Source organism: Hordeum vulgare, chromosome 5H (genome assembly GCF_904849725.1).
Source record: "Hordeum vulgare subsp. vulgare chromosome 5H, MorexV3_pseudomolecules_assembly, whole genome shotgun sequence".
In the NCBI taxonomy this organism is placed as follows: domain Eukaryota; kingdom Viridiplantae; phylum Streptophyta; class Magnoliopsida; order Poales; family Poaceae; genus Hordeum; species Hordeum vulgare.
The window spans coordinates 559,473,619-559,545,707 of NC_058522.1; the positions used below are offsets into that span (position 1 = coordinate 559,473,619).

Consider the following 72,089-nt stretch of genomic DNA (forward strand, 5'->3'; position numbering starts at 1 on the left):
TTCATGATCCTTATCATTAACTTCCTCTTCAGTTGGTGCATGCGCCACATGAACAATTTCTCGCGATGTGCTACTTTCCTGTTCGAGAGGGGGTGTAATTACCTCATCAAGTTCTATCTTCCTCCCACTTACTTATTTGGAGAGAAACTCTTTCTCTAGAAAGGATCCGTTCTTGGCAACAAAGGTTTTACCTTCGGATCTAAGATAGAAGGTATACCTAATAGTTTCCTTAGGGTATCCTATGAATACGCATTTCTCCGCTTTGGGTTCGAACTTTTCTGGTTGAAGTTTCTTCACATAAGCATGGCAGCCCCAAACTTTAAGAAACGACAACTTAGGTTTCTTGCCAAACCATAGTTCATACGGTGTCGTCTCAACGGATTTAGATGGTGTCCTATTTAAAGTGAATGCTGCAGTTTCTAATGCGTATCCCCAAAATGATAGCGGTAAGTCGGTAAGAGACATCATAGATCATACCATATCTAATAAAGTGCGATTACGACGTTCAGACACTCCGTTACGTTGTGGTGTGCGAGGCGGCGTCAGTTGTGAAATGATTCCACACTTCCTTAGGAGTGTGCCAAACTCGTGACTCAAATATTCTCCTCCACGGTCAGATCGTAGACACTTAATTTTTCTGTCACGTTGATTCTCGACCTCACTCTGAAATTCTTTGAACTTTTCAAACGTCTCAGATTTGTGCTTCATTAAGTAGATATACCCATACCTACTCAAATCATCGGTGAGAGTGAGAACATAACGATAGACACCGCGAGCTTCAACGTTCATTGGACCACACACATCAGTTTGTATTATTTTCAATAAGTCGGTTGCTCTCTCCATTATTCCTGAGAATGGAGTCTTAGTCATCTTGCCCATGAGGCACGGTTCACATGTGTCAAATTATTCAAAGTCAAGAGACTCTAATAGTCCATCAGTATGGAGCTTCTTCATGCGCTTAACACCGATATGACCAAGGCGGCAGTGCCAAAAGTATGTGGGACTATCATTATCAAGTTTACATCTTTTGGTACTCACACTATGAATATGTGTAACATCATGACCAAGATTCATCAAGAATAAACCATTCACCAACGGAGCATGACCATAAAACATATCACTCATATAAATAGAACAACCATTATTCTCTGACTTAAATGAGTAGCCGTCTCGCATTAAGCAAGACCCTGATACAATATTCATGCTCAAAGCTGGTACTAAATAGCAATTATTAAGGTTTAAAACTAATCCCGACGGTAGATGTAGAGGTAGCGTGCCGACGGCGATCACATCGACCTTGGAGCCATTCCCGACGCGCATCGTCACCTCGTCCTTGGCCAGTCTCCGCTTATTCCGCAGTTCCTGCTTTGAGTTGCAAATGTGAGCAACATCACCGGTATCAAATACCCATGAGCTACTACGAGCGCTAGTAAGGTACACATCAATAACATGTATATCACATATACCTTTAACGTTGTCGGCCTTCTTGTCCGCTAAGTATTTGGGACAGTTCCGCTTCCAGTGACCTTTTCCCTTGCAATAGAAGCACTCAGTCTCAGGCTTGGGTCCATTCTTTTTCTCTTCCCGGCATCTGGTTTACCGAGTGCGGCAACGGCTTTGCCGTCTTTCTTGAAGTTCTTCTTACCCTTGCCCTTCTTGAAACTAGTGGTCTTGTTGACCATCAACACTTGATGCTCTTTCTTGATTTCTACTTCTGCAGACTTGAGCATTGAGTACAACTCGGGAATGGTCTTCTCCATCCCTTGCATGTTGTAGTTCAGCACAAAATCTTTGTAGCTTGGTGGGAGAGACTGGAGGATTCTGTCAATTATAGCATCATCCGGAAGTTCGACTCCAAGTGAAGTCAGACGACCGTGTAACCCAGACATTTTGAGTATGTGCTCACTGACAGAACTGTTCTCCTCCATCTTACAGCTAAAGAACTTGTCGGAGACTTCATATCTCTCGACACGAGCATGAGCTTGAAAAACTAGCTTCAGCTCTTGGAACATCTCATATGCATCGTGTTGCTCAAAACGCCTTTGGAGCCCCGTTTCTAAACTGTATAACATGCCACACCTAACCAGAGAGTAGTCATCACTCCGCGTTTGCCAGACGTTCTGAATGTCCTGGGCTGCTGCGGGAGCGGGAGGGTCACCTAGCGGCGCATCAAGGACATAAGCCTTTTTAGATGCTTCAAGGATGAGCTTCAAGTTGCGAACCCAGTCCGCATAGTTGCTACCATCATCTTTCAGCTTGTTTTTCTCTAGGAATGCGTTGAAATTGAGGTTGATGTTGGCCATCTACAATATTTATAAAGACAACTTTTAGACTAAGTTCATGACAATTAAGTTCATTTAATCAAATTAAGTATGAACTCCCACTTAAATCGACATCCCTCTAGTCATCTAAGTGATACATGATCCATGTTGACTAACCCGTGTCCGATCATCACGTGAGACGGACTAGTCACCATGGTGAGCAACTTCATGCTGATCGTATTCAACCATACGACTCATGTTCGACCTTTCGGTCTCTTGTATTCGAGGTCATGTATGTACATGCTAAGCTCGTCGAGTCAACCTAGGTGTTTCGCGTGTGTAAATCTGGCTTACACCCGTTGTATGCGAACATTAGAATCTATCACACCCGATCATCACGTGGTGCTTCGAGACAACGATCCTTCGCAACGGTGCACACTTAGGGGAATACGTTCTCGAAATTTCAAGAGGGATCATCTTATTATCTACCGTCGTTCTAAGCAATAAGATGAAAAACATGATAAACATCACAATGCAATCATATAGTGACATGATATGGCCATTATCATCTTTGCTCTTTCGATCTCCATCTTCAGGCATCGCATGATCACCATTGTCACCGGCGTGACACCATGATCTCCCTCATCATGATCTCCATCATCGTGTCTCCGTGAAGTCGTCACGCCAACTACTACTATAGCTAACCGTTAGCAATGAAGTAAAAGTAGTAAGCACATGGCGTTGCATCTCATACAATAAATTAAGACAACTCCTATGGCTCCTGCCGGTTGTCATACTCATCGACATGCAAGTCGTGAAACCTATTACAATAACATGATCATCTCATACATCATACATGCAACATCGCAACTTTGGCCATATCACATCACATGTCAAACCCTGCAAAAACAAGTTAGACGTCCTCTAATTGTTGTTGCAAGTTTTACGTGGCTGATTTGGGTTTCTAGCAAGAACGCCTTCTTACCTACGTGACAGCCACAACGATGATATGCCAAATCTATTTACCCTTCATAAGGACCCTTTTCATCAAATCCAATCCGACTAGAGTGGGAGAGACAGACACCCGCTAGCCACCTTTATGCACGGTGTGCATGTCTGTCGGTGGAACCAGTATCACGTGAGCGTACGTGTAAGGTCGGTCTGGGCCGCTTTATCCCACAATACCGCCGGAAAAGAATAAGACTAGTAGCGGCAAGCAATTGACAAATCATCGCCCACAACCTTTTGTGTTCTACTCGTGCATAGAATCTACGCATAGAAAACCTGGCTCGGATGCCACTGTAGGGTAACGTAGCATAAATTCAAAATTTTCCTACGCCATATTCAGATCTTCCTATGGAGAGACCAGCAAGGAGAGAGGGGTGAGTGCATCTTCATACCTTTGAAGATCGCTAAGCGGAAGCGTTGCTAGAACGCGGTTGATGGAGTCGTACTCGCGGCGATTCAGATCGCGGTGTGATTCCGATCTAGTGCCGAACCACGGCACCTCCGCGTTCAACACACGTGCAGCCCGGTGACATCTCCCGCACCTTGATCCAGCAAGGAGGAGGGAGAGGTTGGGGAAGATCTCCGGCAGCACGACGGCGTGGTGTCGATGGAGAGACGAGGTCTCCCGGCAAGGCTTCGCCAAGCACCGTGGGAGAGGAGGAAGAAGGGGGGCAGGGCTGCACCGAGGGAGATGGAAAACTGTGTGTCAAACAGCCACGAAACCCCCACTATATATAGAAGGAGGGGAGGGGGTGCGCCACCCCTAGGGTTCCCACCCTAGGTGGTGCGGCAGCCCAGATGGGAGAGGGGGGGCGGCGGCCAGGGCAGGGAAAGGGGGGCGGCACCCTCGGTGGGCCTTGGGCCTACCCTACGCCTAGGGTTTCCCCTCCCTCCCTCTGTGGTGCGCATGGGCTGGGTGTGGGGGGCGCACCAGCCCACCTAGGGGCTGGTTTCCTCCCGCACTTGGCCCATGTAGCCCTCCGGGGCTTCTGGCCCCTCCCGGTGGGCCTCCGGAACCCTTCCGGTGATCCCGACACTTTGCCGGTGGTGCCCGAAACATTTTCGGCGTCCAAACCCATCCATCCTATATATCAATCTTTACCTCCGGACCATTCCGGAGCTCCTCGTGACGTCCGGGATCTCATCCGGGACTCCGAACATCCTTCGGTAACCTCGTATAACAATTCCCTATAACCCTAGCGTCATCGAACCTTAAGTGTGTAGACCCTACGGGCTCGGGAGACACACAGACATGACCGAGACACCTCTCCAGCCAATAACCATCAGCGGGGTCTGGATACCCATGGTGGCTCCCACTTGCTCCACGATGATCTCATCGGATGAACCACGATGTCAAGGATTAAATCAATCCCGTATACAATTCCCTTTGTCTGTCGGTATAGAACTTGCCCGAGATTCGATCATCGGTATACATATACCTTGTACAGTCTCGTTACCGGTAAGTTTATTTACTCGTTCTGTAGCACGTCATCGTGTGACTAACTCCTTAGTCACATTGAGCTCATGATGATGTTCTACCGAGTGGGCCCAGAGATACCTCTCTGTCACGCGGAGTGACAAATCCCGATCTCGATTCGTACCAACCCAACAGACACTTTCGGAGGTACCCGTAGTGCACCTTTATAGTCACCCAGTTATGTTGTGACGTTTGATACACCCAAAGCACTCCTACGGTATCCGGGAGTTGCACAATCTCACAGTCGAAGGAAAAGACACTTGACATTAGAAAAGCTTTAGCATACGAACAATACGATCCAGTGCTATGCTTAGGATTGGGTCTTGTCCATCACATCATTCTCCCAATGATGTGATCCCGTTATCAATGACATCTAATGCCCATGATCAGGAAACCATGATCATCTATTGACTAACGAGCTAGCCAACTAGAGGCTTGCTAGGGACACATTGGGATCTATTTATTCACACAGGTATTACTGTTTCCTGTTAATACGATTATAGCATGAACAATAGACGATTATCATGAAAAAGGGAATATGATAATAACCATTTTATTATTGCCTCTAGGGCATATTTCCAACATGGGGCTCTTCTGGCTTGGCTCCCAAGTCCTCCGATCTTCTTCTGTTCTAGAAAATATCTTTTCGGGGATTTTCTTTCGTTTGGACTCCATTTCAAAATCTCCTCTGAAAGGGGTCAAAAACATGGAAAAAACACGAACTCGCACTTGGCACTGGATTAATAAGTTTGTCCCAAAAAATAAATAAAAGGCATGCAAAACATCCAAAGTTTGACAAGATAATAGCATGAAACCATCAAAAATTATAGATACGTTGGAGACGTATCATTAGTCACCGGATCTTGTATTACGGAACGAGTAAAGAGACTTGCTGGTAACGAGATTGAACTAGGTATGGAGATACCGACGATCGAATCTCGGGCAAGTAACATACCGATGGACAAAGGGAACAGTATACGAGATTCATTGAATCCTTGACATCGTGGTTCGACCAATAAAAATCTTCGTAGAATATGTAGGAGCCAACATGGGCATCTAGGTCCCGCTAATGGTTATTGACCGAAGAGTTATCGGTCATGTCTGCATAGTTCTCGAACCCGCAGGGTTTACACACTTAAGGTTCGGTGACGATATAAGCATAGTTGAGTCATTGTGTTGGTGGACGAAGGTTGTTCGGAGTGGAGAATGAGATCCCGGACATGACGAGGAACTCCGGAATGGTCTGGAGGTGAATATTGATATATAGGATGAAAGTCATCGGATTCCGGAAGTGTTCCGGGGCGCGCCGAGGGAATGACGGAATACCGAAAGGGGTTTCGGGAGGCCTCGGTAATTGTTGGGGGCTCATGGGCCAAGGAGAGGGTGCACTGCAGCCCATCAGAGGGTTGGGCGCATCCCCTCACCCCTGTCCACTTTGGCCAATGGGGAGGAGGCTTCCTCCTAGGGCGCATCCGGCCCAACTTTGGGTGGCAAGGCACCCAAGTGGGAGGGGCCACCCTACCCTAGCCGTCGCCCCCCTCTTGTACGCCGGCCCCTAGGGGAAACCCTAGGGCGCCCTCCCCTCTCCCTTTCCCCATATATATAGATAGGTAGAGAGAGGGGCAGCCACACGACAACTTGTCGCGGTGCTGCTCCTCCTCTCTCTCGTAGTTCTTCTCCTCTAAATACCGTGCGGGGAAGACCTGCTGAGCTGTCACCACCATCACCTCACCATGTCGTCGTGCTGTCTGAGGACTCGGGCTGCTACTTCACCATCGCTTACTGGATCGAGGAGGTGAAGGCGTCACCAAGTTGTACGTGTGTTGAACATGGAGGTGCCGTCCGTTCGGCACTTGATCGGGAGTTCGTGGGATGGATCGTGATTGGGTCATGAAGACGTACCACTACATCGACCGCGTTCTTGAACGCTTCCGCTTAGTGATCTACAAGGGTATGTAGATTCAATCTCTCCTCTCGTAGATGTGCATCTCCTAGATTGATTTTGGTAAGCGTACGCAATTTTTTGTTTCTCATGCAACGTTTTCCATCATATTTATTTATGTATTTTTTTAGAATTTTTATTATTTTTATGAAATTTGAATTTTAAATTTGAAGGCCTCCGTGGAGCTCAACCTCCAAGAGAAATTTCCACAGCAGACACATATAACCCTCATGAACATTCTGTCTGGCAGCATAGGTTGCCTCATGGTAAAAGACATGTGTATCCGTACATCAAAACTTACTTGTGCATATATGGCAGCACTTATTACCAGGTAATTTATATCTTGGTTGCATTCGTGCATACACGTGAAATAGATCTTAGTTGCAGGGCATATTTTCTTTCTAATACAACCGTCTCAAATGTTTCAGACTTGTCAAGTGACCCTGGAGTCTTACCACCAGGAAGCATCTAGTCGAAATGGTAGAGAAGATTCGCAAATGTGATTTTCATGGTCGATGTGGCGAATGAAAAGCCGGGGCACTATCTCCGTCGTGTCCCAAAGGGGATGAATTCAAAGGATGTCCCGTTGTAATCAATTTTGTTGTTCTCAAACCTCTTCGGATAAACATCACATCAAGATAGCAAGGGAAAACACCATATGATTCAACTATATTAACAAAGACCATGATACATCAAGATCATGACATCTCAAGAACACGAGAGAGAACAAATAGCTACTAGTACATACCCTCAACCTCGAGGGTAAACTACTCCCTCCTCATCATGGAGACCATCAGGATAATGAAGATGGCCACCGTAGATGATTGCCCCCTCCACCAGGGTGCCAAAACATTGCTCCGGATAACTTTTATTTGATGCATAGGCTTACAGCAACGGAGCAGAAGTTCTAGGTTAACTTTTGGGGGTTTCCCAATATATAGGACTTTCGAGCGTTGGAATAACGTCAAACGTAGCCATGAGGTGGTCACAAGTCATCAGGGCACGCATGGGGGTTGTCGCGCTGTGTTGGCTTGGGGGCACCCTACGGCCCCCGTCCGGTGGTTCTTCGCTCCAGTATTTATTATATGTTGCAGAAAAATCGTCAAAAAGTTTCGGAAGATTTCAAGAACTTTTATTTTCTGCACAAAAAACAACACCACAGTACCACACTAATTCTGCTGAAAACAACGTTAGTTCCAATTTTATCATATAAAGTGCATCAAAACCATATAAAAGTATCGTAAACATAGGTGAATATGACATGAATACTTCATATATTATCGATACGGTTGAGACGTATCAGCTACTCACTCGAGAGCCCCCCTTGACAGTACGACAATCAATCCTATAACCCGGTCTCCCAAGTCACATCATGAGACTAGTAAAATAGAAAGCCTATCAAGGTCAAATCTTTGTCTTGCACATAGTCCACTTGAGTTAGATGATGACGATCTTGACCTCCTCAAGTTGAACCACCTTTCTTGATTGTGCTGGCTCAGTGAAGACTGTGAATTGCTCCCCCATACTCCACTATGGTCGAGCCTCTTTTAGGCACACCTGCACATGTATATTATCACGAGAATGGACGACAAGCTTCAAGCATGATCTCTTTGTGATGCTCCACTTGAACTTGCATACCGCAATCTTGATAATGATCATCACTTGATGTCATGCTCCATGGGTTATGTGAGATCTTCCTTTTGATGCAATCCAAGGAAAGATACCTAACCCCAAAAAAACCTCACATAGAGCATGGGTTAATATACAAGTGTAATGGACAATACTTACCATACCATGGGATCACTTGATCCCACTCGATACATCTTCTAAGCTTTGTCTGTTGATCAACTTGAATCACTTTTTGACTTAATCTTGATCGACATTGTATCTTATCTTCTCTCTTCGTAAACATGATGTCTTGAAGGTAAACATGAATGTTCACATAATTTTGTTCTTCAAGACATGCTTATAATAGGCTCGGCTCTCACATGACCAATCTTTGGATAACTCCTTGAATAACACCTTGGTCAACACATAATCTCCTTATAACCTTGAAACCAACAAATGGTCTTCAAGCAATGTCGATGAACAAACCCTTCAAATATAACTAAAGGCAGTCGTTAGTCCATAGGGATTGCCATCAATTACCAAAACAAAACATGGGGTACCTTGCTCTTTCACTAGGCGTCGGTGTCCCCCATGAGAATTGTGGATTACCGTTGAGCTTGTTAAGGTTGGAGGTAACTTGAAGGCTAGGGTCGGTTTGTTTGTTTGTGAGCATTATAGTTGGGGTGAGAGTATTAAAGCCCACTCATTGTTCAGAGAGAATGAAAGTTTAAGTGAGAAGGGGAATTAGAGTCGAGGGAGCCAACTCCCACCGATTAGTGTTGATGGTGGGCCTTGTTAGTTTGTGGTTGGGCTCCATCCCGAACTAACTTCTTTCATAGCTTCCTAAGGCAATGAACTTTGAGATACATCATCCCTCGTGCCAACTTTGGTTACTTTTCCCATTTGTTATTATTTTTATAACTAATTTAGCTTGCTAAATTGCTTATCATATACTCGGTCCATTCCTTTATTTCCTTTATATAAGGGTGTATTTATGTTCTGATAAAATTTTATAATGTAAAGTGCATTCCTTCTAATCCCTCGTAACTTTGTTTTTAACCCTTCAGAAAAAGAGAAGTATCATCTTAAGCTGCATGTATCTCTCCTTGCATTAAAAAGAGGAGAGTTTATCTCTCCCAATTACGTGTATCTCTTCCTTTCTTGACCTAATTGGTTCACTTGCTGCTAACCATCGATTCAGCCTAGGGTTATTTCATCCTAAATTCTCTATAATTGTGCAACTTGGTCACCGAGCTAAAAATAGCACACCTTACATAAAAGAATGGAGAGAGTATGATCATGAGTTACATTTGTAGAGAACATATAATTCTACAAATATCTTAAAATCAACCGAGATAAGATTACCATTCATACTCGCCTAATCAACCCCCCTCTCTACCTAGTTGACATCTCCGACCTTTCATAGATATAAGAGTGGTGCTTGTTTGAAATTATAACCCTAATAAAGAACCGGACATCTGTCGTGGCAGTAAACTGTATTAGCACATATATACATCATAAAAAAGCTCAGCTGAACTTTGGGGAAAATAAACCTAGCTAACAAATAAGCTAGACAAGGGGAGAGGCTGCACACGAAGAAGGAACACATATCAAAAATTCTTATTCATATTGAGTGGTTTGGATAAATCGACACAAATCACGACAGATCGTATTACAGGATTCTAACGAAGGGCGGTCAAACACTTAAGATATCATCGAAATTAGATCTCCTTGAATGCAGCAAAGAGGTCCCCGCTGATGTAGTCATTGTCCACAAGGCTGACCAGGCAATAGGTCTTCTGCACCTGCAAGTGAAGAGCAAGAAAGATGTCAGCGAAACCCCTAGAGATATATTATCTGATTGCTGTTGTATCGACGTTATCTTTGCAGCATTTCAGAAATAGCAATATATCAGAGTATCAGTGGAACTTATGTACTCCCTCCATTCTTAAATATAAGTCTTTTAAGAGATTACACTACGAACTACTCCCTCCGTTTCTAAATATAAGTAGTTTTAGATATTTCATTAGAAGACTACATACGGATGTATATAGACATATATTTTATAATGTAGATTCAGTCATTTTGCTTCGTATGTAATCCACTAGTACAATCTCTAAAAAGACCTATATTTAAGAACGGAGGGAGTACATACGGATCTATATAGACATACTTTAGAGTGTAGATTCACTCATTTTGCTTCATATGTAGTCCGTGGTGGAATCTCTTAAAAGACTTATATTTAGGAACGGAGGGAGTATATGTGTTATATTATGGACGCCAGGTGGAAATGTTAGATTATGGTTCAGAGAGCATGTGGTACCAAAACAATTGTCACATCTCTTAGTCTCAGCTGATTGTCTGAAAGGTGTTTCTCTATTCTGAAGACAATTTTTTAGCAAAAGTTGGGAGATATCAAGACTTGTACTGTTAGCTAAATGATGAAAAGCATTTATCTGCACAAAAAGATTCTTTGAGCCTGTTACTAGCGCAAGAAAGAGCGATGGGTGATCTGAAGGTACCTGCTCTAGCAACTCCCTGGATGAGTCACCCTCCGGGAACAGGCAGGCCCATCCCCTGGACCAGATCTCAAACGCTTCATCTTTCCAAACCATGAAGCTCGCCGAGTCAACGACGGTAGGCTGGATGATCTCCTTGCCGGGGAACACGCCCCAAGTGACAGCGTTCACGGCGTTCGCAGGGATGTTTGAGATCGATTCCCCTTCCTTGTTCACCGCGATGTATGTGAGGGAAGGGAATGCCTTGCTCTTCTCGATGAGTTGGTCCAGCTTCTCCTTAGCGCAGAAGAATTCGACGTAGGCCTTTTGGTAAACATAGCCTCCTGGACCGCCCCATCCTGCAGAACAAAACAGAAATAAAGCAGATTTGGTAAGGCACGCACCATACAGAGCAGCAGAAAAACTAATGACCCAAGGATGTAAAGAAAACATTACTAAAACAACGATTGGAGGGTACAGCATAACTATGTCTGAGAAAACATTACTATCTCTTAGTAAGGAAAACATTACTATGACTGAGAATATCATCTCTACCTAAACCTTGCTCCCAGCAGTACCAGAAGAAGACCAAGCATACAGCAAAGCAGATTTGACGTACCAACACTAGGAGACTCAGATTTCTCTGCATTTACAGCAGGTTGGCTGTTGATGGTAAGGAAACCCTTTGAGTTCATCTTCACCAGCTGATCATCAATTATCGTTGTCTCGGGTTGAAGACCATCTAACTCAGACCATGGGCTGCTTTTAAGTTTTCCTTCACAGAAGTTTACGAACCGCTGTAGGTGAGAAAGGTGGGTTAGCAAAAACATTGACACCTTGAAATTGTTTGTATGGTGCAATAGTATACTATCATGTAGTTCAAGAGTTACCTCATTAATGTCTTGCACAGATTTCAGTGGAACAGCCCATTCCTCTTGGAGCTTCTTACCACGCCCACGTGGCCGTGTGAACTGTGAAAGAGTGGATATGTTATCACATACAACTATAACTTTATGAAATTTAAATTACAAAAAAGCAGGTCCACTACTATAGGTAATCTTTGCAACAGTGAATAGCCAATGCCCAACAACTGAATTATGTTGCATGGGCAGATGGTTTAATTGGTACTAAGAAACAGATAAATGTTTCTTTTCGTAGAAAACTAATAGACAGAAGAGTGTTGGGCATACAATATTTTCTGCTGAACCAATATTTCTGGATCTTATGTAAATGCTCACTTTCAACTATAGTACTTTCTGGAAGACAGAGTCTACAAGTTATGAAGATGTTGCATGCAGTGTCTGTGCAAAACTGTTTATGAATACAATAATTGTAGATTCAAACAACAAGACAATGAAATTACCTGGTGGTCATTAAGGGCTCCGTATGATGGGTTCCTGGAATCACCCCACCGCCCCTGTGGGTATTGATCCCAACCAGTGGTCCTTGAAATGTAACTCTTTGGTCTGTTGGCCCTGCTCAGTTATATCAAAGACAAGATTGAATGAGTATATGTGTGGTACTAATAGTCAATCAGCTTTCACAAAGAAAAAATCAGAAAAAAAAAATACCAGAATATAGGGCGAACATCCTCTTTGACACGGAAAACATTAGTTGGTGGCCTCCAAGGTAATGTTCTTGAAAGCTTGGATTCCTCTATTAATCCAAGATTCTGGAGAAACAAAAGTTAGCTGTTAGAAACTCGTCAGAGCAAAAAATTAAACCAAGCAAGACAAGGAAATCACCATCAGAATTGCTAAAGCGGTCTTTTCCATGTTTAGTGTGTAAAGGTGCAAAGTCTTGATCCCACTAGCCAAAATTTTCTTGCACATCTCAGTACCAAGGTGGATTCCATATGCTTTCACAGCCTCCTCATTGTCTTTAATAGGATCCAAGGCAGCAGTAATCTCAGCTGGTATCTGTTTTTACATTTAAAATGGCATTCTGTTAGTAGCACACTCCGAAATTCAGTAAACGAATAAAATATCAAATTGTACATAGTATATATGTTCAATGTTTGTTGGATTATCTCCATGAAAAAGGTGTATCAGAAGCAATCCACCCCTTCAGGTGCTCCCATGCATCCCTCTTCAAAATATGGTGCAAATGGCCATGGAAAACTCCAAAGAAATCAAGAGCAAGCATGCTATACTGATACAAAGTCAATATAGCACAAAAGGGAGATAATGAAGGTACTATCCACTGAAACATGTCTTTTTTCTCTCCTGTAATTTTATTACGGATGATTATATAGTGACCAAATAAACCATTTGCCTTGTGTTTTGAGGGAAGATGTGAATCTAAAGGGGGGGGACAGACCAGAGACACCTTTCTCCATGTCATTACTTGTGATGGAACTACAGCAACACACCATACCTTAGTTTTGCAAAATCCGGTCATGCGCACAAATCCCTTGTAGTTATTTATTGGCATTATGCCAGGAACGATAGGGCAGGTTATACCAATCTGACGGCAATCGTTCACAAATTTGAGGAAGATGTCGGTATCATAGAAAAGCTGGGTAACTATAACGTCAGCGCCAGCATCAACCTGCAGAGAAAATGTAGGTTGAGAATGAAGCTGACAGAGAGCAATTTTATGTTCAACCAGTACATAGGGTATACAACAGGTTAAATCATTAGGGAAGAAGATTCTACGCAAAACCATGTCCAGGCATCGATCAACAGAGTTGGTAACCATACAGTTTTCATTTTCAACCTAAAGAACCAACAAGGAGATTGAAGAGAACCTTTCTCTTCAAGTAAGCAAGATCTTTGCTATATGCTTCCTCTGTAGCCCCGTCCTCACCTAGTATTACCTCAGGGTGTGCCTCTGACATTTGAAGAACATAAATGATAATTATTATTTAGAACATTGAAACCATTAACACACTGTAGAGAGAAGCAAAGTTTCGCTAACCTGGATACCCAGCGACAGTTATGCCAAAGTAATCACCATACTTGGCTCTAATATGCTGCACCTGCAATTAGAAAGCAGAAGGCGTCAGGACTCAACCTCTGAAATCATATATATTAGAAGCAACAGCAGCAACAATCATCTTGATGCCATGTCCATCCCTCTCAAATATAAAAAGACTCTGTTGACATGAAATCAGTCGGAAGAAGTAAGAGACACTTACCAGATCTAGAGCACAAGAAAATCCACCAGCAACTTGGACAAATTTGTCCTGACCATGTGGAGGATCTCCTCTAAGTGCGAGAACATTTTGAATCCCATTGTTCTTAATGGTATCCAAAGCATTATCAATCTTCTCCACTGGCATGTTGGTGCACGTCAAGTGCATCATCGTTTCCACGCATACCTGCAAAATAATAACAAGGAAGTGTTAAAACTTCCGAACATATTTATGGCAGCAACCCATAGAATTATTGAAATTGTAAAAGAAGCCTTGGAAATCAATTTGATATTTATACAGAGCAACCTACTGGCATGGACAGAATGTTCGCACTAAACTTTTTAGTGTCAAATGAGTGTCTTCCTCCAAATTTGTTTCACAAGAACCAGTCAGTCACTACTTTCCGTGGAATTACCCCTTAACAACTGCACATTTCCCTGTCCCCAGGTAGATGCACCCAACATTGAGCACATGGCATCAGAAATTCAGACCACAATTGCATGAAACCCAGAGGGGGAAATCCTATCAAAATGACTCATCCCAGAAGAACTCAGAAAGCAAGTAAGCAATAAGCCCCTTACTGAGAGTGTTGAGCGAGTCAGAATGGACGAACTCAGTGAGTCAATGTGGCTCAGCCCATCAAAATTAGCACTAATCTCAACAAAACCCCTACCATTTCATTGCTTAAATGTGCGTTGAACTAAAGTTACAAGCATAAAAAGAATGATGTACCATATCAATAACACTCCCCTGCTCACGTGGAAGCATAAGTTAGCAATAACTATCTCTTAAACACGATCAGCATTAATCAAAAACACCAATCGACTAACTAAACCACATGGAAGCAGATGAACTCCTACTTGGCATCAGTTCCGTTTCATCCTGAATCGGCTGTTGGCACCAAATGCGCCCGCTCAATTTCGAAATTGGAGTAAAAGCAATCTATACTAATTAGTATCCCCACCGAACTCTAGCGAAAACGAAGCGGCAATTCGCGGAATTAAGCAAATCCAATCGCCCCAAACCGAGCACGGTTCCCAGCAGAGCACCCGCGCACGAACTACAGAACCTCGCATTGCGCCTAAATCCGAGCCGGATCGACCCCGGCACGTCTCGCCGGCGGGAGGCGCGGCGAAACAGAGCAGATCAGATCAGATCGCGCGCGCGGAGGGGTGCAGCGAGCGAGCGAGCGAGCGGCGGGCGTACGCACCATGTTCTGCATGCGGTTGGCGATGTCGAGGGTGACGTCGGCGGTGGATCCGCCGGCGCCCCAGGTGATGTCGCAGAAGTTGGGGCCGTGCGCCACCATGCGGTCCATCCGCTCGAAGAGGTTCTCGACGCCCTCCTCCGTCTTGGGCGGGAAGTACTCGAAGGAGAAGACGGTGCGGCCATTCGCCGCCGCCTCCTGGATCTTCTCGATCACCTTCATCTTCCTCTGAACCTCCCCGCTGCTCTGCTAATGGCGTCGCGGCGGGCGGGTGGATGGACGAGGGGTAGCGGCTGGTGGCGAGTGGGTTTATAGGAGATCTGACTCCACCAACCCCTCCCGCCCGGTGGGCGCGGCGCACGAGGGGTGGCCCGCCCGCTGCCCGGTGGGGCCTGGTTATTGAACGAAGGTGGTTAGGTCTGGCGCTCGTGGGACGGGTCCAGGGAGGGCGGGTGCAGGGCCCCCCGGCGTCGCTGTCCTGCACCAACCCAAATGTGTGGGCAGGACACTGACCACTGCGGTGCCGGGTTTGGAAATCTGGCCTACCGTCGCTGACATGTGGGCCAACTCAAACTTGCTAACATTTTTTTTATGTATTTTCGACTTAATGGGTTTGGAGTGGTAGGCAACGACATGCCTAGCTACCTTTGATTCGGGTGAGATTCTTCCACGAGCGCTGTGGACTTCCGCTGATTTGGTGATCCGGTGACACTTTTTTTTCTATTTGAATTTTGATTTTGCTAACCTCATGACACTTGCCATGCGTAATTGCCACTGAATTTTGGTGGTGTTTTTCGTGTACATTTTTTGATGTTATTAACTGGGCATGAGAAATCGTGTTACACGTTGACATAATAATTCAAGACTAAAAAACAAAGGAAATATAGAGACGGGGACTCGCCCGGCTCCACAAAAAATGGAATGGGTGGCGCCATCGCGACAACAATCTCGACTCGCCTCTTCTTGTCATCTTCTCCTCGACAGGTTTAGGACAATGCAGAGCAAATCATTTTTTGTGGAGCTAGGTCCCAAGAAAAGATATGTGTGAATTAAACTTAAATTCTAATTGTAGCAAAGCCAAAACATCGGGAAACATAGTAACAATAGTTAGCACATTAATCCTGGAATTTGAAAAGTATAGGTAATCGTAAGCGAGCATGGTTGTGCCCCTTCGAGAGCACACGGGAAACTTAAGTCCGATTCATCAGATCTGACAATGATGAAGTCACGACTTTGTTTCCCTTCTTGAAGGTGTTTTCTTGTTTGCTTGGAGTCATTGATGTTGGATCTCGAGATGTGGGACGTCGCGTCGGTTCGGGCTACCTCTCAAGACATGGGCATCCGAGTCGCTATGTACGTCCTCGCAAGTACTACCCAAATGGCTTTCACCTCTGGCCCATCGCGTTCCTGCATCCCACTCGTCGATCTCTAGGCGCTCTAGGTAGGAGTATGTTGATTCGACTGGGTTCGAAGATGTGTCACTCGGAGGTGGTGCCTCATGATGGTTGTGACACAATCTAGGTGCCCTGTTCCTCACCATTTGTGGTTGAAGCCCGGGCTAGGCGTTTTTTTGTTGTGTTGTGTCCTCTTTTCGGGCGGGGCATCCTCTATCTCTCTCTGCTTCAGGCACCATGCTCGCATCGATTTGCATTTGTGTGGTGTATTGTATCCTTTACTGTACTTTATCTATTTTTAGCAATTAAAAGATACACAAGTTTTACATATTTTGAAAAAAAAACATCCATCGTCACTGCTATTACTGTCATCATTATCCTATATTTTTTAAAATTGAGAAACACGGTGCATTGGTGACACTAGCCCGCTGATTACCATTCAGTAATTTTCGTATTGTTTTCAAGGAATAAAGTTTGGTTTTATCAAAGCGTAAGAAAGTTGGATTTTTTTTCTGAATGTACAAAACTGGATTTAGTACGATCGTGGACAAAATATAATGGAAAAAAGGTGGGATGTAGACGTAAGGTGACAATCGTTGTCGAACAAAATAATGGACAAATAGACTGCTCTGTTGAAAAATTTCTCAACCGAAATATCTGACTCTATATTTGCTTTTATTGAATATATTACAACATATGTAGAAGGGTGTCATTATCGCGGCAACAATATTTATTCTCTTCTTCTTGTCATGTTTTCCCTAGATATTGTGAAAAATTTAGAAATATATAGAGTGGAGCAATATTATGGTTCATAACTAAAACCAGTGAAATTTGTGTTCCTCGCCTCCAGGGTGGAAACAACTCAGACGCGGATTGATAATGCTCTCTCACTTCCATTCTTATATTCGCAAAACAAATACAAATGTGGACGTGGATTTTATCGGATACAAATGTGGTGCAGATGCTATTTCAATATGGATGCTTACTCGATTCGAAACAGATCCGAATAATAACGTCATATTAGTTAAAGAAAAACAAATCAATAGTTATCTGACACAAAATAATCAACTTGCGACATATAGGAAGTCAACCATAGACAAGTTTATGAATAAATACTACTATATTGCATAACAACTTATAAGTTTAACATAAAAAGGTGAAATTTTACCTCTCCTTAGGCTTTATTTTGGATAATTAGCATATTGGTGCTAGAATTACTTAAATTAGCTCATGCACTTTTATTCAGTTACTGATATATCTACTTTCGTATTCATATTTGTGTCCAAAACTCATACCATCGAGCTCGAGCTCCATTAAGTTTTTTTTTAAATCCGAAAATCATATTTTTGAAGTTTCAAATACCTGGAGAAAAAAAGCACATGAACCTACAGATGTATACTACATCTTTGCAAATTTTCATGATGAACCATGTGGTGAGCTGCACACAAAAAGATGGATTTTATAGTAAAGAGTGTACGTGCTAGAAGTACATTTTTTGTACAGCTCACACCAAAACATATTTTTTCATGAAATTTACAAATATGCACTAGTATACATCTGTAGATTCAGGTGTATTCTTTCAGTTTTTGAAACTTCAAAATATGGTTTCCTTTTTTGGAATTTAAAAAAAACGCCATAGAGCCCGAGCTCTATTTCGCATTTTTGGTTTATACTTATCTTTGTAACATAAATACGGATATCTTCCATTTTCATTTTCATTTTAGTTTAGATGCGGTTGTTCCGGATACAAATAGGCATTTTCTTGAATACGAATATCAAATATATCAGATTATACACTGCCACTTTCCACCATTGCCCGCCTCCGACTATTTGTACTTGAGGCGTTCTGCAAACCCTCTCTAGCGTTTTTTTCCCTCTAAGACGGTGCTTTGCTATGCAATTATGCAGATTGCGTCCCATTGCATTTTCTGGTCTACATTGATGACTTTCTGTCTGTTGCTTCTGCAAGCTTCTGGGTTTAAAGAAGCAGGGGCGGCAACGGAGCTTTTCTCACAATGCGCCGTCGGTGGATGCGGAAGGAAGAAGACATCGGCAACCCAAGAATTTAGATTTATTTTTCATTTATGCAAGGATGTTTTTTTAGGGTCTATGTTACTTAATATACGACCTTTGACATTTTTGCACACACAAAAAAACTAAAGCTAGAGGGAGCCCAATCTGAAGAAAGTTATGCGCTAATAAAACTTGTGTATAATAATTCTAATTTAGCATAGCAAACACTAGAAAACGTAACAAATTTGAATGCGTTGATCTTGGCATCTTCCATGTCATCATTTTCACCCGCCGAAATCATTTTAGTTATGTATACACAAGAAAAGTTTGATATTATGGGAGCATACAAACATTGGTTGTGGTGAGAAGTAAACACAATACAAGAGGGGGAAACAAAAAGGATGCGGACGAAATGGAGACAAAATTGTTTTCAATGAATTATATAACTCTGAATCTTAAGTACCACCGCTTTTTCTGGTTAACACACGCTGGTGTTACTCTTGCAAAGCTGAAGTCGTGCCTGTGCCTTTTACACACTTATTCTGGGTTTTTTTCACTGCTGTTAGCGCATATATCTCCATATGTGGTTTTGGTAATCGATGACAATTTATATGGATTAATGGTTGCCTTAAGTTATATTTATAGGATTTGTCCATAGGCACTTCTTGAAGTCCATCTGTTGGGTTCAAGGAGTTTATATGATGACCAAGATGGTATTCAAGGTATTATCCAAAGAATGGTCATAGAGACACAAGATTGATCAAGATCGTCAGAGAAAGAGTAAATCAAGATGATCAACACACAAAGCGTACAAGATGTACCGAGAGCGATCAAGTGATCCCATGGTATGGTAAGCATTGTCCATTACGTGTTTGTGTACTAACCCATGGCATTTGTGAGAGTTCTATGTGGGGTTAGGTGTGTTTTCATGGGCTTGTGTTTAGAGGAAGATCTCATACGACCTATGAAGGATGACGTCAATTGGTGATCGTCATCAAGATTGCCGCGTGCAAGTTCAAGTGGATTAGCACGAAGATATCATGCTTGGAGTTTGCCGTCCATTGTGGTGGCAATGGGCTTGTGAAGATATGCTGAAGAGAGGCTCACCCATGTTGTGTATGGGGGAGCAATCAACTAGTCTTCATCAAGCCAACGCAATCAAGAAGGTGGTCCATCTTAATGAAGCCAAGATCATCGTCATCTAGCTCAAGAGGACGAGGTGCAAGGTATAGGTTTGCCCTTGATAGGTTTTCTGTTTTAGGATAGATTGTCGTTCTGTCAAGGGGGGCTCTCAAGTGAGTAGCTCGATCGTATCGTTCGTTGAGAGCTCAAATCATTTCCATCCTTGCATCATACTTCTTGGTTCTTATTTGGTGTTTCTCTGTGTGAGTTTTGAAGCTTATGGTCATCTTCATGACAAGCTCGAGTTCATCGAAAACGGAGTCTATATGCATCTACTATGATGTTTTCGATGTTGGAGTTTTTGTCGGTTCTTCATTCATAGAGGACTCACATCTCTACATCATTGGCATTTTCATATCTGCATGGTCTTAAGATTTCGGAGCTATCGCTGTTTGGATAGCTCTTGTCGTCCTGAATCCAACAAGCTTGGGTTTGCTCGATTCGGAGCTCGTATGCGAAAGTAATAGTTGTTTCAGTGGCGAGCGGTAGTACCGCTGGACCTAGTGGTAGTACCGCTAGAGCTGGCGGTAGTACCGCTGTCCTAGCGATAGTACCGCCCCTGGTCAGCGGTAGTACTGCTCCACGACTTTAGTACCGTCATCTTTGCGGTTGTGCTACGTCGGACTTTTTGCGAAGACTTTCTTGGCGGATGTTGGCCCGGTAGTATCTTTGCGCTACCATGGGCTCAGCGGTAGTACTGCTGCAGCCAGCGGTAGTACTGCTGGAGCCAGCGGTAGTACCGCTGGGCTCGGGCTGTAAGTGGGGGTAACGGTCTGATTCCTTCCCCCACTATATAAAGGGGATCTTCTTCCCCCTTGGTTTTATCTATCTATTGAGCTCGTGTTCTTCCCCCATTGTTGACCTTCTTAGAGCTTGCTAACTCTCAATCCCTCCAATGATTCTTGCTAGTTCTTGAGGGAAAAGAGAGAGGAGATCTAGATCCATATCTCCACCAATCACTTTCTCCTCTATGTGAGGGGAACCCCTTAGATCTAGTTCTTGGAGTTCTTTATGAGTTCCTTGTTTTTACTCTCATATTTCTCCATAGCTTTTGTTGTTGTGGAGGGATTTGAGTGTGAGGGACTTTACCACTTCGTGTGTTCTTGCCATTGCATTAGTTGCCTCGGTTTGAGTTCTCCACTGTGATACGTGGAAGTGAGAAGTTGAGAAGCTTATTATCCTTTGGTACTTAGTACCCTAGAGATTGTTCTTCGTGGATGCTTTGGCGTCCCAAAAGCTTGGTGGTGTCTCGGAGCTCAATCATTGTGCTGTAAAGCTCCGGGCAAGCGTCGGGGTCTCCAATTAGGTTGTGGAGATTGCCCCGAACAATTTGTACGGGTACCGGTGACCGCCCCAAGGGTTGCCATTTGTACGGGTTCGGTGACCGCCCTCAAGGGTCCCTTGGTGGAATCACGGCATCTTGCATTGTGCGAGGGCGTGAAGAGATTACGGTGGCCTTAATGGCATCTTGGGAAGCATTGTGTCTCCACACCGCTCCAACGGAGATTAGCATCCGCAAGGGTGTGAACTTCGGGATACATCATCGTCTCCGCGTGCCTCGGTTATCTCTTACCCGAACCCTTTTACTTATGCACTTTACTTTGTCATAGCCATATTGCTTATTGTCATATATCTTGCTATCACTTAGTTGTTTATCTTGCTTAACATAAGTTGTTGGTGCACATAGGTGAGTCTAGTTGTTTTAGGTTTTGTGATTGATAAATTAAACGTTAGTTTTATTCCGCATTTGTTCAAGCCTAAACCGTAATTATTTTAAAACGCCTATTCCCCCCCCCCCCCTCTAGGCGGCATACACGTCCTTCCAACTGCTTCCGAATATGTGATTACAAAGCAAGCACATAATTTCTCTGTTGTTTCCATTGCTTCCTTCCCAGTTCGAATGATTTTGTTACATCTGATTACAAATCTTCACTCGGTGGTCGAACCTGTCTTGACTAAAACAGATGAGATCGAAATGATCGGTCTCTCTTGTTTGCTCGGAGAGATGATTTTGCTCTACCTGATTTGCAAATATTCACTGCTAGGCGACGGAACCTCTCTTGACTAAAATAGATGAGATCGAACTATCATTATCTTGTGTGCTCAGGTTCATGGCTCCAATCTTCGTATAGAATTATAAGAAAAATGGTCTTGACTGAAACAACTGGTCTTTCAATCTGATTTGGTTAGTTGATTCTGTGTGTTGCCATGCGGATGGTGAGCATTGCAAAGGTGCAACAACGTGGGAAAGTTCCCTCGATCCTGAACATTCAGATGTAAACTCTGAAGAGTGTTTGGTCACATCTATCTAAGATTGTAACGATAAGAGATCCCAAGAAGAAACAAGAAGCTCAAGAGGTTGTAACGTTGGTAACTACTCCCTCCGTTCCTAAATATAAGACCTTGTAGAGATTTTACTATAGACTACATGCGGAACAAAATGAGTGAATCTACACTTTAAAATATGTCTATATACATCCGTATATAGTCAATAGTGTAATCTCTACAAGGTCTTATATTTAGGAACGGAGTGAGTAGCTAAGTAGCTAGTCTGGAACTGCTAGGTAGCTTAACTCGTTTTTTCCCCCATAGATTGATCATATGTGTCTTACGAGTTCACATTCTGCTGATACGTACTCCTTGATGGAAAGCGTATTCATATGAATACGTGATACGCCTCTTTGCACATTAATGCTGAGGGTATCACATATCCACCCATCTCATTTACTAGTATATTTTTAGAATTATTTCACTAGTTGCCTGTTTATCTTACAGATAACCCTCTGTGTAATTAGTCCATTAACTACTCACCAAATAATCTCACACCGATGGACTCTATATATTGGCCTCGCCCCGTACAACTTTGCAGTGAACACACAACACAACACAATTGCTTGCATTTTGCAAGTAATACCACATAGTCATGGCCGCCTTTCGTGAGAGCTCCGTGGTGCTCCTTGTACTCTTTCTATTGCTAGTGCTCTCCTCCACAACATGTTCCGCGCGCCACATGCCTGGCGACCCATTGCCGGTCATCCCCTCTCCACCGCCCCATGACGACATGCCTGGCGATCCTTTGCCGGTCATCCCCTCTCCACCGCCCCATGACCATATGCCTGGTGACCCACCTTCGGTCATTCCCTCTCCACCGCCCCATAAGTCCGATGACCACATGCCTCGCAAGGTCATTCCTTCCACTTCGTCTTACATGTCAGACGGCCTAGTGCCAGGTGTCCCTCCCTCGCTGCCAAACCTCCCTCTACCCCCGCTTCCAAAGTTGCCTCTTCCCCCGCTACCTAACCTTCCTGTGCCTCCGCTTCCAAATCTCCCTCTGCCCCCGCTACCAAACCTCCCTCTTCCCCCGCTACCAGACCTCCCTGTCCCCCCGCTACCAGACCTTCCTCTTCCCCCGCTACCAAACCTCCCTCTACCACCGCTTCCACAGATTCCTCTACCTCCTCTTCCAAACCTTCCTCTGCCCCCGCTGCCGATCATCCCTTCCCCGCCTCCCCACATGTCATCTCCATTAGTGGTGGAGGCGAGGGAAGGACTCATGGAGGTGCCGAGGCCGGTTCCTTTTGGACCAAACCCCATACAACATGATCATCCCGCCCCAGCACCGCAGCCGCATCCCCACCAACATCATAGGCGCCATGCCCCGTCACCGGGTCCATCTCAGGCTTGATGGTTGCCCCACTGGCGACACATACACCTTTTACATTTAGTTACACCGGAATCACTAGCGGAATAAAGGATGGATTATTACATATAGTCAAACAGGTGGCATGTAACATGGATTGCTAGTTATCTGTGATGCATTGTATTGAATTCCATTATATTCCACCATCACTGGACAATAAAGTGATAACTTAACATGCAAGGTGCTTTTACTATACCCCTCACTATCCTAGAGTACAACACCATTCTAGACGTCAGTACGACCTGAGGTGTGGGACGAGAGGAGGATTGATGTGATATAAATATGCCATTGAGAGGTAAAGAAAGTACTAACACAAACCTTAGGGTTGTATGCCTTACAACGCTCCGTCCCACCGCACTACTTCACTCTATACCACAACTAAGTTTTCGTGCTGGACCGAAACATGTTGTATGAAATGTTCAATTTTACATATCAGGCTAGTGGTACGCGTGTGTGTATCTTGTTCTTTCGGTCTTGCATAAAACGGAGCGAGATACTATCAGTATTGGGTCGGTTTGTGTTTCCAACACAAGAATAGCGAGTATTGGAAACGACCGACTACGTGGGAGAGTTTCATGGATACCATTGTTTGTCCTGGCCTCCTTGAGTGGTAAAATCTGAAGAACGTTTGATTATCATCTAGGTTGTAGCGCTAGCTAGTTTATTTAACTCCTTTGCTTCATCAAATTTCTGTGTCTTCTCACTATGTGACTTCTTCGTAGGCATTACCTAAATCATCATGGCATTAGCTTATATAATACTCCCTTCATTTTTATTTACTTTGCATATTAGAGTTAGGTAAAGTCAAACTTTACGTTTATAAAACCAAATATAAGTAGTTAGCATAACAAATCTATATGATGTGAAAGTACATCCAACAATGAATCTAATGGTATTGATTTGTTATTGTTCCCTTTATTTCTTTATCTAAGGTTTATTATTTTCGGTACGATGATCAAGGCACATAATTATGAACATGTTAGGACAAAATTAACATTTGCTAAATTATTGATTAGTGACAACTAAATCATGTAGACTAGGAAAGTAAGAGGTACTTACCTTTTTTCTCCTTACAAGAAGAGATGCATGCAATGAGAGGAGAAATACTTTTTAAAGGGCTAATAACAAAATTACGAGGAATTGGAAGAAATGCACCTTACATTGTGAAATTTTATCAAAAACCAAATACCCCTTGTATAAAGGAAGGGAGGGAGTATATGCTCATATTTTTGTCTATAAACTTCGTCAAAGTTCACAAAGTTTTACTTTGATCAAACCAAATATGCAGAGTAAATAAAACGAAGGGAGTATATACTCCGCATATGCATATCAAAGTGAAACTCGCCTTCGTATGAATACATAACTTATCATCATATGTCTCTTTGCACGTCAATGCTGGGTAAAGTGAAGGCGTTTCTCTTGCTGACCGCCAAGAATGTTGAATATCCATCCGTCTCATTTACTAGTTGCATGTTTTAGCTTAGAGATAAGCATCCCATTAATGAATTCATTAATTAGTTGCCAATTAAGGCCCTCTATATATTTCACCCACTCTCTATGAATGAGCACACAACATAACAAGAGTTTACAAGCAGTAAGAGCAAGTATGGTAGAGCTGAGTTGGCGGGCTATACGAAATAAATAGTATATTTTGCTTAGTTGAAAGAGAAAAGGTAAGTGGGCTTTTAATTAAGAGTCATCACTAGCACGTGCTTCTAGGCACTTTGTGAGAGTGAAAGATGGATCATATAATAAAAAATAGTACACTCTTTTAATCAACTATTGTATATGTTGGCTACAAGATGACATATAGATGACATGACAATGGTTTATAGCCAGCAGCTGGCTATACTATTAACCATGCTCTAACCAAGATACATAGCTATGTCTTCCATGCACGAGAGCATTACGACGCTCCTTATGCTCTTCTTGTCGCTAATGCTCTTTTTCACGTCGTCTTCCGCATGCCACATGACTGGCGGTTCATGGCCGCTTGTCTCGTCCCCGTCGGACATGCCTACTACCCCACATGGCTCCTCCAACAATGGAGGAAGCATGGGAAGGCGCCATGGTGGCACCGAGTCCAGTTCCTTCCGTGCCAAACCCTATACACCATTGTTTGCATGCCTCGCCGCCCCACAAGCGTCCTCCACTAACGGAGGAGGAAAGGAAAGGTCCATGGTGGCACCGATGTCGGTTTCTTCAAGTCTGAAGCCTATACATCACTTTCCTACCGTAGCACCGCAACCACATGATCATCACCGATGTCATGCCCCATGGTGTGCATCAACAGAGGGGCGTGGGAAGGTGACATCGTGACGCTAAGGCCGGTTTCATCTGGATCGAACCCCATGCATAATCTGCCAGCCCCAGGATCGCAACCCAACCAACATCGTCAACGCAAGCACCCACCCCCTGCATCGGTGGAGGGGACGAGGGAAGGTGAGCCCCAAACATAACCGCCCCGCCAGTCCATCGGCTCCTCCTCATGAGTGACGATTGCCCTCGTGGCGACATATGCGCCTTTCACATTTAGTTACACCAACATCACTAGCAAATAAGAGATAACTTACTGCACCGATTGAATAATGGTCATGTAACTCGGATTGTTATCTCTGATCATTTTATCGGCACTCCATTTCGTTGTGTCTGAATATTGCAGAGTACAATAGCTCTATACGTTTTGTTTTTGAGGGTTATGCTATACTTTTTTTAGGGTTCAACGTTTTGAGCGCCATCAAGGGCCCATTCTGGGCCAATCCTCCCAGCCCGGCCCAGCGAAACCCAACCGGAAGCAGAAATCCAAACGTTATCCGCTTCAAAGCCGAGCGGCGTCGCCACCCCTCTCCCAGCCAAACCCACTCCCCTCCTCCGCTCCGCTCCGCTCGCTCTCCTCCCCCCCAATGGCGGCCTTCGCCTCCACCTCCCCCTCGCCGGCGATCTCCGCCTCGGCCTGGCGCATGGACTCCCTCCGCGCCGCGCTGCCCGCGCTCCGCCCCTCCCCGTCGGCGGCCGTCCGGCCTCGCAGGCAGGCGGCCTCCGTCGCTCCGTTCCTCCGGAGCTCCTTCGTCTCCACGTCCTCCGCCTCGTCCTCCGTCTCCCCCGCCCAGATTTCCTCCGCGGCCTCGGCGTCGCTCGACTTCTCGTACACCTCCTCGTTCTCCGGTGAGATGTCCTCGTTTTCCGGTCCTTACGTTTGAGCCCGATTGTGGCTGTAAATGCTGCTCATTTACACACAGTTTCAGTTTGGACGCTCGAGCGTCACAAATGCTAAAATTCACCAGCTGCCAATCCAAAAAAAATCTTGAACTGGACAAGCTGCATCTTCATTCTCCGTGGCCACCTGGGTTCCATATTGTAGTATGAGGGCCACACCATTTTTTTTTTTTTGCTGATGGCCTTTGAGATTGTCTGTAGCTTTAGAATTGGGTTGCAGTGTTCAAGCATTCTCAACTCATTAAATCCCCAATAATGTGTTGAACAATTGACAATTCCTTTGGTTTTTTGTAAGAGCATTTATTTCGTTACTGTAGTGGAGCATATGTTGGCAATTTGTTTGGCAGTTACAAATAGGAGATAACAATGAACCAAACAGATGGCAAATTGAGCACTTATTTTGAAGACATATGTGCCTGTTCTCATTTCTGCCACGAACAGATTCCTCAACATTTGCACCCATTGTATTATAGCTCTGTTCCTTCCACTTTCTCCATCTTTTTAACAGCGATGATGCTTGAATGCATTGTGGTGTGGTGCTTCAAATTGTGATGCTGCCATTTTATCCCTTGTGATCATGAGCAGGAAAGAAAAGCATAATGAATATAAACTGGTATAGCTGTATTTTGAAAACGTTTTTAATATGGATCTGTGGAATCGGAAGGGTGGAGGAGCTATGAATGGTGAAAAAATAGCTAACTTGTCATCCCATGCATAATTGTTTATCTTGCTGATTAAGCGAACAAATATTATTATGTAGAGAGAAAGGTTTTATCATCTTACATCTGCGTAAAAGCTAGTTTTCCTTAGTATGTCAAATATCACCTTACTGATTGATCACACCATACAAATCTCAAACGATGCAAGTATATCCTGAATAAATTAAAAACTCTATTGTTGCATGCCAAACATGTCAGATCAGCCTAAAAGGTCTTGACGCAGCCACACTAAAGATAAGATTAAGATTGTCTTTTGAGAATTTCCTAAGAATTTCACAATGAACTCATTCAGTGACCTTTCTCAAAATATTACAGTGGAATCAAGTTTTGCGCAGCGACTGTTTGGCATTGATGTCCGTGGAAGGATATTGGCAATGAGGCATGGGAAGCGCATTCCTAGGCTCGGCAGGCCTGCAGATCAGCGGAAAGCACTCCTGCGTGGGCTGACCACACAGCTGCTGAAGCACGGGAGGATAAAGACTACCAAGCCAAGGGCAAAGGCAATGAGGAAGTGGGTTGATAAGATGATCACGATGGCGAAGGATGGATCTCTTCACAAGAGGAGGCAGGCCCTGGGGTATATTTATGAGAAGCACATCGTACACGCATTGTTTGCTGAGGTTCCAGACAGGTACGGGGAAAGAAACGGAGGCTACACAAGGATCATCCCGACATTTCCAAGGCGGGGTGACAATGCACCCATGGCTTACATCGAGCTTGTCTAGGTGAAGTGAACCCCTTTCATAATATGTGACGCTTGTTAGTATCGCCAAATTGTTCCTATTTTTCATTCTTACAAAAAACTGTTTCATTATGTTTAAGTAAGGACATAAATTTACAGAGTCACTGTATATGTTTGATAGGCAGTAAAAGAACATGGAATTGTTTTACAAACACTAGCTGTGCAAGTAGATAGTCTGCTGAAAGTCTGTTTGCTCATATATATTTCGCTTTGCTGGTAACGTATCCCCTTCTGATTTACGTATTCTTATGTGCAGAGAATCATCCATTAGTTGCGGTCCATCCATCGACGCTGCTCAAGCCGGGTGTCTGCAAATTGCCTTTTGAACTTCTGTTTTCATATGTTATTTTGTAACAAAAAAGTGTAGATCATGTTGTGGAATTTTTGAACCAAGCAAATATCATCCTGTAATTGCGAGATCGGTGCCTTATACTAGCACTTTGGAATTTCTTGTTGGTACTGCAACCTGGTTTCTTTCAAGGTTGCAGTTCTTCATTCTGGGAGCTGTTCATGACAATGTTCGTGTGCGTTCCTATTGTTTATGACTTTATGCCAGCTTTGCCCTGGACCTTGACAATGCTATATTGTTTCGTTTGTATATCCATGTGCCGATCCTGTAGTTGAGCATGCGTCAGAATAATTTCATGGAATAAATAGATCATCGGGCCATGACTCCCTTTGTTTATACTTCTGCTTCAACTAAGAGCAACTGAGTACTTAGATACATATAGCTTCTGACCATGAAAAGTACAACATAGTCAGGATGGCCGAGTGGTCTAAGGCGCCAGACTCAAGTTCTGGTCCTCTTACGAGGGCGTGGGTTCGAACCCCACTTCTGACATTTTTTTTCCTTTTTCCTTGTAATTGCATTTCTTTTGTCCCGTTTATTTTTGTCACGAACGCAATCTTCTTCGTATTCGTTCATCCCGATTACTTATCCTGCTACGTTTTCTTTTCTTTTAACACCTCTCACTAGTAATTCTCGATCTCGGCTGTACAAGTCGACCCTAGCCGTTCAGTGACCACAAACGTACCACGGCAGAGATGAATCTGTGAGAGGGTGGTAAGCATGTTGCTAAACCGTACTGGCGCAGATATCTTTGTCACGTCGTCTCTTTTTTTTTTTTTTTTGAGAGAGTGGTGTCACGTCGTTTTCTTAACAGTATTAAAAAAAAGATATATACGTATACACTCATCATCCCTATAAAAACACACACGCGTACCTTACTTTTATGAGCATTTATGAAAGACTAAGAAAGACTAAGGCGGTACATCATTTTAAAATTTATGAAGTCATCGTAGAGTCTCGTCGTCGACAAAAACGTCTCCTGCTGAAAACATGTTGTCGAAAATTCTAAAATAAGTTCAGAAATAATGCAAACATCAGGACTTGAATTCTGATAAATTAAAGATACTGTTATTTCTCTAACCATCCAACATAGATTGGTTTGCGGCACGTCGTTTCTTGTAGCGTTGCAACTCTGCGAGATTCATGCAGCGGCCCGCGGCAGAGGCAAAGCGATCGGCAGCGGCATTCGATGCGCCGCGAGAGGAGAGGAGGCCCGGCAGCGATCACGCGCGCTGTCTGTCCGGCGCACGACGGCACGAGAGAGAGAGAGACCACCGAGTCCTGACTGGACTGGCTGGGGCGCGCGCGGGGTAGGTGGTGCGAACCGCGCGCCGCACGTGTGTGCATGCGCGCGCAAGCGTGCACGGGCGATACCATCATACGAAGAGACGGGAGCGTGCGTGCGTGCGTGTAGTGTGGTGTACGCATGCGCTGGAGTGTACGTATGTGTACGTACGGTGTACCGTATATAGGTAGGTAGCTGCTCGATCGAGCCTGTGCGAGCAAGCCATCGCCGCCGGCCGGCCGGCGTACGTGCCAGTCAGCGTAGGCACAGTGGAGCCTGCCCCCCATGCATGGCACGAGGGCCGCGCAGCACGCGCGCACTGCGGCCGCAACGTGCGCTGCCTCCCCGGCGGCAATAAACATCCCTCTCCAACCGTCTACAAGATGCTTAGAGTTGCAGGGGATCCTATGCTCGTGTCTCAAATCTCTGCTATATGTTATGCTCGCATCGTCATGGGTTTTACTTGGATCCAAGGCTAGCGCCCCAAAATATCACCAAGACGGACCACAAACCACTTGCATCCGTCCTGACCGCAGAAGCTATTCCGTGCGGGCCTATATCGATCAATGAGACAGTCCGAACGTAATTTCTCTCACAAACCGGACATTAAAATTGGAGGGGTTTGCAGGAGTCCCGATACACCAAACGTATAAATTCGACAACTGTGATCCATCCAAAACCCTTATCGGATCCCGTGACTTCGGTCTCCTCATTTTCTCTCATTCCTTCTTTCTCTCTTGCCTTCGTCGCCCCTCCACCACCGCAGCCACCACGCCACACCCCCACCGCTTCTCATCTGTCTTCGTTTAACCCCTGTCCTTCGACCGCCCCCTCAGGTATCATCCTCTACTGTTATTCTCACCATGCGCGGCAACTATTCAATGAATCACGAGAGCTTTTCTTTCTAGCAATGGAATCCGATTTGGAGTACATATACAAGTAATATGTTGAGTCGTCCGATGGCTCGTCGGAGGAGAAAGAGTACACTGATAAGACATCGATGATGCATGCGGTCATTGAAGACGCCGAGCGTGCGAAAGAGCATGTTCTTAATTTCAAGGGCACGATCTAGGATCATCAAGTGCTCAACCTCAACAAGGCGCTCGAGCATTTAACATTGATGGGCGGCTACTTTGCCCTCGATGCACTATTTGTTGACCATTTTTGCCGGTGTTTTTGAACCCACAAGACTGTCTTCGATTGTTTGTATCATGGTGTCCGATCCTAGGACTATTTAAACGTTTGTACTCTTTGCACGCGGCTATTTGATCGTGCAGACTTGAAAGAAAATAAGAAAGACCAGATGTATGTGGCTATGATTGGATGACGTATTTCCGCATCCATGTCCCCGAAGTGGGCCCCTTATCCGTAGACGAATGAAGGAAGGAATTTACGAATTGCCGTTGAAGATGCCCTTCAAACCATAGATTACTCTTTCCGATCGTCGGTTCAAAAAAAATTGGATTACGATTTTGTTAAAACACATCTAGATGTGAGATAAGTAGTGCACATCTAAGTTTTATATCATTGATCTTGCATAGAGATTCGTGTGGGTGTTTTTTTTCCTTTTTCTCTTTTCCATTTTATGCTTGATTTAGTCATTTTAGATATGCAATAACTATGTCATATCTAAATGTGTTCTAGAGACACCCTTTAATTTGAAATAACAATCGGGACCCGAAGCAATTCGACTAGGCATCGGGAGAGCTTTTTTTTGCAGCCCATCGTCGTATCCCTCCTCTCTATACATGGTAACATATTAGAATCATGAAATTAAAGCATGTTTTAAAGCGCGTGAACATAAGAAGTACCACTTATTTTTAGATTTCAAGTGCAATGATTTAAGTGTATCTATAACCGGACTTGGTAAATCTGGCCTCTCAAACACGTCCGCGGGCCCTGATTGGTCACACATCATATTTGGTACTATACGTCCCAATACCTCATATTCCATCCCTGGGTAGATGGGTGCATTGTAGGGCTCCGACCCCTCTTCCATAGCCACGTGCAACTCAACGTCGTCCGCGGCGTGCTCCATCTCCGCCTCCCGCAGACCGCAGACGATGCCGATTCGACTCTCCCGTCGCTTCTGACCATAGGGGATCGAGGATCGCTTGCTGCTCCGCTTGTAGATTTGCGGCCCCAGCGTCCCCCATGTCATCCTCGTCCTCGTCCTCCTCCGGATATACCGCACCCGAAAGTAGCCTCGCGGCTATCGGGGCTTCGCACCTTGCCAGTACCTGCTCAAGGAGCTGCAGAGGAAAGTGGCGGCGGTGGCGTGCGGGAAGGGGGATGTGGTTGATTAGGGTTCGGTGCGGGCAGTAGGCTTAAATGGACGAGCTAGGATAACACGCTGTGACGGAGGAGACACGTCGGGTTTTCGACCGATTCCGGATGAGACCCCATTGTCAGTGTGACATGGCAGACGCATCCAGACGCCCTCATATTCACCCCAGATTTGGACTGTATATGAGGGATGTCGGACAAGCCGAACATCTGAGGCCCATTTAAGAAGCCTGTCTAGATCGCATTTTTATGACCAGTCGCCGTGTGTCACATGGAGTTGGGTTTGATGTGTCCGGCTGTTGATGCTCAAAGGGCATGCACGATGCATAGCCTCAGGGTGATGCTTCGTATGCCATGTAGGATCGGATGTTAGAAAAACTAGGTTCGAATAAGGAAACGAGATCCTTTGCATGAGGCGGGTGCTTGAAGAGAAAAAATGCGATCCTATGCGAAAAGCTGAAAAAGTTAGAATGGAAAGTAGATATGCATGTGTATTACATTTTTTATTTTTTATTTTTTGATGAGGCACATTAATGTTAATTACATCGGTAATAAAAAGCTAATATAAATGTCCGAAGCTACTTTTTACCATCGTATCTACTCCCTCCGTTTCATAATATAAGTCTTTTTAGAGATTTCACTAGAGGACTACATACGGATGTATATGGACATATTTTAGAGTGTAGATTCACTATTTTGCTCCGTATGTAGTTTTTTAGTAAAATCGCTTAAAAGACTTATATTTAGGAATGGATGGAGTATATGACATCGTTATACGTGCCCTAAGAAGTACTACTATTTGTTTTTAAATTTCGGTTGGGTTTGTTTGGCTCCTCTACTTGTGGAGCAGATCATTGCTGGACGCACGAGACCGAGTAGAGCGAGCACGTGGAAGCTGACGTGCAAAGAAGCAGACCACTGAAAAGGGCCAACAGAAAAGTTGACGCCAAGGATCCAACACAGCATCGTTTCTTTCTCCAGGCAAAAAAAAGTGTGTATGAAAGGATGTCGTTCACCTCAGCGGCTTTTACTGACTTATTACCTGACATGCCCCATGTTCACATGCTCACCAAATCCAGCACACAGGAAAAACACCACACGGAACACCGCAAAAGTTAGACAGGAAAGAGCAGAATCACTTGAAATGAACAGTGCGTTTGATAACCAGATCACAGCATAGCTCGCAGCATCTCCTCCTGGGAAAGGTAACCGAAAACTCATTGCAGTCGTAGTTGATTGTTTTTTTAGTGTTTACTAAACTTATTCTCTTTCGCCGCTAGTGTGGTCCATGATCGTGTACTGCCATTTCTGTCAAGGAAAAGGAAATAAAGCGGAGTCGTTGGCCCGATTCATCATTAGAGCGTACACGCAATGTATGGGAGCACGGTAAGAGCTTCTACAGCCGGAGTTGCAAATGCGCATGCGGACTCGTCCGCAAACACTAAGAGCAACTCCAACCGGCCGATCCAAACGAACAGCGATTTTATTTGTTTTTTGTTCATTTGAGTCGGTCGCTTGCCCAGCGTTTGCCTTGTTTTAGATATGAATTGGCAGCGCGTCCAACGCGTCGTCTCAGATGTTTTGGCGTGGACGGCTGACCGTCCTATTTTGCATGATTTTCATAGTTTAAATCAAATAACATAACATAATTTGGACCGAAAACAGCATAGTTAATACAAGCTGAATAAAAGTAAAAATGTTTCACATAGTTCACACATAGATTTGCAAACGAATAAAAGAAGATAAATCTATTGGTTGCCAACATGAGCCCACATATGCTCAACCAAATCATTGTGCAGTTGCACGTGAGTTTTCCAATCACGCATGTCTTGATGACGAGATCACATCGTTAGGAGAATGATGTGATGGTCAAGACCCAAAGTATGACCGTAGCATATGATCGTGTCACTTTGTTGCTATTGTTTTCTGCATGTCAAGTATTAATTCCTATGACCATGAGATCATGTAACTCACTGACACCGGAGGAATGTCTTGTGTGTATCAAACGTTGCAACGTTACTGGATGACTATAAAGGTACTCTACATGCATCTCTGAAGGTGTCCGTTGAGTTAGCATGGATTAAGACTGGGATTTGTCACTCCGTGTGACGGAGAGGTATCTCGGGGCCCAGTCGGTAATACAACATCACATATAAGCCTTGCAAGCAATGTGACTAAAGAGTTAGTCACGGGATCTTCTATTACGAAATGAGTAAAGAGACTTGCCGGTAACGAGATTCAAATAGGTATGGAGATAGCAACGATCAAATCTCGGACAAGTAACATACTGAAGGACAAAGGGAATGGTATACGAGATTATATGAATCCTTGACATAGAGGTTCAACCGATAAGATATTCGTAGAATATGTAGGATCCAATATGGACATCGAGGTACCACTATTGGATATTGACCGGAGAGTGTCTCGGATCATGTCTCCATAGTTCTCGAACCCGCAACGTCTGCACACTTAAGATTCAGTGACGTTTCGGTATATTTGAGTTATAGGTGTTGGTGACCGAAGGTTGTTCAGAATCCCGGATGAGATCCTGGGCGTCACGAGGAGCTCCGGAATGGTCTGTAGGTAAATATTGATATACAGGAAGTCTTGTTTTGGTCACCGAAAAGGTTTCGGGCTCATTGGTAGTGTACCGAGAGTGTCGGAAGGGTACCGGGGGCCACCTGGAGGGGTGTGACGACCCTAGGGGCTTCATGGGACAAGAGGGGAGGAAAACCAGCCCCAGGTGGGCTAGCTGATGCCACCTCTAGGGGCCCATGCAGCTGGATGAGGAATAAGGGGAAAACACAATGTGGAAAAGGTTTCCAAGTGGGAGAAGGGGAATCCTACTAGGAGTAGGATTGGAGGAGGAATCCTCCTCTCCTCCCACTTCGGCCGACCCAAAGGGGACACCGTAGGGCCGACGGCCTCCCTCCTCTCCTCCTACATATACTAGAGGTTTGAGGGCTTTTTGAGACACAATATTTTCACCCACGTGCTATCTCAACTCTAGATCACAGTTTATCCTCTCGATCGGTTTTCTGCGGTGCTTAGGCGAAGCCCTACGGAAACAGATTCACCACCACCACCGACGCGCCGTCACGTGATACGTCCATTTTGCATCATGTTTTCATGTTGATATTTATCGCTTCTTTGGTTGTTATTTCACTTCACGGTACAATTCTTATGCCTTTTCTCTCTTATTTTGCAAGGTTTACATGAAGAGGGAGAATGCCGACAACTGGAATTCTGGCCTGAAAGTGGAGCAAAGTTGAGATACCTATTCTACGCAACTCCAAACGCCGTAAAAATCAACGAGGATTTTTTTCCTGATTTATCAAAAATATTGGACCGAAGAAGTGCCACAGGGGCGCCAGGGGGTGCCCACAAGCCTGCACGGCGCGGCCACCCCCCTAGGTCGCGCCATGAGGGCTTGTGGGCAACCTGCTGGCCCACTTGCCCCCCTCTTTTGCTATATGAAGGGTTTCGTGCAGGAAAACAAATCAAGGAGGACCTTTTTCGTGGTTTCGCCGCCGCCACGAGGCGGAACTTGAGCAAAACCAATCTAGAGCTCTGGCAGGACGATCCTGCCGGGGAAACTTCCCTCCCGGAGGGGGAAATCGTCGCCATCGTCATCACCAACACTCCTCTCATCGGAGGGGACTCGTCACCATCAATATCTTCATCAGCACCATCTCATCTCCAAAGCCTAGTTCATCACTTGTAACCAATCTCCGTCTCGCGTCTCCGATTGGTACTTGTAAGGTTGCTAGTAGTGTTGATGACTCTTTGTAGTTAATGCTAGTTGGATTATTTGGTGAAAGAGTTTATGTTCAGATCCTTGATGCTACTCATTACCTCTCTGGTCATGAATATGATTATGCTTTGTGAGTAGTTACTTTTGTTCCTGAGGACATGGGATAAGTCATGCTAATAATAGTCATGTGAATTTGGTATTCGTTCGATATTTTGATGTGTTGTATGTTGTTTTTCCTCTAGTGGTGTTATGTGAACGTCGACTACATAACACTTCATCATTATTTGGGCCTAGAGGAAGGCATTGGGAAGTAGTAAGTAGATGATGGGTTGCTAGAGTGACAGAATCTTAAACCATAGTTTATGCCTTGCTTCGTAAGGGGCTGATTTGGATCCACTAGTTTAATGCTATGGTTAGATTTTGTCTTAATTCTTTTTTCGTGGTTGCGGATGCTTGCGAGAGGGGTTAATCATAAGTGGGATGCTTGTCCAAGTAAGGGCAGTACCCAAGCGTCGGTCCACCCACATATCAAACTATCAAAGTAACGAACGTGAATCATATGAACATGATGAAACTAGCATGACAGAAATTCCCGTGTGTCATCGGGAGCGTTTTTCCTCCTATAAGACTTTGTCCAGGTTTGTCCCTTGCTACAAAAGGGATTGGGCCACTTTGTTGCATCGTTGCTACTTTTGTTACTTGTTGCTTGCTACGAATCATCTCACCACACAATCACTTGTTACCGACAATTTCAGTGCTTGTAGATATTTCCTTGCTGAAAACCACTTGTCAGATCCTTCTGCTCCTCGTTGGGTTCGACACTCTTACTTATCGAAAGGACTGCGATTGATCCCCTATACTTGTGGGTCATCATCACGCTGTTAGCGAACTCATGTACTTCCCCGTCTCTCTTGCTGGATCAAGAAGGCAGAGATCGTCATCGAGCTGTACGTGTGATGAACGCGGAGGTGCCGTCCGTTCGGCGCTAGATCGGGGCGGATCGTGGGACGACGACGATTTGGATCGCGAAGACGTTCCACTACATCAACCGCGTTTCTTAACGCTTCCCGCTTAGCGATATACAAGGGTATGTAGATCCGATCTCCCTCTCATAGATGATCATCACCATGATAGGTCTTTGTGTTTGTAGGAAATTTTTGTTTCCCATGCAACGTCCCCCAACATGCAAATCCCAGCTTCCCTCAGTGAAGGTACACTCTATTTACTTTTATGTTATTTACTTTTAATGTTGACTCAACTTCTTATTCCAACCTCGGTCTGTTAGTTGGCAAGCACCATGTGGTGGAGAAAGATCGAGGCATATATAGTCAAATATATTTGATCATGATTCAGTACTGTTGACAATTATCTTCATGATAAGTGTATTGGGTGGCGAAACATTAAGCCCCTATCTTTCTATGTGTTCGATGCATGTTGTTTGTTCTAAAAAAATATGATTTGAGTATTGGGAATCATAGAAGACTATGTGATAATTGAGTATGTGGAGTGCTGCTCGCTGCGCCTATAGGGATTTTCTTGGCAAATATGCAAAGGATTCCCCCGCGGCCTTGGAGCCTTGCGTTGGTGTTCCCTTGAAGAGGAAAGGGTGATGTAGCACAACGGCGGTAAGTATTTCCCTCCGTTTGAGAACCAAGGTATCAATCCAGTAGGAGGATCGCGTCAAGTCACAAGTAACTGCACAAACACAAAAAGCTTCCACCCAACGCTATGAAGGGGTTGTCAATCCCTTATAGATTGTTTGCAAAGTGAGAACTGAAAGCAAAAAAGTAAACAAAGCAAAGTAAAAGTAAAAGCGGAGATGATACGTGTGAATAGACCCGGGGGCCGTAGTGTTCACTAGTGGCTTCTCTCATGAAAGCAAGTAGACGGAGGGTGAACGAATTACTGTCGAGCAATTGATAGAACGGCACAAAGTCATGACTTTATCTATGGCAATGATCATACATATAGGCATCACGTCCAAAACAAGTAGACCGATACTTTCTGCATCTACTACTATTACTCCACACGTCGACCGCTATCCAGCATGCATCTAGTGTATTGAGTTCATAAGAACAGAGTAACGCCTTAAGCAAGATGACATGATGTAGATGGACAATTTCAAATCTATGATGAAAGCCCATCTTGTTACCCTTGATGGCAACAACACGATGCGTGCCTTGCCGCCCCTTCTGTCACTGGGAAAGGTCACCGCACGGTATGAACCGAAAACCAAGCACTTCTCCCATTGCAAGAATCATGGATCTAGTTGGCTAAACAAAACCCAAGACTTGGAGAGACTTACAAGGATATAAAATCATGCATATAAGAAATCAGCAAAGACTCAAATATAATTCATAGATAATCTTATCACAAATCCACAATTCATCGGATCTCGACAAACACACCGCCAAAGAGGATTACATCGGATAACTTTGTATTGAAGATACAAGAGATAGAAGAAGCCATCTAGCTACTAACTACGGACCCGTAGGTCTGAAGTGGACTACTCACGAATCATTGGAGAGGCAATGATGTTGATGTACAAGCCCTCGAGCTCCAAAGTCCCCTCCGGCAGGGCACCGGGAAGGGTCTCCAGATGAGATCTTGCGGAAACGGAAGCTTGCGGCGGCGGAAAAGTGGTTTCGTGGACGCTCTGATTTTTTCTGGGATTTTAGGGAATATATAGGTGAAAGAGCTAGGGCAGGGGAGCTCCAGGGAGCCCACAAGCTTGGTAGCCGCGGGCCCCCCTGGCCGCGGCTACACGGCTTGTGGGCCTCCTCCTTGGCCCTCAAGTCCCCCCGATCTTCTTCTGTTATGGAAAATTTTATTTCGGGGATTTTATTCCGTTTGGACTCCGTTCCAAAATCAGATCTGAAAAGAGTCAAAAACACAGAAAAAACAGGAACTCGCACTTGGCACTGAATTAATAAGTTAGTCCCAAAAAAGATATAAAAGGTACATAATGTTGGAATTATGCCCTAGAGGCAATAATAAATATAGTTATTATTATAATTCCTGTATCAAGATAATCGTTTATTATCCATGCTATAATTGTATTGAATGAAGACTCATTTACATGCGTGGATACATAGACAAAACACTGTCCCTAGCAAGCCTCTAGTTGGCTAGCCAGTTGATCAAAGATAGTTAGTGTCTTCTGATTATGAACAAAATGTTGTTGCTTGATAACTGGATCACGTCATTAGGAGAATCACGTGATGGACTAGACCCAAACTAATAGACGTAGCATGTTGATCGTGTCATTTTATTGCTACTGTTTTCTGCGTGTCAAGTATTTATTCCTATGACCATGAGATCATATAAATTACTAACACCGGAGGAATACTTTGTGTGTATCAAACGTCGCAATGTAACTGGGTGACTATAAAGATGCTCTACAGGTATCTCCGAAGGTGTTCGTTAAGTTAGTATGGATCAAGACTGGGATTTGTCACTCCGTGTGACGGAGAGGTATCTCAGGGCCCACTCGGTAATACAACATCACACACAAGCCTTGCAAGCAATGTGACTTAGTGTAAGTTACGGGATCTTGTATTACGGAACGAGTAAAGAGACTTGCCGGTAAACGAGATTGAAATAGGTATGCGGATACTGACGATCAAATCTCGGGCAAGTAACATACCGAAGGACAAAGGGAATGACATACGGGATTATATGAATCCTTGACACTGAGGTTCAAACGATAAGATCTTCGTAGAATATGTAGGATCCAATATGGGCATCCAGGTCCCGCTATTGGATATTGACCGAGGAGTCTCTCGGGTCATGTCTACATAGTTCTCGAACCCGCAGGGTCTGCACACTTAAGGTTCGACGTTGTTTTATGCGTATTTGAGTTATATGGTTGGTTACCGAATGTTGTTCGGAGTCCCGGATGAGATCACGGACGTCGCGAGGGTTTCTGGAATTGTCCGGAAATGAAGATTGATATATAGGATGACCTCATTTGATTACCGGAAGGTTTTCGGAGTTACCGGGAATGACGAATGGGTTCCGGGAGTTCACCGGGGGGGCCACCCACCCCGGGGAAGCCATGGGTGTTTGGGGTGCCGCACCAGCCCTTAGTGGGCTGGTGAGACAGCCCAAGAGAGGCCTATGCGCATAGGAAAGAAAATCAAAGAGGAAAGGAAAAAAAAGGAGGGAGGTGGGAAAGGGAAGAAGGACTCCACCTTCCAAACCAAGTAGAATTCGGTTTGGGAGGGGGAGGCCTTCCCCCTTGGCTCGGCCGACTCCCTTGGGAGTCCTTGGACCCCAAGGCAAGTCTTCCCCCTCCTCCTCCTATATATAGTGGGGTTTTAGGGCTGATTTGAGACAACTTTGCCACGGCAGCCCGACCACATATCTCCACGGTTTCACCTCTAGATCGCGTTTCTGCGGAGCTCGGGCGGAGCCCTGCTGAGACAAGATCATCACCAACCTCTGGAGCGCTGTCACGCTGCCGGAGAACTCTTCTACCTCTCCGTCTCTCTTGTTGCATCAAGAAGGCCGAGATCATCGTCGAGCTGTACGTGTGCTGAACGCGGAGGTGCCGTCCGTTCGGCACTAGATCGTGGGACTGTTCGCGGGATAGTTCGCGGGGCGGATCGAGGGACGTGAAGAAGTTCCACTACATCAACCGCGTTCACTAACGCTTCTGCTGTACGGTCTACAAGGGTACGTAGATCACTCATCCCCTCTCGTAGATGGACATCACCATGATAGGTCTTCGTGCGCGTAGGAAATTTTTTGTTTCCCATGCGACGTTCCCCAACAGTGGCATCATGAGCTAGGTTCATGCATAGATGTCTTCTCGAGTAGAACACAAAAGTTTTTGTGGGCGGTGATGTGCGTTTTGCTGCCCACCTTAGTCTTTTCTTGATTCCGCGGTATTGTTGGATTGAAGCGGCTTGGACCGACATTACTCGTACGCTTACGAGAGACTGGTTTCATCGCTACGAGTAACCCCGTTGCTCAAAGATGACTGGCAAGTGTCGGTTTCTCCAACTTTAGTTGAATCGGATTTGACCGAGGAGGTCCTTGGATGAGGTTAAATAGCAACTCATATATCTCCGTTGTGGTGTTTGCGTAAGTAAGATGCGATCCTACTAGATACCCATGGTCACCACGTAAAACATGCAACAACAAAATTAGAGGACGTCTAACTTGTTTTTGCAGGGTATGCTTGTGATGTGATATGGCCAACGATGTGATGTGATATATTGGATGTATGAGATGATCATGTTGTAATAGTAAATATCGACTTGCACGTCGATGGTACGGCAACCGGCAGGAGCCATAGGGTTGTCTTTATACTAACGTTTGTGCTTGCAGATGCGTTTACTATTTTGCTAGGATGTAGCTTTAGTAGTAATAGCATGAGTAGCACGACAACCCCGATGGCAACACGTTGATGGAGATCATGGTGTGGCACCGGTGACAAGAAGATCGTGCCGGTGCTTTGGTGATGGAGATCAAGGAGCACGTGATGATGGCCATATCATGTCACTTATGAATTGCATGTGATGTTAATCCTTTTATGCACCTTATTTTGCTTAGAACGACGGTAGCATTATGAGGTGATCTCTCACTAAAATTTCAATACGAAATTGTGTTCTCCCCGACTGTGCACCGTTTCTACAGTTCGTCGTTTCGAGACACCACGTGATGATCGGGTGTGATAGACTCAACGTTCACATACAACGGGTGCAAAACAGTTGCGCACGCGGAACACTCGGGTTAAGCTTGACGAGCCTAGCATGTGCAGACATGGCCTCGGAACACATGAGACCGAAAGGTCGATCATGAATCATATAGATGATATGATTAGCATAGGGATGCTTACCACTGAAACTATACTCAACTCACGTGATGATCGGACTTGAGCTAGTGTAAGTGGATCATGAACCACTCAAATGACTAGAGAGATGTACTTTTTGAGTGGGAGTTTAGCGAATAATTTGATTAAGTTAAACTCTAATTATCTTGAACATAGTCTAAGTCCACTTTGATTAAATTTGTGTTGTAGATCATGGCTCACGCTACAGTCATCCTGAATTTTAATACGTTCCTAGAGAAAGCTAAGTTGAAAGATGATGGAAGCAACTTTGTAGACTGGGCTCATAATCTTAAGCTAATCTTACAAGCTGGGAAGAAGGATTATGTCCTTAATGCTACTCTAGGAGATGAACCACCCGCTACGGCTGATCAGGATGTTAAGAACGCTTGGTTAGCACGTAAGGAGGACTACTCAATAGTTCAATGTGCAGTCTTGTATGGCTTAGAACCGGGACTTCAACGTCGCTCTGAGCGTCATGGAGCATTTGAGATGTTCCAGGAGTTGAAGTTTATCTTTCAGAAGAACGCCCGGATCGAGAGGTATGAGACCTCCGATAAATTCTATGCTTGCAAGATGGAGGAGAACTCGTTTGTCAGTGAACATGTGCTCAAAATGTCTGGGTACTCAAACCGTCTAGCTGAGCTGGGGATTGAACTCCCGCAAGAAGCTATCACTGACAGAATCCTTTAATCGCTGCCGCCAAGCTATAAAGGCTTTGTGTTGAACTACAACATGCAAGGGATGAACAAGTCACCCGGCGAGTTGTTTGCGATGCTGAAAGTCGCAGAGTCTGAACTCCGTAAAGAGCATCAAGTGTTGATGGTGAATAAGACCACTAGTTTCAAGAGAAACGGCAAAGGGAAGAAGGGTAATTCAAAGAAGAGCGGCAAGCCTGTTGCTAATCCGACGAAGAAACCCAAAGCTGGACCTAAGCCTGAAACAGAGTGCTACTATTGCAAGGGTATGGGTCACTGGAAGCGCAACTGCCCCAAGTATCTGGCTGATAAGAAGGCGGCCAAAGAAAAATCAGGTATATTTGATATACATGTCATTGATGTGTACTTAACCGGCTCTCGTAGTAGTGCCTGGGTATTCGATACCGGTTCTGTTGCTCATATTTGCAACTCGAAACAGGAATTGCCGAATAGACGAAGGCTGGCGAAAGATGAAGTGACGATGCGCGTGGGAAATGGTTCCAAGGTTGATGCAATCGCCGTTGGCACAGTCTCACTTCAGTTACCGTCAGGATTAGTTATGAACTAAAATCATTATTATTTAGTGCCTGCGTTGAGCATGAACATTATATCTGGATCTTGTTTATTGCGAGACGGTTACTCTTTTAAGTCAGAGAATAATGGTTGTTCTATTTCTATGAGTAACATATTTTATGGTCATGCACCCAATGTGAGAGGATTGTTCATATTGAATCTTGATAGTGATACACACGTACATAACAATGAGACCAAAAGAGTTAGAGTTAACAATGATAGCGCCATATTTTTATGGCACTCCCGCTTAGGACACATTGGTGTAAAGCGCATGAAGAAACTCCATGCCGATGGACTTTTGGAGTCACTTGACTTTGATTCACTTGACACATGCGAACCATGCCTCATGGGCAAGATGACTAAAACTCCGTTCTCCGGAACAATGGAGCGTGCAAGTGACTTGTTGGAAATCATACATACCGATGTGTGTGGTCCGATGAGCGTGGAGGCACGCGGCGGATATCGTTATTTTCTCACCTTCACTGACGATTTGAGTAGATATGGTTATGTCTACTTAATGAAGCACAAGTCTGAAACATTTGAAAAGTTCAAGCAATTTCAGAGTGAAGTTGAAAATCATCGTAACAAGAAGATCAAGTTCCTACAGTCTGATCGTGGGGGTGAATATCTGAGTTTCGAGTTTGGTGCTCACTTAAGACAATGTGGAATTGTTTCACAGTTAACACCGCCTAGAACACCACAGCGTAATGGTGTGTCCGAACGTCGTAATCGTACTTTATTAGAGATGGTGCGATCTATGATGTCTCTTACCGATTTGCCATTATCATTTTGGGGTTATGCATTAGAAACAGCTGCATTCACTTTAAATAGGGCACCATCAAAATCCGTTGAGACGACACCATACGAAATGTGGTATGGCAAAAGGCCAAAGTTGTCGTTTCTTAAAGTTTGGGGATGTGATGCTTATGTCAAAAAGCTTCAGCCTGAAAAGCTGGAACCCAAAGCGGAAAGGTGCATCTTCATAGGTTACCCAAAAGAGACAGTTGGGTACACCTTCTATCTCAAATCCAAGGGCAAAGTGTTTGTTGCTAAAAACGGAGCTTTTCTCGAGAAGGAGTTTCTCTCTCGAGATTTGAGTGGGAGGAAGATAGAACTTGACGAGGTTGTCGAACCTCTCATCCCTCTGGATGGTGGCGCAGGGCAAGGGGAAACCTCTGTTGTTGCGACGCCGGTTGAGGAGGAAGTTAATGATGATGATCATGAAACTCCAGTTCAAGTTTCTGTCGAACCACGCAGGTCGACGAGACCACGTGCTGCTCCAGAGTGGTACGGTAATCCCGTCTTATCAATCATGTTGTTAGACAACAATGAACCTGCAAATTATGAAGAAGCAATGGTGGGCCCAGATTCCAACAAATGGCTAGAAGCCATGAAGTCCGAGATAGGATCCATGTATGAGAACAAAGTGTGGACTTTGGAGGTACTACCTGAGGGCCGCAAAGCTATTCAGAACAAATGGATCTTTAAGAGGAAGACGGACGCTGACGGCAATGTGACCGTTTATAAAGCTTGACTTGTGGCAAAGGGTTTTTCACAAGTTCAAGGAGTTGACTACGATGAGACATTCTCACCCGTAGCGATGCTTAAGTCCGTCAGAGTCATGTTAGCAATAGCTACATTTTTCGATTATGAAATCTGGCAGATGGATGTCAAAACGGCGTTCCTTAACGGTTTCCTTAAGGAAGAGTTGTATATGATGCAACCCGAAGGTTTTGTCGATCCTAAGAATGCTAACAAGGTGTGCAAGCTCCAGCGATCCATTTATGGACTGGTGCAAGCATCTCGGAGTTGGAACAAACGCTTTGATGAGGTGATCAAAGCATTTGGGTTTATACAAGTGGTTGGAGAATCTTGTATTTACAAGAAAGTGAGTGGGAGCTCTGTGACGTTTCTAATATTATATGTGGATGACATATTGCTGATTGGTAACAACGTAGAGTTTTTGGAGAGCATAAAGGATTACTTGAATAAAAGTTTCTCTATGAAGGACCTAGGAGAAGCTGCTTACATTCTAGGCATTAAGATCTACAGGGATAGATCAAAACGCCTGATAGGACTTTCACAAAGCACATACCTTGATAAAGTTTTGAAGAGGTTCAAAATTGAATAGTCCAAGAAAGGGTTCTTGCCAGTTTTACAAGGTACGAGATTGAGTAAGACTCAGTGCCCAGCAACTGATGAAGATAGAGAGCATATGCGCTCCGTCCCCTATGCTTCAGCCATAGGTTCTATCATGTATGCAATGTTGTGCACTAGACCGGATGTTAGCCTGGCCATAAGTATGGCAGGTAGGTTCTAGAGTAATCCAGGAGTGGATCACTGGACGGCGGTCAAGAATATCCTGAAGTACCTGAAAAGGACTAAGGAGATGTTTCTCGTGTATGGAGGTGACGAAGAGCTCGCCGTAAAAGGTTACGTCGATGCAAGCTTTGACACAGATCCATACGACTCTAAGTCGCAAACCGGATACGTATTTATTCTTAATGGGGGTGCAGTAAGTTGGTGCAGTTCCAAGCAGAGCGTCGTAGCAGATTCTACATGTGAAGCGGAGTACATGGCTGCCTCGGAGGCAGCTAAGGAGGGTGTCTGGATGAAGCAATTCATGACGGATCTTGGAGGGTGCCAAGCGCACTGAATCCAATAACCTTGTTCTGTGACAACACGGGTGCCATTGCCCTAGCAAAGGAACCACGGTTTCACAAGAAGTCCAGACACATCAAACGACGCTTCAACCTCATCCGCGACTACGTCGAAGGGGAGGACGTAAATATATGCAAAGTGCACACGGATCTGAATGTAGCAGACCCGCTGACTAAACCTCTTCCACGGGCAAAGCATGATCAACACCAGAACTGTATGGGTGTTAGATTTATTACAATGTAATTCACATGATGATGTGAGGTCTAGATTATTGACTCTAGTGCAAGTGGAAGACTGTTGGAATTATGCCCTAGAGGCAATAATAAATATAGTTATTATAATAATTCCTGTATCAAGATAATCGTTTATTATCCATGCTATAATTGTATTGAATGAAGACTCATTTACATGTGTGGATACATAGACAAAACACTGTCCCTAGCAAGCCTCTAGTTGGCTAGCCAGTTGATCAAAGATAGTCAGTGTCTTCTGATTATGAACAAGGTGTTGTTGCTTGATAACTGGATCACGTCATTAGGAGAATAACGTGATGGACTAGACCCAAACTAATAGACGTAGCATGTTGATCGTGTCATTTTATTGCTACTGTTTTCTGCGTGTCAAATATTTATTCCTATGACCATGAGATCATATAACTTACTAACACCGGAGGAATACTTTGTGTGTATCAAACGTCGCAACGTAACTGTGTGACTATAAAGATGCTCTACAGGTATCTCCGAAGGTGTTCGTTAAGTTAGTATGGATCAAGACTGGGATTTGTCACTCCGTGTGACGGAGAGGTATCTCAGGGCCCACTCGGTAATACAACATCACACACAAGCCTTGCAAGCAATGTGACTTAGTGTAAGTTACGGGATCTTGTATTACAGAACGAGTAAAGAGACTTGCCGGTAAACGAGATTGAAATAGGTATGCGGATACTGACGATCGAATCTCGGGCAAGTAACATACCGAAGGACAAAGGGAATGACATACGAGATTATATGAATCCTTGACACTGAGGTTCAAACGATAAGATCTTCGTAGAATATGTAGGATCCAATATGGGCATCCAGGTCCCGCTATTGGATATTGACCGAGGAGTCTCTCGGGTCATGTCTACATAGTTCTCGAACCCGCAGGGTCTGCACACTTAAGGTTCGACGTTGTTTTATGCGTATTTGAGTTATATGGTTGGTTACCGAATGTTGTTCGGAGTCCCGGATGAGAACACCGACGTCGCGAGGGTTTTCGGAATGGTACGGAAACGAAGATTTATATATAGGATGACCTCATTTGATTACCGGAAGGTTTTCGGAGTTACCGGGAATGTACCGGAAATGACGAATGTGTTCCGGGAGTTCACCGGGGGGGGCACCCACCCCGGAGAAGCCCATGGGTGTTTGGGGTGCCGCACCCGCCCTTAGTGGGCTGGTGAGACAGCCCAAGAGAGGCCTATGCGCATAGGAAAGGAAATCAAAGAGGAAAGGAAAAAAAAAGGAGGGAGGTGGGAAAGGGAAGAAGGACTCCACCTTCCAAACCAAGTAGAATTCGGTTTGGGAGGGGGAGGCCTTCCCCCTTGGCTCGGCCGACTCCCTTGGGAGTCCTTGGACCCCAAGGCAAGTCTTCCCCCTCCTCCTCCTATATATAGTGGGGTTTTAGGGCTGATTTGAGACAACTTTGCCACGGCAGCCCGACCACATATCTCCACGGTTTCACCTCTAGATCGCGTTTCTGCGGAGCTCGGGCGGAGCCCTGCTGAGACAAGATCATCACCAACCTCCGGAGCGCCGTCACGCTGCCGAAGAACTCTTCTACCTCTCCGTCTCTCTTGCTGCATCAAAAAGGCCGAGATCATCGTCAAGCTGTACGTGTGCTGAACGCGGAGGTGCCATCCGTTCAGCACTAGATCGTGGGACTGTTCGCGGGATAGTTCGCGGGGCGGATCGAGGGACGTGAAGACGTTCCACTACATCAACCGCGTTCACCAACTCTTCTGCTGTACGGTCTACAAGGGTACGTAGATCACTCATCCCCTCTCGTAGATGGATATCACCATGATAGGTCTTCGTGCGCGCAGGAAATTTTTTGTTTCCCATGCGACGTTCCCCAACACATAAAACATCCAAAGTTGACAAGATAACATCATGAAACCATCAAAAATTATAGATACGTTTGAGACGTATCAAGCATCCCCAAGCTTAATTCATGCTCGCCCTCGAGTAGGAAAGTGATAAAGAATGATTTTTTGATGCTTTCATGCTACCTAGCATAGATGTCCTTTGTAACTCCTCTTATGTGACATGAATGTTCAGATCCGTTAGATTCAAAACAATAGTTTGCTATTGACGTGGAGACAATAATACTTCAAGAAAACTAGCAAGGTAATCATGAACTTTCAAAATAACAAGGCCAAAAGAAAGTTATCCCTACAAAATCATATAGTCTGGCTATGCTCTATCATCCTTGCACAACGAATTTAAATCATGCACAACCTCGGTGTTGGCCAAGTAATTGTTTTCACACCTTTACTTACTCAAACATTTTCAACTCTCACGCAATACATGAGCGTGAGCCATGGTTTTAGCACTATAAGTGGAATGGAGTGTGGTGGAGGTTGCAAGGCAAACAAGGAGAACATGGTCACATTGACTAGGCATATCAATGGGCTATGAAGATGCTCATCAATAGTTATCAATGTGAATGAGTAGGGATTTCCATACAAATGATGCACTAGAGCTAAGAGTAAGTGAAAGCTCTTAAAGAAAACTGGTGGGCGTGCATCCAACTTGCTTGCTCACGAAGACCTAAGGCAATTTTGAGGAAGCCCATCTTTGGAATATACAAGCCAAGTTATATAATGAAAATTTCCCACTAGCTATATGGTGGTGACAAAACGAGAGACTCTCAATCATGAAGATCATGGTGCTTAATAAGCACAAGTGTGGAAAGATAGTAGCATTGTCCCTTCTCTCTTTTTCTCTCATTTTTTTTGGTGGGCTCTTTGGCCTCCTTTATATATATATATATATATATATATATATATATATATATATATATATATATATATATATATATATATATATATATATATATCGCATCTTTGGCCTCTTTTTGTAAATGGGCTTCGCTGGCCTATTTTATTTCCTCACATGGGACAATGCTCCATCAATGATGATCATCACACTTACAACTCAAAACTTAGAGCAATGACGACTCTATATGAAATGCCTTCGGTAGTGTACCGTGACAATGATCTAGCATGGCATAGACATCAATGGAAACATCATGCTAGCTATCTTATGATCATGCAATGGCAATGTAGAAGTGGTTGCACATGTCATGGTGGTAGTTGCATGGCAATATATCTCGGAATGGCTTTGAAAAAAATCATAGTAGGTAGGTATGGTGGATGTTTTGAGGGAGGCTAATGGTGGTTTTATGCACCGGCGAAAGTTGCACGACACTAAAGAAGATAATGATGGTGGAAGGTGAAAGTGCATCTAAACCATGGACTCAACATTAGTCATGAAGAACTCATATACTTGTTGCAAAAGTTTTAGTAGTAATCGAAACAAAGCATTCAACGCATACTCCTAGGTGAAGGGTTGGTAGGTATAAACCATCGCGCGATCCCGACCGCTACACAAATGATGACAATCAATAAACTAATCTTGCTCAGACTTCATCACATAGCGGTTCACCATATGTGCATGCTACGGGAATCACTAACTTCAACACAAGTATTTCTAGATCCACAACACCATACTAACATAACTTAAATATTACCACAACCACATCTCAAAACTAACTGAGAGGAATCAAGCTTCTCTTTCTACTCAATGCATATGAAGATGGAAGTTTTCGTAACCTTTTGGATAACTACCACTTTGGGACTACTTTCATAGGATAAGCCAACTAACAAGCCATGCACCGCTATGCTCTAAAAGATATAAGTGAAGCACATAGAGCAAAATCAACTAGCTCAAAAGATATAAGTGAAACACATGTGAGCTGAATTGCCTAACCAAATGATATAAGTGAAGCTCGACAAAATCATGGTGAGTGCATGTCTCTCTCTCTAGGTGTGCAACAAGGAAGATTGTGACACAACAAAAATAAAGGAATCCTACGATACAAGACGCTCCAAGCAAAACACATAACATGTGGTGAATAAAAATATAGCCCCAAGTAACGTTACCGATGGATTGAAGACGAAAGAGGGGAATCCTTCCCGGGGCATCCCCAAGCTTAGGCTTTTTCGGCATCCTTGAATCAACTTGGGGTGCCTTGGGCATCCCCAAGCTTGAGCTCTGGCCACTCTTTATCTCTTTGCATCACGTGTTCGAAGGTCAAGATAGTTCCATTAACCATGAGCGGGGGTGAGCCTACCAAATTAATGATAGCTCCATAGGAATCAATAGTATGGCTCCCCAAAAAATTCCCTCCTACGATGGTATCAAGAATATACCTATTCCAAGGAGAGATTCCAACATAAAAATTGCGAAGAAGAATGGTAGTGGATTGCTTACGAGTAGATCTACTTTGAACATTGCAAATCCTGTACCAAGCGTCCTTTAAATTTTCTTCCTCATTCTCCTTGAAATTGAGAACCTCGTTCTCATGGGTATCATTTGGAGTGGTGGGTCTAGCCATTGATGGACTATCCCACACACAAACGAGCAGGAAGTAAGCGAGTGAAACGGGCAAAAGAGAGCGGGAAAAAGGCAAATGAAAACGGCAAATATGAAGTGGGAGAGAGAAAAACGAGAGGCAACTCGCAAAAAAGGTAAATGCAAGAGATGAGTTTGTGACACTTATAGGGATTTCTTCTACTGCTCGCTACGCCTATAGGGATTTCCTTGGCAAATATGCAAAGGATTCCCCCGCGACCTTGGAGCCTTGCGTTGGTGTTCCCTTGAAGAGGAAAGGGTGATGTAGCACATCGGCGGTAAGTATTTCCCTCAGTTTGAGAACCAAGGTATCAATCCAGTAGGAGGATCGCGTCAAGTCACAAGTACCTGCACAAACACAAAAAGCTTGCATCCAACACTATGAAGGGGTTGTCATTCCCTTATAGATTGTTTGCAAAGTGAGAACTGAAAGCAAAAAAGTAAACAAAGCAAAGTAAAAGTAAAAGCGGAGATGATAAGTGTGAATAGACCCGGGGGCCGTAGTGTTCACTAGTGGCTTCTCTCATGAAAGCAAGTAGACGGAGGGTGAACGAATTACTGTCGAGCAATTGATAGAACGGCACAAAGTCATGACGTTATCTATGGCAATGATCATACATATAGGCATCACGTCCAAAACAAGTAGACCGATACTTTCTGCATCTACTACTATTACTCCACACGTCGACCGCTATCCAGCATGCATCTAGTGTATTGAGTTCATAAGAACAGAGTAACTCCTTAAGCAAGATGACATGATGTAGATGGACAATCTCAAATCCATGATGAAAGCCCATCTTGTTACCCTTGATGGCAACAACACGATGCGTGCCTTGCTGCCCCTTCTGTGACCGGGAAAGGTCACCGCACGGTATGAACCGAAAACCAAGCACTTCTCCCATTGCAAGAATCATAGATCTAGTTGGCTAAACAAAACCCAAGACTCGGAGAGACTTACAACGATATCAAATCATGCATATAAGAAATCAGCAAAGACTCAAATATAATTCATAGATAATCTGATCACAAATCCACAATTCATCGGATCTCGACAAACACACCGTCAAAGAGGATTACATCGGATAGATCTCCATGAAGATCATGGAGAACTTTGTATTGAAGATACAAGAGAGAGAAGAAGCCATCTAGCTACTAACTACGGACCCGTAGGTCTGAAGTGGACTACTCACGAATCATTGGAGAGGCAATGATGTTGATGTAGAAGCCCTCGAGCTCCAAAGTCCCCTCCGGCAGGGCACCGGGAAGGGTCTCCAGATGAGATCTTGCGGAAACGGAAGCTTGCGGCGGCAGAAAAGTGGTTTTGTGGACGCCCTGATTTTTTCTGGGGTTTTAGGGAATATATAGGTGAAAGAGCTAGGGCACGGGAGCTCCAGGGAGCCCACAAGCTTGGTAGCCGCGGGCCCCCCTGGCCGCGGCTACAGGGCTTGTGGGCCTCCTCCTTGGCCCTCAAGTCCCCCGATCTTCTTCTGTTATGGAAAAATTTATTTCGGGGATTTTATTCCGTTTGGACTCTGTTCCAAAATCAGATCTGAAAAGAGTCAAAAACACAGAAAAACAGGAACTAACACTTGGCACTGAATTAATAAGTTAGTCCCAAAAAAGATATAGAAGGTACATAAAACATCCAAAGTTGACAAGATAACACCATGAAACCATCAAAAATTATAGATACGTTTGAGACGTATCATGAAGCTCTTACTTCAACTTTTCTAAAATAAGATGCATTGAAATTGTTTGATAACTAAGAGCATAGGTTGTTAAGTTTAAAGAGAATGCAATGTTTGAACCAAAATATGTGAATTTATTGCTACTTTATCATGATGAGTTTTATGAGAAATAGTTGTTGGTTATGATCCTAGAGAAGTTACTGAAATTATCATTGATCAAAACTATACACTAGGCTAGCATTCACACTTCATAAATTACTTCTTTTATCATTTACCTACTCGAGGACGAGTAGGAATTAAGCTTGACGATGCTGATACATATCCAACGTATCGATAATTTATGAAGTATTCATGCCATACTACACTTGTATCACCATCTCTTCGCCGAACTAGTGCACCTATGCAATCTGCCATTGTATTGGGTGTGTTAGGGAAACAAGGGAATTGTATTTAATTGCAGGGTTGTTTGAGAGAGACCATATTCATTCTACAACTCTCACGCACTGATAAACCTAAGGTCATCCACTTGAGTGAATATGTCATTGTCCCACGGATTGATAAACCTTAGGTCATTCACAGAAACCCAACAAAGTCTACAAGAATAAAGTTGTCTAGTAGACATCACAGGCCTGCTGGGGGCCTACAAACTTAGGGGGGCACGCCCTCGGGGGTATGACATGCCCCCCAAGCTCATGGCCTCCTGGTAACCCCCCTTCTGATATTTATTTTGCCAATATTTTTATATATTTCAAAACAATTCTTCGTAAATTTTCAAGTCATTTGGAGTTCGAGATAATATCCAACTCTTCCGTGGCCTTCTTCAATCTAGAATTTGAGTTGCCGTCAATTTACCTCTTTGTATGAATCTTGTAAAATGAAAGATAAAAGGCATTGGTATTGCTTCTAAAGTGGAATAGTGACTCAAAACATAATAATATATCAATAGGAAAACATGATGCAAAATGGACGTATCCGTGATTTCTTCATGATGCCCCACTTAAACTTGCACAGTGTAACCTTGATGACGAATACCACTTGACGTCATTCTCCATGGGTTATATGAGATCTTTTTTGATGCAAGCCCATGGAAAGATATCTAACCCCACATAGAAACGTCACATAGATCATGTGTTAGTTCACAAAGCTTGATGGACAATACTTACTATACGATGGGATCACTTGATCTCACTCGGTACATCTTCTATGCTTTGTTTGTTGATTAACTTGAATCCACACTTAGCGCATAGTCTTGATCAATCTTGTATATTATCTTCTCTATTCATAAGGATGATGTCTTGAAGGTAAACATGAATGTTCACACGATCTTCTTCAAGACATGCTTGCGATAGTCTCAACTCTCGCATGGCCAATCTTTGGATAACTCCTTGAATAACACCTTGATCAACACAAAATCTCCTTCTTATAACCTTGAAATCAACAAATGGTCTTCAAGCAATGACTATGGACAAACGTTAAAATATTACTCAAAGCAACCACTAGTCCATAGGGATTGTCATCAATTACCAAAACCAAAAATGGAGGCACCATGCTCTTTCAGCATGGCTGACACGTGTGGTCCGTCCAGCCGCATTGTAGTACCATACTATTGTTTTACAGAGCATGCTGGTCTAGCTTTCATAATGTTTTAGTTAAAATACTTGACCCGTCATTATTTACCAACAATAATATAACAATTCGAAATACGTGTGGTGCAACCGTTGCCTCTCACAAACTTAGGTTTTCTCTGCCTCCTGCCGGCATCGCCCTTTGACCTGCCTCATCTCCAGTGGCTTTAGGGACATGGAGGCGCGGTGGATCGCAGACCTTACCGGTGGGAGGGCTCAGTTTTTGGATGTTACTTCGAGTTTTGTTAGGGTTTGTGTCCTGCTCAGGAAGGCGAGACATCGATGGCTCCCTGAATATGGAATAAGGTTCTTCCCGCCTAGCCCATGTTTCGGTGTGTGTCTAGCATCATCGATGGGCGTGTGAAGATGTGTGTGAGCAGATATATCTTTGGTGGATTTGCTTGGATCTTTTCGTCATTTGTCTATGTTTGTGTGTTTTCGAGTTGGATCCTTCCGATGTATGCTATTCTTCATCGGTGACGGCTGTTGTTCTCATGTGTTGGTTCTACGGGCCGGGCCTTAGCACGACGACTTCTCGACTGTCAATTATAATAAGTTTTGCCCAGCTATAACGAGTGAGAGCGATGAAGGCGGCGTGCCTTTGGCTCGCTTCAGCTTTTATGGTCGTCGCTAGATAGTCTATAAATCTGGATGTAATTATTATTATTTATGATGTTCGTTGTAATGCCATGATTGAAGATGAATAGATTAGAATTTTTCTTGCAAATAATAATAATGATTTTACAACTTTATTTCACAACATCGCTCTAAATTAAACAATAACAATATTTCTAGTAGCAAGCTCCAACATTACATCGTAAAAGAGGACACCCCGTTTTTTTTAGAATATGAAGCATGCTAATTCTCTAAAAATACTGGACATGTTGATCGTCCGTAAATTTTGAAAAGAAAAACAAATCCTTATTTGACGCTGTAAAACATCTTGCAAATGATTTCGTAATATCTATCACGGGTTTTCAACTATTGCACTCAACAGTGAGCATGGATACCAATCGGTACTTGAGATGGAAGACGACACTTTGTCTTATTCTAACATAGGTTCATGAGCCACCTACTACATTTCATAAACACGTAGAGGGTGTAAACTATTTCTGGATTTTTTTTTCATGTGGTAGTTATGAAATCCTGAAGGGCTAGTTCGCCACAAGAAATCTAAATTCGTGTTCGTTTTATATATTTTTTATTCGTGTTCGTTTTATATATTTTTTATTCGTGTTTGAGTCGGTGCATTATAATCCAATGTGGTCGGGCGTAATTATGGCATTATAAGATGTCTCTACCTACTAATAAACCACTGATCGCTTCTTCCGTACGTCGTGGAAAGTTTGTAAAATCGTCCTTGTCTTTTCGAGTAATTAACCTGCCGTTCCTCTTTAAGTGACTGAACAGGAAAACGTTTCGTTCTTACAAAAAAAACCTTGCATTTTGAATTATTTCATGCTATGCTCTGACGAAAAGAACCTTGCGTTTTGAATTATTTCATGCTATGCTCGGACGCCGCATCAGGCGGTGACAGGGAGGTGGGAACACCAGCACCTCGGGAACCACCACGGTCCGCCCGGCCTCCGCGGCCTCGCCCATGCCGCGCATGGCGCGGCCGGCCTCGTCGAGGCGCACGCGCGCGGGGCGAGCATGTGCACGCTCGCCAGCTTCCACATCAGCTTCCACTTGGGCCCGTAGTCGGCGAACACCATGTTCTGGCGGCCGTAGGTGATGTCCGCGGTGTTGGCCGTGTTGGCCACCGCCGGCCGGTTCGCAAACCGCGCGTCCAGCGCCTTGAGGAACGTCCGCGCGACCGACGGCGATGACACCACCACCACGCCGCAAGTGCCCATCCGCAGGTACATGACGGGGCCGTGCTTGCGCGCCAGCGCCGCCAGGCCGATGTCCGGGGCCGGGCCGACGAACGACAGCGCGTCGAGGATGGGCAGACCGGGAGGCCTCGGCGGGAGCCGGGAGCTGCGGTGGTTGAGTGAGCGGCGGAGCGCCAGGTGGAGCAGGAGGCATCGGAAGGCGCAGGAGAGCACGAAGGGGTCCGTGCACAGCGCGGCGAGCAGCATGGCTGGCGGCGTCGTGCGCTGCAGGTGTGGAAAGCGAGGTCAAGTCTGCCGGGGACTCCGATCAATGGCAACAGCTTTGGACCGCGCTACTGGTTGTAGTTGTAGCTAGGAAGGTGATGAGCTCCATCGTGTGAAGCAAATGGCATGGCGTTTTTGTTGTGGATTTGGTGGTGTGTGTGCGTGTGGGGCGGGCAGTGCGGTGTGCACTTTGAGGCATTGCATTGTATTAACTATTTATTTTCTTTCCTTTTCGTATTACACAGCCATGATGATATTATAGCCATGTGGCTATAATAAGTTTTTAATCCTTTCCTAAAACCAAACCGTTGTATTCTCTTTTTTCTTTGTACTCCCTCTATGAACTACATATGGACTAACTGGATGAACAAAGACTTAAAATACGTCTATGTACATCCAAATCAGAAAAAAGTTACAATATCTTATTTGTAGTGATCCGAGGGAGTACCTTTGGTTCTAGGAAGTGTAGGTGCTATCTATGGTCCACTTTTTTATTTTTAAAGCATTAGTCTGTTTAGGGATGTGAAGCTGCGGTATTCTTTTTTCTTTTTTAACCTTATGTATTTAAATTACTTTTGCTTACCGTGCAATACATATGTTGTACATAACTACTCCCTTCATCTCAAAAATAATTGACTCAACTTTGTATTAACTTCATACTAAAATTATCTCAAAATAATTGACTCAACTTTGTATTAACTTCATACTAAAATTAGTATAAAGTTAAGTCATTTATTTCGTGACAGAGGGAGTATATATTAATACCTGCATATGAAATGAATAGCCAAATGTTTAATCTGATAGGTGTTTCAAAAACTAAATAAAAAATATGCAGCCTAAATTAATGGATGTGGTCTTGAATCATGGTTACTGGGTTAAGAGCATGTTTTTCTTTTCTCCCGTTGCAACGCACGGGCTCTTTTGCTAGTATGTATAAAAACAGTACCCGCCGCTCCTTTTTTCTTTTTTGAGCTGGAAATATGAGAATTTATTCAGCAAAAGCCTCGGTAAAATCTGCCTAGAGACATGTTACAAAGAAGGTAGGTTGCGATGACATCTAACACTCCGACACCTCTCCACGACTAGCCGGAACACGCTAGTAGTGATTCCCTGTAGATGATAACGATAAGGCCGAAGTACCAAAAATTGTGCGCTGACGGCGACGGTGCACAACCAACTACCGACGATCCCGTATGGGAAGCAGCAGCATCACGAAATACGGGCGGGCGGGCGGACCGAATTCGTGGGCCTCCGCTGCACACACGGTTAACCACTCAAACAGTGATTACAAAGTGTTCCTGTATTGTCTAAAAAAATAAAATAAATAGAAAGTGTTCCTGTCGCGTGCTTGGACAAATCGCATGCCTACATTTATGTATGTGGGCTATTGCATGTGTATTTTTCATTTGTATTTGTGTACGGTCTTGGTCACCAAGGGGGCCATGGCCACTAAATGCGTGAAAGCCAAATTATAATAAAAGAGCCACCTGCATATTGGATGGGGGGGGGGGGGGGGTTAAATTAGATTGGGGGAGGAAAATGGAGAGAATGCTGGATTTGGATTTGGAATTGACTCTAATGACGAAATAGACAGTTTGAAAGAAAGAGTGTGGCATAAGGATTCTGGGTTTGCCCAAATTTGCCAGATCACTACACTTGAGAGGGAGGGGGCCCCGCTAACACGTGTCTCGTGCTTAGATGCTACTCCATATTTCTTTCTGTGTTTTTATAATTTTGAACACATTAAAACAATAGGTATTTTAGCTGTCGACACCTCCGCATCCGCAAGCATTTTACTTTCTTGCACTAATAAGGAAATTAATCAGTAGGTTTATTGCAGAGAATTAATTAGTAGGTTTTGGATGTTGCACGTTTGCCTCAAAGGGTTTGTGGGGAAATACAGGCTGGACATTAACACTCTAGATATATATTTAAAAGGGTTGCGATTCTACGCGTTAAAACATTTAATGAATGAATGATAACCATGATATTTTTTGCGGATATTTATTAAATAGGCAGCATGTTTTTACTTTTAAACATACAGGTCGTGATCAATAAGTTGGTGCATCCATATCTACAAGAAAGAAGTACAACTACGGAAAGACATCATTTTCCCTAGGACGACAAAGTCCACATACTGCATCGACTAATTCTTTCTTATTTTATGATGGATAAAAAGGCAACCATCATAAAATGGCAACCGCATCGACTAATTCTTTTTTATTTTATTCGCAAAACATATTGTTTCCATGTGTGATCTATAAAAAGGCAACCACACAATTTCCTATAAGAAAACTAGCAAAAATTAAGATTAGATGGGTAAACATATTTTTACATCAGTGCTTCTATCTTTACATCTTTGTTGTAGATGTCCATAACACATTATAATACACGTGAAAGCGGCTATACAACCTAAACGTTCCGCAAACCTTTCAAAAAGAAAATAATTTCCGCATAAACCAAAAAATCCCCGCATCTATCGAAGCTGATTTAACAATAATAGAAAACCACATTTTTCAATGATATTATGGCCTATCTTAAATATCAAAAATAAATCCATCGACGCGACGAAAACCAGTTACGATACGTGTGGCGACACCTGCACCGCCCGGTCCTTTCGTCGAAAGAATAAAAACGGTTTACACATAAACCACAAAAAAACATGGTGTTGTCACGCAGAGTCCAGACACAGACACGATGTGACTCACAAAAAATCAAAAAACACACCCATCTTTTCAGTTTTTTCCTCCCATTTTCATTGCTGCGAGGAAATCGTGGCTTTTGATAAAGCCTTTTCCAATGGGGGTGCCGTGCTGGCGCGTTGCAACCTAGCACTAGCAGCGGGCGAGGCCAAAAGGGTTCCAGAGCGGCAGCCCCCAGCCCTCCCCCCCCCTCCCCTCTCTCTCCCCCCCAACGCTGGCTGCTGCCGCTGCAGGCTGCACCCTAAAGCAGCGGGCCTTTCCACCTCTCCTCTCCCTGCCACCCCACCCACACACCACCGCCACCACCCCCGCCTCGGCCTCGGCTGCGGCGCCCTGTGTTTCCGCCTCTCCGGAGGGGCCGCCGCCGCCATGTCCGGGCTGTACGGCCAGCAGGGGTTCTCGCCGTCGAGGAACCTGTCCCCCCAGATTAGAAGCAACCCAGATGTCGTCGATAGGTAGAGGCGGCGCACGGATTTCTAGTGGTTTCTTTGCTTGTTTCTCGGCCAATTCGTGGTGGCAAGATTGGTTTTTTATTTATCGTGCGCTGTTTTTTTTTTTTCCTCTTCCTGTTGGGTTTGCTCGACGGATGAATGAATGAATGGGGATGGTGATGTGATTGCTGTGCGATTAATGGTTTTGTGCAGCCAGTACTTGGCCGAGCTGCTCGCCGAGCACGAGAAGCTGGGGCCTTTCATGCAGGTGCTGCCCATATGCAGCAGGTTGTTGGTCCATGGTGAGATCTCCTGACCTGATCTCCCCCCTTACACTGTTTTGTCTGCAGGCTGATGTGATTTTCCTCTGTTTACGGGGGTGGGTGTTCCTCTGCAACCATGGATAGGGAAGTACATGGCTGCAGGGCTTGGATAGTGCCCATTTTAGAGTAGATTAGGTGGCATTGGTTGTTGCTGCCTGGTTGATTGGTATCTGCCTGCACTGCTTGGTTGGCACTCTGTTTTCGATTTGTACTGCGATGCTTTGGTTCACCGGCGAGATTAGATGATTGTGGTTATATGCGATGCTGTTGTCACTTGGTGGTCTTGATGATTAATCCTTCTGTTGCAATCTATGTTTGCAATGAGGTAGATCAATCTTCTTGGCTGACATATGGTGTTCGATTGCTGTTGGAAACTTGTCTGGTGTCTTAGCAAATCATCTCATCATTCTCTTGGTGAGAACTATATGTCTGATTTAGGGTTGATCTTATACTTAACTGTACTTTGTAAAAAGCAGTGATAAAGCTCAGGGATTGTTTATACACTGGACAACACTAAATGGTAGCATCTATAAAAATCGACATATGCTTGTCTTTGTCGCTGTCAAATAAATCAATGACAATAACAACCAAAGAGGTGTTGAAATATCATGCAGCCTTGCTCATTTCCATCCTTACTTCATATAAACATCTTTTGATGTAATTATGAAGTTCTTATGCAAACTGGACTGATTTCAGGAATACTTCACATGATACTCAGCCTCTTCCTATAGGACATGCTTAGACCATCTGAGTCTGTTTTTTTTTTTGGCGGGCAGCACACACCATGATTTATATAATTTTCTTTATTTCACATATCAGCCTCTAGAAAGAACTATACACTGGCCATCAGCATGTTGTATGTATATGAGATAAGTATGTCCAAGGAGCGGTTGATGTTCTTTATGAGGATTGAGAAAGTAATGGTTCGTGTTATGGACCTGCTGTGAATGATCATGCAAATATGTTGGGTCAGGTTCCTATGTGCATATGCTTTTGATATCCATTATATGACTATATCGTGTCTTGGTTGTGAAAAATAACCTAATATCGATTTGCACAATTCTGATTATAATCAATAGATTGTCCATTCTTTTGATCTAAATTCTCACCTGACCTTCTTGTTACTCAGAAATTATGCGGGTATCAAACTCTTCCCACAACCCTGGATTCAGTGATTTCGATAGACATCGATTCAGAAGTCCTAGTCCAATGTCTTCACCAAATCCAAGATCCAATCTCTCTGGCAATGGGTTCAGTCCTTGGAATGGACTACACCAAGAGGTACGCTTTCACTCATTCATTATTTGTTTCCAATCCAGTAGATCATGCTATTGCACTTTTATACTCCAGAAGTACATGCTTTCACTGTGGGAGTTTTAGCCACTATTATCTATCAAATGGACTCTGTAGATACATAAGTTATAATGAACTTTTGGGTGTGCAATATGATACTATGATATGCTGATAATACTAGGTAAATCTGGGTTTCTTTTGTGAGAAATATTGTGCTGCCTCTAAATAATGAATCTAGTCATGTTGTGTACACTCTTCCAAATATGTTTACTTCATGTAACAATACTAATGAATTGTTTGTGTTGGCCATTTTGAACTATTCAAAAGAGAATAGGCTTCCCTCAAGCAAACAGTATGGATTGGCAAGGAGCGCCACCAAGCCCTAGCTCTCATGTCATGAAGAAGATTCTACGCTTGGAGGTCCCAGTTGATTCTTATCCAAGTGTATGCTGCCTCTAACTTGTGCAATTTTAATTTTACACAGGATGATGTTTGATCAATTTTTCATCCCTTTGCTGATATAATTTTTATTTCACGACAGTTCAATTTTGTGGGACGCATTCTGGGACCTAGAGGTAATTCCCTAAAGCGGGTAGAAGCGTCTACTGGTTGTCGTGTTTTCATCAGAGGAAAGGGTTCCATCAAAGATCCCGGGAAGGTAACCGAAGTTTGCAACATTTGATCTGCACCCCCTGCACCCCTTAAGTGAACTTACTAATGAAAACATTACGCCAACGTGTAGTTATGGGCAATCTAATTTTGCTTTAGCATTTTACATTTTTTTTCAAAGTCTGGAAGTTGGGTTGCATAGAAGTTCGGTGAAGTTTACTCGAATCGTCTTCCAGTTCTAGGGATCCATGTTTGGCCTTTCACGGCCTGTTCATAACCCTAACATTGGATTATGTGTTCTAACTTTCTCTTGGAACTCCCTACCCTTTTTTCTAATCCATAATTATGTAACTGCGAGCTAATAGGTTTGTCTTCACCATAACTTTACTTTTACACTGACGTTCAGCAGTATTACTATTCTATCCAGTTTACCTGTCAACTTTCTTTTTGTTCCTCATAAATCTTGTTTCCTGTTTGTCTATTTGCACATGTAGTTTCCATTGCTTGTTTTTTTGCCTTCCGACCTTGTGTTTCTCCTATGTTGCTAAGCACTTACGCTTTACATGTTTTCTTTATTTCTTCAAGGAGGACAAGCTACGAGGAAAACCAGGCTATGAGCATCTGAGTGAACAACTTCATATCTTGATAGAGGCTGAGTTCCCAGCCAATATTATTGATGCCAGATTGAGACATGCACAGGAAATTCTAGAGGAACTGCTAAAGCCAGTGGTAAGTGATTAATCGTTGCGTGCACATATATGTTTTGTAGAGAAAGCCAATGAAGTACCCAATTATCCTTTTTATGGTTCAGTATCATGGAAGTGCTTTTTAATAAAAGAGTAGTAATTCATAATGTGAGAAATAACGCATAATTTTTTTACCTCCACCTTCCCTAGTGTGGTCACCACCTAGCAGATATATCTTTTCTTGAATTTGGATTATTACCATTACTGATCTCTCTCAATTGGTTCCCTATACTTTTTTGTCGAGTCCATTTTCATTTCTTATTCATTATCTGGAACTTGTGTTTACCATGGCCGCTTGCTTGTCCAAGAATGTTTTTTGGCTACAGACAGCACCACTTATATATGCCTCACTCACAAAGCCATATCTGTTTCTGGTGCAGGATGAGACACAGGATATCTACAAGAGGCAACAGCTCAGGGAGCTGGCCATGCTAAACTCAACACTGCGAGAGGACAGCCCTCATCCGGGGAGCGTCTCCCCATTCAGCAACGGCGGCATGAAGCGTGCGAAAACAGGCCAGTAGGGAAGGAGCCACCCCCCATCGTTACCGGTATTGTCCAGGTGCCTTATGCCCCTCAATGGGGACGCCATGTCTCCGGGCAATGTTTGCCGCGGGCGCACTTGAAGGAAGCGACGCCTGCATTTCGCTAGACGAGTCTGTACGAGTCACGGTTTCTCCTGCGGACAAGGAGAAACCTCTGGGACAATGGAAGTAGTAGTCCTGGGTCCGTGGGTCATAGTCCTGGGTCGGCGGGTCGGCCCAGCTTTGGTTGCTGTAAGGTCTAGAACATTCGCTTTATTTGTTAATTGACTGTTAACCCTAGTAATGTGGTGCTATGATGGTAGGTTATCTCCATGACAGACAGACTAGAGAGGCCCGAGTATGTGAGCTTTCATGTTTTCCTTTTCACCCCCTTTTAGGCGTCGGAACCTCCTTGTATATTATCCACCCTTCTACATTATGGAGTCGCGGATAATAATAAAAAGGGTATAAGGATCATTATCAGCTTGTGCCTTGTGGAGTCGTGGTGTTTGGTTCGGGCCGTGGAGGTTCCGAACTGACAATGTTGCAGTCTGGTTTTTACTGTCAAAATCAGTGTTCATGGATCTTTGTGGTTTATATTGTTGAACTGTATGATGAATTCTTGGTAATTTTGTGTTCAGGCATATTTGTTTGCCTCTGTTTGGCATTATAGATGTGATGTTTCTGCTGAGACGTTTGCCAGGTTTATATTATTGTTTGGAAGAGACACAGGCATATGGGTAGATGTGTTCTGTGGAAAAATCAGATTAATATTTTTTCAAACATTGGACTAAAGGAAGGAAGATATCGATGAATTCAGAGATATCAATTTGATTAATATCATGAGATTTGTTAGCCTGACTGGCTAGAGAACAGAATGGCATGCCATAGAAAAATATTTGATGGTGCCATAGCAGAAACGATAGGCATAAGTTTGAAAAGACTTCAAATCCTTCTTCCAAAATGAACGTTATTCCTAATCCATGTGCACCAACACAAAAGACAAAGGCTGTATGTTCCTATATGTTAGAATTGTAGATGAAAAGAGAATTTCTCAACTTAAAACCATAATTAGAGCAGCATAAAATTGAACATAACTGGATATAGCGAATGGCTGCATTCTACGGTCATAACATTACTGTCATCAAGGTTCATATGCCACCAAATCATCATTCAAATAAAAGATACAGTCATGCCACAGTAGGACATGACATAAAACAGAGCTTACAAAGGCCTACATGACATAAAACTGAATCTGGACACTATTTCAATTAACAAAAAAAATTGAGAGAAACTATTTAACAATGTTGATATAACTGGTAGAAGCACATTTGTTCTGAATAAGAATTCAAGAAGACCCGTCGTTCTAAATAAAAAAGACCATCTCAAATTCTTTAATACTACCACTTCACGGGTGATCGCTATAGTTCCCCACTAACTTCCATATCGATCCAAAATGAAAGCTACATATCCCATTTAAGGTCTACCGTCTAAGGATCATCAGCTTGTGCCTTGGTTCGGTGTCGGAACTTTCGAATCCGTAAAAGTGTTTGTGGATCTTGGTGGTTTATATAAGAGGGTCCTATGAGTTCATGACAATTCTGGGTTCAAGCATGTTTGCTTGTCTCTGCTTGGCATCATAGACGGGATATGCTGCTGTGTGGGGGTATCACCTGGGCGAACTTTGCGGTGGTAATGCCGTGTTGTCGTTTTGAAGATAGACACACATATGCAGATGTTATTTTATACCTTGAACATGCTCGGCAAAAACGAGAATTGACTGTGAATCCCGTGAAAAAGATTAGCCTAAGAAGTTTTCAAACATTGGACTGTGAGTTACAACTGTTGAAATTATAAGATAGATCTCTGTCGCGGTTGAGTAAATAATTGCTGGAATTGTTGTATCCAGCCTTTTTTTTGTTTCCAGGTTGCGTTTCATGTGACCATGACGGTGAACACCGGACACCTCAAGATCACGCGCTGAATTTGCATTCATAAGCACTTTTTATTGTGACTTTATATCATAAAAGTTTATATTAATGGAAATAATCGTCCGGCAAAACTCTGTCTGAGTCTGACCAATCAAAATACGCTTTGTATAGCCGGGCAGAGGGAACAGTTACTAAATTGGATTCCTTATTTCTAGTGAATACTCGACGTGTTGTGCTACAGTATTATGTAGCTGCGTCTGCAGAGCACCAAGTGGCGATGAAAAAAGTTACCGCACAGCTACAACCAACTACTCCCTCCGTATCATAATATAAAAACTCCCTCCGTTCTATAACATAAAAATGTTTTTAACACCATACTAGTGCGAAAAACGTTCTTATATTACGGGACGGCGGGAGTAGATTGAACATTTTTTCTCCTTTAAAAGAAAAACTAGATGAAACTTTTTCAGTTGATAAATTGTTCAGCCCCTCAGACTGATAAACAAGAGCCTTGTTAGCCAGACTGGTGAGGCAAGCAGTACACAACACAAAATGAGCATTGCTCAACATCTGAAATGGTTGCATCATGACATTTTACTACTCCTTCCGTCTCATAATATAAGATGTTTTTGCTAAATACTACTCTCTCTGTACCTAAATAATTGAAGTCGAATAAAACTAGACTAATTTTCTCCAACTACAATTATTTAGGTAGAGAGGAAGTAGTGTCAAAAATGCTTATATATTTTTTGAAAAAGAACGCTTTTATATTATGGGACGGAGGGAGTAGTAAATACTTGCCGTAATGGTTGTATCCAGACCCGGAAGGGAATACTTGTTGGTCAAAAATTTGTTTGAACAATCAAAATAGGCTTTTATATAGCCGGACGGAGAGAGATTACTAAATTGGATTCCTTATTTCTGTTGAACAGTGCACATGTGGTGTGGTGTTACAATTGTTGTAGCTGCATCCCTAGAACACTTGAGAGTAGCAAGAGAAAAAAAGCGATGGGTGTTAATTATGCGTTTTGCCACTGCCGTGGGCCTATCTCGCATAACCGCACGACTAGCATTATTAAGCGCTAGGCGTTCTGTCGTCGCCTAGGGCTAGGTACGCTCAAGAGTTATTTCACTCGTATTCCCCCTGTAAACTAATATAAAAGCGTTTAGATTACTAAAATAGCATTCTAAATGTTTTTATATTAGTTTACGGAGGGAGTACAAGCTACTCCCTTCTTTCACTGTCATAAGATGTTTTAACTTTTTTCAGATTCAGAAGTATATAGACGTATCAGTCGGTATGGTGTTCATATTAGAATATTCAAAACATTTTATATTCGTGGACGGAGGGAGTGTTAGATTAAACCTTTTCAGTTGATGAAAAATTCTAGCCCCTCAGGTTGATAACATGAGCCTTGTTAGCCAGACTGGTGAGGCAACACACCACACAGAAATAGGTGACTAGCAAAACTGTACTTCAAATCTTTCTCTCGAAATGAGTGTTTTTACACTTCCATGTGCACCAAGACAAAAGAGAAGGCGGTGTGTTTCTAGATGTTAGATTTGTAGATGAAAAGAGAACATCAGAACTTATGACCACACAAATTAGAACGGTATCAGATTGAAGCTATAGATGCCACCATCTTCAGTTACAGTATTGATGGAGCAAATTCTAATCAACAAGGTTCATATCTTACCAAGTCATTCAGTTAGAGATATAACCACGCCATGGTGATGTTAACACCATGACATGACACACAACAGAGCTTACAGAGGCCTTAACTGAAAATAACTGAACCTGGACATGGACATGCGAGAGAAACCATTTAACACTACTGATCTACTCCCTAGTGTCAAAAACGCTCTTATACTATGGGACGGAGGGAGTAACTGGCAGAAGAACATCTGTTCTGAGAAGAATCAACGAAGGTGAACATCGGAATGGTTGCTGGAATTCACAAAAAACACAATGCAATTTAGTAAATACTTTCTGGAATGGCTGTATCCAGCTTTTTGGTTTGTTAGTTTGTTCCCAGCTTGAGCTTGCCTTTCCTGGACCAAAGGTGAGTACTGGACATCTCACACGGTGAATTCGTATTCAAAGGTACTCCCTCCGATCACTATTATAAGATATACTAACATTTTTTATGAATCGGATGTAAATAGACGCGTTTTACTGTGTTTATTCACTCATTTCAGTCTGTATGTAATCCATATCCATATCAAAATATCAACATCTTATAATTTGGAACTTAGATAGTACTCCCTCCGTCTCAAAATAAGTGTCTTAAGCTTAGTACAAATTTGTACTAGAGCTTATACAAAGTTGAGACAGTTATTTTGGAACGGAGGGAGTACTACTTTTGATTGTGATTTGTAGTTCCTAAGCCATATATTAATAGAAATAAATGTTGGCTCAAACTTGCCTGACCAATCAAAATACGCTTTATATATTGGGACTCAACGAGTACTTACTAAATTGGACTCGATGTTTCTAGTGAATGGACCACAAGTGCTACTGCTACAGTCCTAGACAGCACTTGTAGCTGCATAACACCAAGTAGTCATGACTAAATTATTGTGTCAGTACAAACTTGTCATAAGTGTCCGTGGATCGTGGAGGTTTATATCAGAGGACTATGAATTCATGACAATTTTGTGTACTTCGGCCATCCTTGTTTGTCTCAGGATGGCGTTATAGACGGGATATGCTGCTGCTGGGAATCATCGTGTTGACGCGGTAATGTTGTATTGTTGTTATGAAGATACAGAGGCACATGCAGATGTAATTTTATACCTTGAACATACTCGGCGAAAATGAGAATCGATCACGAATCCTGTGAAAAAGATCAGCCTAAGAAGTTTTCAAACATTGGACTGTGAGTTAGGACTGCTAAAATTTCAAGACAGATCTGTCGCGTTTGAGCATGTACTTGCTGGAATGGTTGTATCCAGACTTTTTTTTTATTTCCAGCTTACTTTCCTGTGGCCATGACGGCGAACACCGGACACCTCAAGATCACGCGCTGAATTCGCATTCATAAGAACCTGCTTTTTATTGTGACTTCATATCATAAAGTTTATATCAATGGAATTTGTATTTTGATTGGTCAGAGGGAATACTTACTAAATTGGATTCCCTATTTCGAGTGAATAGTCGACGTGTGGGTGTTACAGTGCTCTGTTGCTGCATGTACAGAACACCCCTGATGAAAAAATTACTGCACCGGTGCAAGCAACTAGATTGAACTTATTCGGTTGATAAATTGTAGAGCCCCTCAGATTGATCACACGGGGTTTGTTAGCAGACTGGTGAGGCAAGAAGAAATAGGTAACTGCGGTAGCATAACAGTTGGGCATAAGTTTGAAAAGACTCCAAATCTTTCTACTACCAAAATGAGCATGTTCAACATCTGAATGGTTGTATCCAGAGGGAATACTGGTGGCGTTTGAGTAAATACTTGGTGGAATGGTTGTTTCCAGAGGGAATACTTGTTGGTCAAAACTTTGTCTGAACAATCAAAATAGTCCACATGTAGTGTGGTGTTACAGTAGTTGTAGCTGCATCCGTAGAACAGTTGAGAGTAGCGAGGGGGGGAAAAAGCCCTAGGCGTTAATTGTGCGCTTTACCATTACCTAGCAACCATCTCGCCTAACCACACGCCTAGCATTGTTAAGCGCTAGGCGTTCTGTTGTCGCCTTAAGGTGCGCTTGAGTTATTGCTCTGGTACACATCTTATCAAGTCATTCAGTTAGAGATGTAGCCATGCCACGGTGATGTTAGCACCATGAAAATGACACAAAACAGCCCTTACAGAGTCCTTAACTGAATTCATTTAACACTACTGACTAACTGGCAGAAGCACATCTGTTCTGAAGAAGCATCCACACACGTGAACAGTGGAATGATTGCTGGAATTCACAAAGCATATCGTGCAATTTAGTAAATAATCCTTCTGTAAACTAATATAAGAGTGTTTAGATCATTATTTTAATGATCTAAACGCTCTCATATTAGTTTACGGAGGAAGTAGTTGTTGGAATGGTTGTATCCAACCATTTTTTCGCTTTTCCCGGCTTGAGCTTACCTTTCCTGTGACCATGAAGATCTCACGAGGTGAACTCGCATTCAAAAGTACTTACTTTTGATTGTGATTTTGTAGCTCTATAATAGAATAGAATTGTTGGTCAAAACTTGCCTGACCAATCAAAACATGCTTTATATGACTGGGATTGAAGGAGTAGTGGTTACTAAATTGAATTAATTATTTCTAGTCAATGGACCACTTATACTGCTACAGTACTTGTAGCTTCATAACACGAAGCAGTCATGACTCCTAAATTATGTACCAGTACAAACTTTTTTCTGTCCTCTGATGAAATCGTTCAGTCCCTTCGATTGATAACATGGCCTTTGTTAGCCGTACAGGTGAATAATGCATCACGGAGAAATAGGTGACTGCACCGTAGCAAAAGCAGTCAGAGCATTTACAGCCGGACTTCTTAAACCCTCCTCAAACGTCCGGTCGTCACTGCCCGATCACAAAAATTCGATCCAGACGGACCTCTCAAACCAACCTCAAATGACCGGACTGACCGACACCCTCATTTTCGGTCCAAGTATGGGGCTAATATGGGGAGCCCGGACGTGCACGGGCACGCCCGCCGCGTCGGCCTGACAGCTTGACCTCACGCGGACTCGTCGGGAAACCCGACGGTCCGACGTGCGCCTTGACCGTCGGCTCGGTGTGAACGTCGTGTGGCGTCACTCCGGGTTCGGGGCCGGCTATTTAAGTGTTCATGGATATCCTGACAGAGACTAAGTTGGATTCTTTAATGCTGTAAGTGCTCATGGACTGTAGCAGTTTATATTAGAGGACTGAATGACTTCATAACAATTTTGGGTTCAGGCATGACTGGTTGTCTCTGGTTGGCATCATAGATGGGATATGCTGCTGCTGGGAATCAGGTGGAAGACGTTTGCCGCGGTAATGTTGTTTTGTCGTTCTGAACATACAATGTCACATGCAGATCTGGTTCAATACTTTTAATGTTGTATTGTCGTTCTGAACACACAGAGTCACATGGAGATGTAATCAGGTGGGAGTACATTGAACGTACTCGGCGATTGAGTTAGGACTGTTCGAATTTTTAGGAAGATCTAGCCACGTTTGAGTAAACTAGCAAAAGGGCCCGTGCGTTGCAACGGTAAAAAAAAATAACACACGCTTTTAATTTTTTTATAATCATTTTAATTTATTAAAATAATAAGCTAACTAACTAATGTAGTCAGTCCTATCCTATTATATTGAGAAATCAACCCGTCCATTGTTAATTCCACCATGATGAGAAATTAAGCGGGACAAGCAAAACAAAACAAAGAGGCTACGTGAATTGATTAACGGCCTGTTATCTTATTTCACTCATGGGGTAGAGAATGTGGGATCAGATGACAAACTGAAGGTGGTGTTCCATTCTCTGTCTCTACAACAATACAATCTTACATTCAATACATTCATTCATCAGCAAACAAATCCCCACAAAACAAAATTTCTTGCCGGTGCTTGGCACACGGTTGGAGGCATGGGAAGGGGATCTCACCAGATAATGAGTTCCTGCCGGAGGAGGGGATATGATGAGGGGAGCAAGAGTTAGGCGCCTCTATCTGGCCATAAGGAGTCGTCGTTGCCGCGCCATAACCTCGGAGCTCCCCGTGTGAGCCATAGAGGCCCGCCTCCACCTGCAAGTACTTCGCTCCGCCGCGCCGCCGCCGTTCTGCATCGAGCAGACGCATCATCCCCAGTTACTGTAGCTGTCGCGTTGATTTGATCCAGAAGCTGTACTCGAGCGACGAAACGGGGGCATCAAGCGGGCAAAGGTACGACCGCGGAGGCCGGTGGGTTGAGATCGACAACAGTGGTGGTTGAGGTCGGCCGCGGCGGCGAGTGGTGTGGCAGCGGCCTGGGCACAGGCCAGGGTGGACCAGGGTTGACACGATGCGCTCGAGCGCCGCAACGGGGGCAGTGAGCGGAGAGAGGTACGGCCGCGGAGGCGGGTGGGTTCAGATCGACAGCGGTGGCGGTTGAGGTAGGCCGCGGCGGCCAGTGGTGTGGCGGCGGCCTGGACACAGGCCAGGGTGGCCCAGGGTCGACGGGAGGAGGCGATGCATACGGATATAATTTTTGCAGCGAATCGTTTTTTCTTTTTGCATTGCAGATAAATAATGGAACGCGGGTTGAATAACAAAAATGTCGCGGTGGGTTTTCCGACGGAAGCGATAGCCTCTTTATTATTAGGTATAGATATACTCTTTTTTTCCTTTTTGGTTCTCAGCTTTACCTTTTCTGTGACTATAAAAGTGAACACTGGACATCTTCAGGCCCAGGAAACCTCGAAATCACGGGCTGAATTCATGTCCAAAAGTACTTACTCTGATGATGATTTTACATCACTTCCTATCAATAGAATAAATCGTTGGACAAAGCTGTGTCTGACCAATCAAAATACGCTTTATATAGCCGGACAGAGGGAATACTTACTAAACTGGATTTCTTGTTTCTATTGAATACTCCACATCTGGTGTGTCAGGACCCAGCGAGGACGAAGCCAGCGCCATTCAAATTTAAACTAAGGCGCCAAGCAACCGCGGTCGTTGATCGTGGATCCAACGCTCTCCTCGCGCCCGTACTGGTTCGCACGTGCCAGATGCTACTGAAGCCCTTGATGAAGGATCAAACGGCTGCAAGGCCTCCCCACGTCGTTGTAGCCATCCGACAACCAGCGCCGATCGCCGGCCATCTTTCTACCGTAGCTTTATCGTTTTTACTGCGTCTTGTAAGGCTATAAAGCCATGATTTCTCAGCTCGTGGAGCTCATGTAACTTCTCTAGGGTTTCCCCCTTTTGCGCCGCCAGTGTTCCTGGCCGGCTTAGGTGCCTCTTCTTGTAAGCAACCTTCGGCAATTCGCCCATGAAAACACCTTCGAAGCACTCTGTTCTTCTCTGAATATGTCCCTAGACTAGATGGGTCTGACAAGTGGTAATCAGAGCCTCGTTTCCTTGGCGGCGTCTTCGATCTGGAGGACGAAAAGGGGTCGGAGGAGCCGTAAAATTCCCCTGTTCCCCTCGGATCGCGGGGGCGGTGTTGTAGGCGACGCTGGAGGCGGTGAAGTTCGGTACAGGTTTGGTGCTGGTAAGTGGTTGCCCAAGCTCCTTGCTTGTGCGTTAAAATCCCACCTCCCACCCAGAGCCAGTGTACTTGGCGGCGGGCGTAGGTGACGGTGAAGGCGGCGGCAGGATTAACAGCACAAGGGCCGGGTTGCAGCTCCGGCTGTGGTAAAATTCCTTCCTTTCGTGTCTGTCAATCTCTACAGCAAGGTAATCTGGTTCCTGCCAGCACTAAATCCTTCTGTAGTTCCTCCGATGGCGGCTCCTGGTGATTCTTCCTCCACAGATCAGCTAGAGTTCACCTCTCTACAACTAGATGTCTAGTTACTCCAAAAGACTAGAGAACAGGACCGTATGGAGTTTGAGGAATTGAGAGAGTATGTTCACACAAATTTCGGCTCAGTCCAAAAATCTTTAGCTGATCTACAGGGAACCTTGCCTAGGTTCTTATCTGGCTTCCCTAAACCCAGAGAAAACCCACACAATCCTATGGATGTTCCCCCAAGCTAGTGTTGTGATCCACACACCACAAGGACCAGTCCAAAGAGGGCAAGACCACCTGAAATCCCCTGATATAGTGGGTTCAACAACTTTAGTGGATAAGCATACAGGGAAAGAGCTCAATCTTGATGGCAGCCTTAAAAACCCTTACACACATCCTCACTTTGCTGAGAAGCAGCTACCACAAGATGCAAGGTCCCAGCCTGCAACTAATCAGCCTCAACAAGTTAT

General features: G+C 43.9%; 3 protein-coding genes and 1 non-coding gene across 4 annotated transcripts; 3 read left to right on the plus strand and 1 right to left on the minus strand.

Moving 5' to 3' along the window:
* Positions 1–9,897: 9,897 nt before the first annotated feature.
* On the minus strand, positions 9,898–15,426 carry LOC123452953 (probable methylenetetrahydrofolate reductase). Its single transcript, XM_045129699.1, has 12 exons — positions 15,141–15,426; positions 13,934–14,116; positions 13,714–13,774; positions 13,544–13,626; positions 13,171–13,344; positions 12,540–12,713; positions 12,366–12,466; positions 12,158–12,269; positions 11,685–11,765; positions 11,414–11,591; positions 10,819–11,153; positions 9,898–10,101 (listed from the first exon to the last, which is right to left on the minus strand). The coding sequence occupies exons 1-12, from the start codon at positions 15,357–15,359 to the stop codon at positions 10,018–10,020; spliced, it is 1,785 nt and encodes a 594-aa protein (XP_044985634.1). The 5' UTR covers positions 15,360–15,426; the 3' UTR covers positions 9,898–10,017.
* Positions 15,427–26,280: 10,854 nt separating this feature from the next.
* LOC123452954 (50S ribosomal protein L17, chloroplastic) lies at positions 26,281–28,520 on the plus strand. The gene is made up of 3 exons (XM_045129700.1): positions 26,281–26,591; positions 27,677–28,086; positions 28,360–28,520. The coding sequence occupies exons 1-2, from the start codon at positions 26,330–26,332 to the stop codon at positions 28,084–28,086; spliced, it is 672 nt and encodes a 223-aa protein (XP_044985635.1). The 5' UTR covers positions 26,281–26,329; the 3' UTR covers positions 28,360–28,520.
* A 340-nt stretch (positions 28,521–28,860) lies between these two features.
* TRNAL-CAA lies at positions 28,861–28,944 on the plus strand. The gene has a single exon. It is a non-coding gene; the product is annotated as a tRNA-Leu (tRNA).
* A 29,515-nt stretch (positions 28,945–58,459) lies between these two features.
* Positions 58,460–62,890, plus strand: LOC123452955 (KH domain-containing protein SPIN1). Its single transcript, XM_045129701.1, has 7 exons — positions 58,460–58,790; positions 58,980–59,068; positions 60,219–60,370; positions 60,710–60,826; positions 60,924–61,040; positions 61,577–61,720; positions 62,118–62,890. Exons 1-7 carry the CDS (start codon positions 58,705–58,707, stop codon positions 62,259–62,261), a joined length of 849 nt encoding a protein of 282 aa, XP_044985636.1. The 5' UTR covers positions 58,460–58,704; the 3' UTR covers positions 62,262–62,890.
* Positions 62,891–72,089: the final 9,199 nt, after the last annotated feature.

Coding starts and splice junctions, on each gene's coding strand:
- LOC123452953 (XM_045129699.1), bottom strand. CDS start 15,359: ATGAAGGTGATCGAGAAGATCCAGGAGGCGGCGGCGAATGGCCGCACC. Junction 14,117..15,140: donor CCAACCGCATGCAGAACATG/GTGCGTACGCCC, acceptor ATTATTTTGCAG/GTATGCGTGGAAACGATGAT. Junction 13,345..13,543: donor TTGCTTACTTGAAGAGAAAG/GTTCTCTTCAAT, acceptor TTTTCTCTGCAG/GTTGATGCTGGCGCTGACGT.
- LOC123452954 (XM_045129700.1), top strand. CDS start 26,330: ATGGCGGCCTTCGCCTCCACCTCCCCCTCGCCGGCGATCTCCGCCTCG. Junction 26,592..27,676: donor GTACACCTCCTCGTTCTCCG/GTGAGATGTCCT, acceptor AAAATATTACAG/TGGAATCAAGTTTTGCGCAG.
- LOC123452955 (XM_045129701.1), top strand. CDS start 58,705: ATGTCCGGGCTGTACGGCCAGCAGGGGTTCTCGCCGTCGAGGAACCTG. Junction 59,069..60,218: donor CAGCAGGTTGTTGGTCCATG/GTGAGATCTCCT, acceptor CTTGTTACTCAG/AAATTATGCGGGTATCAAAC. Junction 60,827..60,923: donor CAGTTGATTCTTATCCAAGT/GTATGCTGCCTC, acceptor ATTTCACGACAG/TTCAATTTTGTGGGACGCAT.